Source organism: Arachis ipaensis, chromosome B6, assembly GCF_059453495.1.
Source record: "Arachis ipaensis isolate K30076 ecotype BB chromosome B6, ASM5945349v1, whole genome shotgun sequence".
Lineage (NCBI taxonomy): Eukaryota > Viridiplantae > Streptophyta > Magnoliopsida > Fabales > Fabaceae > Arachis > Arachis ipaensis.
In genome coordinates this window covers 4,605,994-4,678,082 of record NC_142441.1, presented here as the reverse complement: position 1 = coordinate 4,678,082, position 72,089 = coordinate 4,605,994, and the positions used below count along the sequence as shown (strand labels likewise).

The 72,089-nt window shown below is 36.9% G+C and overlaps 3 protein-coding genes across 5 annotated transcripts; 2 read left to right on the top strand and 1 right to left on the bottom strand.

Annotated features, from left to right (window-relative positions):
- Nucleotides 1-14,526: 14,526 nt before the first annotated feature.
- On the top strand, nt 14,527-18,775 carry OXS2 (CCCH-type zinc finger protein with ARM repeat domain-containing protein). Of its 3 annotated transcripts, none has more exons than XM_016349492.3 (3): nt 14,557-15,028; nt 15,619-15,903; nt 16,036-18,775. In XM_016349492.3, exon 3 carries the CDS (start codon nt 16,086-16,088, stop codon nt 18,192-18,194), a length of 2,109 nt encoding a protein of 702 aa, XP_016204978.1. In that variant the 5' UTR covers nt 14,557-15,028; nt 15,619-15,903; nt 16,036-16,085; the 3' UTR covers nt 18,195-18,775. The 3 variants fall into 3 exon arrangements, with proteins under 3 accessions (XP_016204977.1, XP_016204978.1, XP_020959423.1); XM_021103764.2 differs by having other exon boundaries at nt 14,583-15,028; nt 15,619-15,731; XM_016349491.3 differs by lacking the exon at nt 15,619-15,903 and having other exon boundaries at nt 14,527-15,028.
- A 6,505-nt stretch (nt 18,776-25,280) lies between these two features.
- Nucleotides 25,281-28,246, bottom strand: LOC148554454 (uncharacterized). The gene is made up of 2 exons (XM_088489958.1): nt 27,371-28,246; nt 25,281-25,343 (listed from the first exon to the last, which is right to left on the bottom strand). The coding sequence occupies exons 1-2, from the start codon at nt 28,244-28,246 to the stop codon at nt 25,281-25,283; spliced, it is 939 nt and encodes a 312-aa protein (XP_088346084.1).
- A 7,106-nt stretch (nt 28,247-35,352) lies between these two features.
- Nucleotides 35,353-44,611, top strand: LOC107645460 (ARM repeat superfamily protein). The gene is made up of 23 exons (XM_016349490.3): nt 35,353-35,752; nt 36,010-36,223; nt 36,347-36,428; nt 37,076-37,358; nt 37,934-38,036; nt 38,173-38,309; nt 38,873-39,034; nt 39,128-39,324; nt 39,409-39,552; nt 39,627-39,715; nt 39,932-40,076; nt 40,413-40,459; nt 41,003-41,058; nt 41,151-41,314; nt 41,804-41,991; nt 42,249-42,309; nt 42,400-42,472; nt 42,825-42,926; nt 43,047-43,143; nt 43,227-43,343; nt 43,443-43,669; nt 43,744-43,884; nt 44,172-44,611. Exons 1-23 carry the CDS (start codon nt 35,471-35,473, stop codon nt 44,352-44,354), a joined length of 3,294 nt encoding a protein of 1,097 aa, XP_016204976.1. The 5' UTR covers nt 35,353-35,470; the 3' UTR covers nt 44,355-44,611.
- Nucleotides 44,612-72,089: the final 27,478 nt, after the last annotated feature.

Sequence of the window (72,089 nt, the reverse complement as noted above, 5' to 3'; positions counted from 1 at the left end):
AGCCTTTGATTTGATGGACATCATCAAGCTACACGCTACCTAATGCAAGGGAAGTGAAAATTTAAGTTACTTTATCAAAATTCATTAGTTAGTGTTCAAATTTCTCTCTCATCCCTTTCTCATCTTTCTTCTTGTTTTCGATCATTACACAGTAAACTATGGAAGAAACATTGAGCCACCGAAAAAAAGAAAGTGCAAGCAATAAGACCGTCACAATGATGGCAAGAAAAAGAAAACAAAAAGTATGCTGTGGCTGAGATTCTCATCACTTGTGGTAAGATTTGGTGAAGAGATCTTAGCTTCTCTATACCAAAAATGGTTGAAGAAGATTTCGGTCAGAGAAAAAAGATCCTTGGAGAGATGACTTGACTCTGATGTTGCAAAGTTTTGAGGAGGAGTTGGGTGCTGCTAGTGAAGAAGAGGCGGATGAATCCGAGTTCCACTTATCTGATGATTAATCTTTGTTTCTTTCCTTTTCGTTGATATTTGGCTTGTTTCGGCTCAATCTGATACTGTAATAGTTTATTTTGGTACTTTAGACATATGACACTGTGAAATACTCTTGACATTTTGGGTATATTTTGAATATTTTGTTTTCTATGTCATCTTTTGCAGGTGCCCCTTGATGCCAAAAGGGGGAGAAATGACTGGAAAATTGAAATTAAGAAAATAGGGGATGAAATCCTTTTGTGGATTCATGATCACCCTTGCTTCAATATTTTGTTGTGGTGATATGTTTTATGTTAATAATGCATCTGATTGCTGCTGCTTGATGTTTGAGATTTATTTGATTTACCTTGGTAAAATATTTACTATTTTGGATTAAGGAATATTTTTGGCAGTTCCTTTAAGCTGTGACATGTAAATTCTGATAGTTGCTATGTTTTGAGATGATCATGCTTGTTTAAAAATATTTTTCTTATTCTAATTATTTTGCTCTGATATGTTGATTGAAAAATATTTTCAAAAGAATTGAATAGCAACCTCTTGAAACATCAAAAATAGTTTTTGGTTGATATGTACTCAAGTGCTTTGAATGTGATTAAGCAGAAAATTAATTTATGATAACAAATGAGTTTTGCTTATCAAATCAATTCTGCTCATAAATCAAGCAATTCAACATCCTACATAAAATATGTTGAATAACATTGTTGCCTTAGACTTAATACAAATTGTTACAGGTATAAAAGCTTTCCTGGGTAAAATAGCATACATTTAGGAGGAGTCTTGTGACAATTGAAAAAGAGGGAGAAATACTAATCTTCAAAGGGAGTACTCAATACTCTAATCTCTAATCTCTTTCCATTTTAATTTTAATAATGTTTGTCATCAAGGGGGAGATTGATGAGTTTGAAAAACTCTAATTTAAATTGATGATGATCAAACATTATTAACACAATTAATTGTAAAATTATTAATTAAAATCTTCATAATTACATTTGCTAATTTAATAATTTTGTTGGTGCAGGTCTATTGGGCCGGAAAAAATTTTTTTTTGGCTAGTCCAACTCATATACTCAGCCTTGATATTATATTGCTGAGATCATGATGGCTGAATTTATAGTTATGTTACTTGGACCGAATAAAAAGAAAAGATTCAAAGCCCAATCCAATGCTTGGTCCGAAACCAATTGAGAGAGAGAAAGCAAATGCTTTGCTTCATTGCTTCCAACGGAATCCATTTCTATCATGTGGTGGAATTCAAATTTTATTAAAGTGAAGTTAATACATGTATTGGAAACATGAGAGAGAGTTAGCCTTTGATTTGATGGACATCAAGCTACACGCTACCTAATGCAAGGGAAGTGGAAATTTAATTTACTTTATCAAAATCCATTAGTTAGTGTTCAAATTTCTCTCTCCTCTCTTTCTCATCTTACTTCTTGTTTTTGGTCATTACACAGCAAGCTATGGAAGAAACATTGAGCCACCGAAAAGAAGAAAGTGCAAGCAACAAGATCATCACAATGATGGCAAGAAAAAGAAAACAAAAAGTATGCTGTGGCTGAGATTCTCATCAATTGTGGTAAGATTTGGTGAAGAGATCTTAGCTTCTCCATACCAAAAATGGTTGAAGAAGATTTCGGTCAGAGGAAGAAGATCCTTAGAGGGATGACTTGACTCTGATTTTGCTACCACCACAGGAGGTAGCTACAGTGGCTACGTGATGGAAGAGGCAGATATTGGAGTATATGAAGCTATCATAATCATGAAGCATCAAGGGCTATGAGTCCATCTTGGAGGGTAAAACAAGATGGAGGGCTCGGATTGATGAAGATTGGTGACTGTTACGGCCCAGCCCAGGACTCTTGCGGGTCAACCCGACCCGAGCTCCACCCGGCCCGGCTACGCGCCCTTCAACCGACCCGGACACGCGTCCCATACAGCTCACACACAGCTATGGAACAGCGTCCCTGAAAATATGGGCCTGAACTCCAGAGGGGCCCAGGGCTGACATGTATATAAGGGGAAGAATGGCTCTTCCCCCGAGGTACGTCACATCCCTACACTACCCTCATTTCGCCTGCACATATTCTGACAAGGGCGTCGGAGTGTCTTTGCAGGTGGCACCCCCCTCTCTCTCACACGACGTGCTCGGGACCTCCCCAGTCCGGACTGGAAGACCGTGACCAGACGAGCCCTTTCCTTCACCCCGGGTCCTGACCCGAACCGTCCGGTAACCGACCTACCGAACATTGGCGCCGTCTGTGGGAAATCGTCCATGGACTTCGTACTAGTCCAGACAAATACCGGTAGCGAGGCCGCGCCTCCCGTGCTTGGGGGAGGCGCCGTTTCGACAGAAACCCGACAACTACAGAGGTCGCCTCCGAGGGATGCGACGCAGACTCACGAAAGACGCCCCTTCAGAGGAACTGGCGACAACCACGCTAGGATAATACAAGAGTTGCGCCATAGGATGCAAGACTTAGAACGCCGGCTAGCCGAAAGAGAACGCGACCAACGCACCCCGGAGCGAAGCCCCGCCCGTTCCCGTTCAAGGAGCCGCTCGAGGCGCTCACCCAGCCCCCAATACGAGTCGGAGAGCACGGGGGGACGGGGACGAGCCAGAAGAAGAAGTCGAGACCCCATCATTTACGCCCGACACGAGAGACGGCGTGCGTCGAACAGAGGCGAAGAGGACGGCCGTCGGGAAAATGACGAGCCAGGGAGAACTACCCGGGGACCAGTAATAATAGGAGCGACCCCTTTCCACCGTTCCGTACTCGAGGTCCGGCTGCCGAAACACTTCGACAAGCCAACAGACATGAAGTATGATGGAACACAAGATCCCCTGGAACACTTGACGGCCTTTGACGCCAGGATGAATCTGGAAGGGGTAGGAGACGAGGTCAGATGTCGCGCCTTCCCGGTCACCTTGGCGGGCCCGGCGATACGGTGGTTCAACAACCTCCCGCAGGGCTCGGTGACTCAATTCTCCGACATCAGCCACGCCTTCTTGGCTCAATTCACAACCAGGATTGTCAAAGCCAAACACCCAATCAATTTGCTAGGGGTAACACAGAGACCCGGAGAGCCGACCAGGAAATACCTGGACCGTTTCAATGACGAGTGCCTGGAAATTGACGGTCTAACAGACTCGGTGGCAAGTCTATGCTTGACGAACGGGCTCTCGAATGAGGACTTCAGGAAACACCTTACCACAAAGCCCGTTTGGACAATGCAAGAGATCCAGTGCGTGGCCAAAGAATACATCAATGACGAAGAAGTCAGCCGGGTCGTGGCTGCCAATAAGCGGCAGCCCGCCTACAACCAAGCCCGGCACTATGAAGGCAGAGAAAGACCAAAGGAACACGCCAAGGACGGCGGTCCGGGTAAAACACCCAAACCGTTCCCCTGAGTTGGGAAGTTCACCAATTATACCCCCCTCACAGCACCAATCGCCGAAGTTTACCAACAAATAGCGGGAAAGGGGATATTGTCAAAGCCCCGACCTCTGAAGGACAGAACGGGAGGAAACAAGAACCTCTACTGCGAGTACCACAAGGGTTATGGACACAAGACCTAAGACTGCTTCGACCTAAAAGACGCCCTGGAGCAAGCTATCAGGGATGGGAAACTTGCCGACTTCTCCCACCTTATACGGGAACCAAGGAGACGTAACCGGGACCACGATAGCGAAGAAAGATCCCGGCCAACAAGGCAACGGCAGGAACCAGAGGGTGACGACCACGGCCTTACGGTGGTAAACGTGGTAACGGCCAGAAATACCGCCCCAAGGTCAAAGTCAGCACAGAAAAAAGACGCCAAGGTCCTAGCGGTCTCCACCTCGACAGGTAGAAGTTTCCGAGGTATCCCGCCCATCTCCTTCGGCCCAGAGGACCAATGGTTTGACGAGGCACCAGAAAGTCCGCCCATGGTCATCACGGCGAGAGTCGGGACGGGCCTCGTCAAACGAATCCTGGTAGATACGGGGGCAGACTCAAACATCATGTTTCGAAACGTTTTCGATGCCCTAGGACTAAGGGACGCCGACCTGACGACCCACCAGCACGGTGTGGTAGGGTTGGGGGACCACTTCATCAAGCCGGACGGAATCATCTCACTCCCGACCTCTGTGGGACAGGGACAAAAGCGACGAACAGTCATGGCGGACTTCGTAATATTACGAGACTCCACGGCTTATAACATCATCCTGGGGAGAAAAACCATTAACGACCTGGGGGCCGCAATTAGCACAAAACTGCTGGTGATGAAGTTTATCACTGATGACGGATCCGTAGGATCCATCAAAGGCGACTTGGAAACGGCAGTCGCTTTCGACCACGCCAGCCTCTCTCTCAGGAAAAAATCCAAAGAAGCGTCTGGGGTCTTCCTGGCTGACCTAGACGCCAGAATAGACGACAAACCTAGACCAAAGCCAGAAGGGGACTTGGAAAAGTTCAGGGTCGGTGAGGAGGACGATAAATTCACATTCATAAACAGGAACCTCCCCCACGAAATGAAGGAGACATTGATGGAAATGATCAGGGCTAATGCCGACCTCTTTGCCTGGACACCCGCCGATATGCCCGGGATAGATCCCCAGCTCATATCGCATCATCTGGCCGTCAAGGCGGGAACCAAGCCAGTGGCCCAGAGGAGGAGAAAAATGTCGCAAGAAAGAGCAGAAGAGATAGCCAGGCAAACGGCCAGCCTCCTAGAAGCAGGATTCATCCGAGAACTGGACTACTCGACTTGGTTGTCAAACGTGGTCCTGGTCAAAAAGCACAATGGGAGGTGGAGAATGTGCGTAGATTACTCTGACCTCAACAAGGCGTGTCCCAAGGATTGCTACCCTCTACCTAACATTGACGCACTCGTTGACGCGGCGGCGGGGTACCGGTACCTGAGCTTCATGGATGCCTACTCAGGATACAATCAGATACCAATGCACCGACCTGACGAAGAAAAAATGACGTTCATAACACCAGGAAGAATCTATTGTTACAGGGTGATGCCCTTCGGTTTGAAAAACGCTGGGGCCACGTACCAAAGGCTGATGAATAAGATATTCAGTGAACTCATAGGCAAAACAGTAGAAGTCTACGTGGATGACATACTCGCGAAGACTACGTGACCCAACGACCTCCTTAGCGACCTAGATGGTGTTTTTTCGTCCCTCCGACAACACGGCATGAGGCTTAATCCGCTCAAGTGCGCGTTTGCCATGGAGGCCGGTAAGTTCTTGGGATTTATGATTACTCAAAGAGGGGTGGAAGCTAACCCCGAGAAGTGTCAGGCAGTTCTTCAGATGAAGAGCCCGGGCTGTATCAAGGACGTCCAACGACTTGCCGGGAGGTTAACGGCTTTGTCCCGATTCCTCGGCGCGTCAGCAGCAAGAGCCCTACCTTTCTTCAATCTAATGAAAAAATGAATGACGTTCGAATGGACCCCAGCATGCGAGGAGGCATTCAACCACTTCAAGCAGATTTTAGCGGCACCACCAGTTCTCGGAAAACCCAGGGCCGGAGAACCACTTTATCTCTACCTATCGGTAACCGAGGAAGCAATGGCCACGGTGCTCGTCAGAGAAGGGGAAAAGACCCAACAGCCCGTTTATTTTGTTAGCAGGGTCCTCCAAGGACCAGAACTGAAATACAGCAAGCTGGAAAAACTGGCGCTGGCACTCCTAGTCTCCTCCCGAAGATTAAGACAATACTTCTAGAGCCATCGTATAGTCGTAAGGACGGACCAGGCGATTCGCCAAGTACTGCAAAAGCCTGACTTGACCGGTAGGATGATGACCTGGGCCATCGAGCTCTCCCAATACGACCTACAATATGAACCCCGACACGCGATCAAAGCTCAGGCAATGGCAGACTTTCTGGTCGAAGTGACGGGGGACCCTCCCGAGGAAACGGGCACACGGTGGAGGCTCCACGTTGATGGGGCCTCCAACCAAACGTCCGGGGGAGCAGGGGTCATCCTAGAAAGCCCAGCAGGGGTCATCTATGAACAATCGACTAAGTTCGAGTTTCCAGTGTCGAACAACCAAGCAGAATATGAAGCTCTCTTGGGCGGACTAACATTAGCTCAGGAAGTCGGAGCGACGAAGGTCGAAGTATGCAGGGACTCGCAAGTTGTCATCTCACAGGTAAACGGAAGCTACCAAGCCCGGGACCCCCTCCTACAAAAATACTTGGAAAAGGTTAGAGAAATAACGAGTCAGTTCCAGGAGGTCATCATCCAACACGTCCCAAGAGAAAGGAACACACGGGCGGACCTCCTGTCTAAGCTGGCGAGCACAAAGCCAGGGTCGGGTAACCGGTCCCTCATCCAAGGCATGGTAAAGGAACCAACGGTCACCCTCCATTTGACGAAGTCAAGCCCCTCATGGCTAGACCCCATCACCAACTTCCTAGAACTCGGCAAGTTGCCCGAGGATGAGAAGGCAGCCAAAGCCTTAAGAAGGGAGGCGGCCAGATACGCAATTATACAGGGACAACTATTCAAAAAGGGACTCAGCCAGCCCCTGTTGAAGTGTTTGCACCCCGACCAGACGGACTACGTGCTTAGAGAAGTCCATGAGGGGTGTTGTGGACACCACATCAGGGGCAAAGCCCTAGCAAGGAAGCTCATCCGAGCAGGATACTATTGGCCAACAATGATGAAAGACTCAAAGGAATTTGTCAAAAGATGCATAAAGTGTCAACAAAACGCCAACTTCCACAAGGCACCGGCCTCCGAGCTAAATTCTCTGACGACTACTCGGCCTTTCGCACAATGGGGAATCGACCTCCTGGGGCCTTTCCCGGTCGGCCCAGGACAAGTCAAATACCTCATTGTCGCCATCGACTACTACACTAAATGGGTGGAGGCTGAACCACTGGCTACGATATCGTCCTCCAACTGTCGGAAGTTCATGTGGAAGCAGGTGATAACCCGTTTCGGTATCCCGGAAGTCGTTATCTCAGATTGACTCATACTTGTCAAAAATTTTTCGTACTTGTCTACTTCTTCCCTACGTGCGCCGCACACGAGCGCATCTTAAAACGGCAGACCGGGACTGATCACCCCGGGGCCATCTTCGTTACGGCCAAAGCCAACTGCGACGACAACACGACCACGGCAATCCAAGCCATAACTATCATAAAACGGGAAACGGGCGCGAGCCCCCCAAGAGAAATAACAACAAATGCAATAAACGGCAACTCGGCCAAACGACCAAATAAGTATAACTTATAAAGAGTCAAAACAAAGAACGAGCAATAATTTGTTCAGCAAACGCATTACAAAATATCCTAAGTTACAAGACTTCACTTCCTCAGCATGTCAACAATCTTTCCGTCCTGGATAGTCTTGAAAACGCCAATTGACGACGTGTCGAAATCAGGAGCTGCGATCCTCAGCTGAGCCTTCAGGGCATCTTCCGTCATCGAGATGGCATTCTTCCCTTGCTCCTTGGTCACCCTAAGCTTCTTCTTAAGCTCAGCGGCCTCAGCTTTAGCGGCCTTCGCCTCCGAGGCGGCCTGCTCCCGCTCTTTTTCCAAGGCGACAACCCGACCCTGAGCGGCGTTCAGCTGACCCTCCAATGTCATCTCGCACTCAAGAAGCCGGACCACGGTCTCATCGGACGCCTTCAACCTCTCCGCAACAAACGACGACTTCTCCTCAGCAGCGCTAAGCTTTCCCCCCATCTCGGACAGCTGACCCTGGAGGAGTTCAACTTGAGCCTTAAAGTCATTGTTCGCCTTAACAGAGGACTCAAGCTTCCTCCGAAGCGCCTCCATACCGGATAACTCGAATTCAGCCTTCCGAGCTATCACGGCCCCACGAAGCAAGGTGCGATACATCCACCTCGCTTGCCCGGACAGTTCGGTCTCATGAAAATGCTCCTCTGTCCCGGGTATCAGTTGGGAGTCAATGAATTTGGTAGCATCAAAGTTCCTCTCCATTATGGTAAGGGCCCCTTCCGGGCTGGAAGACATCTTTCGCTTCTTGGGAGTATGGATAAGCTCCACGTCACTATCCGGATGGGGGGTGAGAGTCACGTGCCCATCAGCGGACCCTTCCTCACGGGTAGGGGAAGCCTGGCCCCCTGCAGCCTGTTTCCCCGACGCGTCGGTATCCTGGGGAGAAGGCACAGCCTCATTCTCCTTCTCCCCTGAAGGACCCCCCGACTTACCGACGTCCTTCTCTTCGGCATTCTCGTCGTCACTTGCTTCAAAAAAGGTCTTCATCAGATTCTCAAGACCGGTCACGGTGGCAGACATTTCCACTACAACAAACAACAGGCACGTTAGTCGTTAGATCGGAAAAAGAAAAACAACGATAAAGAAACATAGGCAAACAAAGAAGACAACTCACGAATATAGCTCCTGGCGGCCTCCCGTTCACCCATAAGAAGATGTGGGTTCACGGGGTTCTTTTCAAAAATGGCAAAAAGGACGTCGGCTATTTGCTTATCTACAGCCGACAACCTTTTGTACGTCACCTTGATGAAAGGATTCGACCCCGCACCAAAACTCCAGTAAGTCTGGATAAGGCGCTCCCCCTCTAACGACAACCAGAAGGGATGACGACCTTTGACGGGACGAACCTTGAAGTACTTATCTTTAAAGCCATGGTCGGAGTCCTCAAAAAGGCCAAAAATTCTCCTACCCTGGGCAGAACGGAAAGAAAGAAACCCTTTTCTCGCCTTCCCCTGTTTGGAGGGGTTGGTAAGGTTGAAATAAAAGAGGAAAACGTCCACCGACACCGGCAGCTCCAAGTACTCGCAGACCATTTCGAAGCAGCGGATCGAAGCCCAGCTGTTCGGATGAAGCTGAGAAGGGGGGACGGATATCCGGTTCAGCAGCGCCATTTGAAACTCGGAGAACGGTATCCGAACGCCAACTTGCGTGAACATGGACTTGTAAAACCAGATCCAATCGGGGACACGAGGGGAGTGAAAGTTGAGCTCATAAATACGCTCATGGGGGGCAGGGACAATGGCCTCGTAGTTGGCCTCTTCGTCAGTCCCCCCACACAAGTAGCCGGCTTGCCGGAACTCGGTCAACTCCTCCAAGTCCATCTGGTTGGGTGAGCTCCTTATATCGTCGGTCACCCATGCGTACGGGTCGTAGGCCGCGCCAGTTCCTGAAGACCGGGAAACGATGCGAGGCATACCTACATCGGGGTACCACTCCGTTAGACTATGGGGTCGGGAATCCACAGAAACCCAGAAACTACGCCTTTTCAAACTTAGATCATGGCCAAGAACAGTTAAAAACTACACCTATCACGCAAATCACCTAAAACCTACCCAGGAATGGTACCCCTCCCCTAGTTCATCTACCCCACCAATGGAAGGCCATTCAGCAAAAATAAACCAAAACATACAAACAGTAACTACCACAGCAGTAAGGCATAATACAAACATGGGGGGGAGAAAGATCAAGAAATTACCTGAAATGGAGTACGAAACTGGAGTGTAAAAGAGAGGCACAAGTTAGCCCGAATAGAGAATCTTTGGATGTCAGGGAGAATAGAAGATGAAAATAGCAAAGTGAGAGGAAGAGAAATGAAAAACTGTTTAAAAACCACCATGGTAAGCGCGAAGAAGGCAAGGGCAAAATGGTCTTTGCGCGCAGGGTTTTTTCAAATCATTACGAGCATTTAATGCTCAGCGCAAAAAACGAAGCGACGAACGAACGCCTCAGCAGACCAAGAGACACGCGCACCAGAGACGCGTCTCTCCCACAGTCAGCCGACTCGACGACAACGCACGAGTAAGGAAATCACGCGTCACCGATCGTCCTCGCGACCATTACTGGCGCGTCGGGGGCACTGTTACGGCCCAACCCAGGACTCCTGCGGGTCAACCCGACCCGAGCTCCACCCGGCCCGGCTACGCGCCCTTCAACCGACCCGGACATGCGTCCCATACAGCTCACACACAGCTATGGAACAGCGTCCCTGAAAATATGGGCCTGACCTCCAGAGGGGCCCAGGGCTGACATGTATATAAGGGGAAGAATGGCTCTTCCCCCGAGGTACGTCACATCCCTACACTACCCTCATTTCGCCTGCACATATTCTGACAAGAGCGTCGGAGTGTCTTTGCAGGTGGCACCCCCCTCTCTCTCACACGACGTGCTCGGGACCTCCCCAGTCCGGATTGGAAGACCGTGACCAGACGAGCCCTTTCCTTCACCCCGGGTCCTGACCCGAACCGTCCGATAACCGACCTACCGAACAGTGACCAAGGAAGGATCAAAGGTAATTGCATGTTGGGTTTTACATTTAGTTTCCTCTTCTCTCTCTCTGGCCGAACCGATTTGCATGAAGAAGAAGAAGATTAGCTTGGTTTGTTTGGTTTCAACCGTGGAGGCTTCTCCCTATAAGTAAGGGTGAACAGCCAAGGCTTGAAGCAAGGAGTGAGAGTGCAAGGCACAGAGTTCTCATAGCTACCTAAGCTAACAGAAGTTCTTCTCCTTTAATGTTCTTCATTTTGTATTTTTCTGTTTAATTTTGTCTGTCTTGAGTCTCATGGAAAAAAGGCAAACAGTGAGGTTTGTATGAAAAAGTCATAGAGCGAAAAAAGGCAGAGAGTACAAAATTAAAAGAAAAAAAAGCCATAGATGTCCTTAGAGGTCCTTTGTACATCTGTGTTGTGTTTCATGATTTTGTGGGAATCCCCTTGCAAGTTGGGTTAGCACTTAGCAGTTGAAAGCTTGGCAGTGACCAAGTCAAGTTCAGGATTGGGATTTAGATTCTGGACTTGTCCCAGATAGGAAGGGTAGTTCCTAGGGAGAATTGTTGTATGTAATCAAGAATAATTATAGTGAAATTCCATCATTATTGTGATAGAGACTGGATGTAGGCTGCATTGCACTTAGCAGCTGAACCAGGATATATCTTGGTATAATTCTTCCTCTCCTCTACTCCATTTCTGTTTCTGCTGCTCAAAGAGATAAAACTGAAAAATATCTCGTGCTGATCGACGAGACAAAAAAAAAGTCTCGTGGTTGGGTACGAGACAAAAGAAAAATCTCGTGGCTGGTTACGAGACAAAATGACAAAAAGTCTCCAAAAGTTGTTTCAAAGACCAGCAAATGTTATTAAGTGAAAAAGGGGTTAAGATTCAATTCCCCTTCTCTTAGTCACTGAAAATCATCAAAATTATTTATCCAAATTAAGCCTTAATCTCTAACTAGAACTTAACTAATTATAATTAATTTGTGCTAATTTGTTACTAATTACAGTTAAACAAGTCACGTACAGACGTACTGATGTATATATAATTATACGCAGCATAACTCCTATCATCATTTTTAGTTTTCTTCTTTTTTAAGTTGTGTTTTTTTGTTTGGCCTTTATCGTCTTTAGTTATGAGTTTTAAAAAAAAAAGTTTAAGGAGTAATATTTAACTAGTAAAAGAAAAATAAATTGTCCTACATTATTAGATATAATTTTATATTATTAAAAATATTAATAATAACTAATTAATCACTACAAATCACAAAACCTGTTAATCCCTTACACTCATTTTTTGCTATGCAGATTTAACCTTGATCACTAATGCTAAGTTTGTTTTTGAAGTATAGAAAGCTATATGAAAGTATAATTTTTGTGAGAATATAATCTCTTTGAAGTATAGAAAGCTCTAATGCTAAGTTTGCTTTCTTCAATACTTCAATTCATTATGTACTTCTGCTGTTTTAACATTAGACCTCCATCAACATTAGTGTAAATCTCCCATATTCTTCATGGCAAACTTAGCATTCGGTTTCTCTCTGACTTTTCTTGACACACTTTTTAAATTTTTATAAGTGTATATTAATTTTTGTCAGATATTACAGATTTTATAAGAGTATATCAATTTTTTTCCATACCTATCTATCTATAACCCAAATTCTATATCTTTGGTTTATTGAAAATAGCATTTAACATATATATAGTTTTAGTAATAAATATTTCTTAAAAGCAAAAATAAAATTACATGTATTTATTTATATTGATAATATAACTGAATTGAAAAACAAAACACACTCTCGATTTACAATAGAGTGAAAGGCACTCTACATATGACTAGAATAAATTAAAAAAAAAAAATCCATTTAAGAATTTTGTTTGACAAAAAATGTTATGGAAGTTAAAAATGTTAGTTTTAAGTTCTAAATAGTTTCAGAAGAAATTAAATGAGAGTATAAGCAAAATTTCAAAGTATAAGAAAATCAAATTGTTAGTAAAATTTTATTTTTATTGATATTAAATTTTATAATTATATTTGTGTAATATATTTACACATAAATTTATAATAACTTATTTCATAACTTATTTTAATATACATGTAATATTTTTTAATTTTCATATTGTCATATGTTCAAGAAGTAACCACCTAGAGAAAATATAAGAGGTACAAAAACTAAAATATTGTAATTTTCACATTATTTATTTATTTTTACAATATTCTCATTCACCCAAATAAATGTGGATTAGTACTTGGGGTTTGATTTCTATTCTTTCAGCCATCATCATTCAATTCTTTGTACTGCATCTGTAACAAATTTTATTGTGTAACTGTTTTATGAGTGGCTAGTGATTTTTAAAGATGAATTCATAGCAGAAAAGTTTAGAACAGTAATTTATAAAAATAAAAGTGAAAAAATTTTATCTGTTTACAATATATAAGAATAAATAACCATGCAACGAATAAAAAAATAATTATTAATTAATTATTAGTATAAAAATACACATTTGATAGTGTCTTTTTTTTTTTAACCAAAGATAGGAGACTCGAACCGGCAACTACACATTTGATAGTTTATAAGATTTGTTTTATTATATTAGTATAAATAAATTTGATTAGTTTAATTACTAATTATTTATTTAAAAAATACGTGAATTAATATATGTGAATTTGAATTCTCTAAATTGTGAATTTTTATTTTAGAGGATAAAGTGTAATCTTCTACCATTGAATGGTTTCTCTCTCGTATTTACTTTTGGTCCCACTTATAAAATAGATAGTGAGAGATCACACTTTACCCTCTAAAATAAAATTTAAAATTTAGAGAATCCAAATCCAATATATATATATATATATATATATATATATATATATATATATATATATATATATATATATCGATTAATATAATAATTGATTTTAATATAAAAAATATTTGAATTATATTAGTACATTAATATTTTAATAATTTTTAACCGTTAATTTTAATTATAAAAAATATATATAATTAAGATTAATGATTAAGATTAATGATTAAAATTTATTAAAATATTAAGATTAATGATTAAAATTTATTAAAATATTAGTATCAATATATTTAAAAACTTTTTTAATATATATTAAGTATTTTTAAAGAATAAGATAGAAAGTTAAAATTTATAATAAATTAATAACGTCCGTAGACAAAGTGGGAATGTTAAAATTGATTTTTATTGATGTATAATTTGATTTAATAATAAGAAAATATAAATATAAATAAATAAATAATAAAATGGTGACTATTCTAAAATTTAACATATTCACGATTATATTTAACTTACACAAAACATTTTATTGAAAAAAAAAAAAAGAAAAAAACAGTAAACAACAAAGAATTTCTGAGAAACAATAAATTTAACAGGACACACATCTGAGCATTTTCGCTTACATGTCGCCACCTGATTGGCGACACTTACGAAAGATTTGCACATAGTAGCAATAAATCAAAGATTTTGTGTCAACGGGGAGTCAAGAATCCATGATTTCGTGCCACGTGTCCAATCACGGAGACTCTGGAGAAATCAGTGGCACTAGATTCTTGCTCTCCTCCCCGAATTTAACTTGCATGTGAGGTGAATTTGGGTTGAATTTCCAGAAAATTTCACCCAACGAAAGAAAAAAGGTGTTAAATTATTTCAAGGGGAGCGTTTTGTCGCAACTCGTTCCGAGAATATAACAACCACGTCACCAAGTTTGAAACTACGTTTCTACCCCTAAACCTTATCGCAAAAGACGATCGCGTCCCTTGGTAGCTGACGAGGCGTGATGTGATTGGCCAATAAAAAAGGCGCTGGGTGCTGCAGAGCGAGAATAAATAATCAAACCCTAAAAACTCTCTCAGTGCGCTTCATCTTTCTTATTTATTCCGGTCTATTATTTTAAGCTGCTAAATTTTTATTGGGTAGGCGATTTTATCAAACTGAAAATAATAATTTAAAAAGACACTCACTAATTTTTTAAAAGACGCATCCAGTGCTCTTTTGTGTGTGTTTTATTTATTTTTATATTTTTTAATTTTTTAGGGTGAAAGAAAAAAGAAAAAAAAGAGAAAGCATAGGAAATGGAGAGAGAAAGAAAGAAAGAAGAAGAAGCTCTTCTCTCTATCCCTCTCTTTTCTCACGATTTTATCTTTCTGTCTTTTTTTCTCGCCAGATTTTCTCGGAATCCAAACACACTCTCTGAGCTTCGCTTCTTCTTCTCCCTTGAGATCTGAGGCGACTCTCTCTTTCTCTCTCTATATCCGTTCTCTCTTTCTCTCTCTAACCGAAACTGATTCCTTCTTTCGTCGTCTTCTTCAGTTGCTTCAGCAAAGTGGTATGATTTTTTTCTTTTCACGGTTTCTCACTAAATCATACTTGTTCTGCCAGTTAAGATCACTTACTTGTTCCGATTTTGAATCTATTATTCTGTTCTGTGTGTGCTTGGATCTTGTTCTTGTGTTGCGATGCAAAAAATGAGTGTGAACAAATTTCCTGGAAAGTTGGTCATTTCTGTGATCCTCTAAAGATCTTGGTGTTGTTGTGCACTTCTTGCTTTTTTTGGCTCAGTATTTGATTCTCTCTGCGGTTTTTTCTTCGGTTTTTTACTCTTTCGTACTTTCACAAGCAATTTTCTCTTTTGTTTGATTACAGTTATTTTTTTATTTTGTTTTGTGTTTTCTGTGTGTGCGGATGAAAGTGAAAAGGAAGCAGTGGATTAAGTAATTGTTTTAGATTAGTGTGCTCTTGTTTATGTTTAGTCTATTTAAGTAAATCTAGGTTTTTGACTGTGAAGCTTGTTAGGGTTCAGTTCACTGCAACACGGTGGATTTGCTATTTGTTTTTTTAGTCCCTATGTTCATGGATGATTTAATTTTTTTAATTTAGTTTAATTTATTCTATTTTTCCAATTTTTTTTTCTGGCAGGCTCTCTTTGCCAAAATAGAGAAATATTCTATGCTAGTTGGATTGATGGGTATTTGAAGATAAATAGAGAATCGGATTGCTGAGGAAGCGATCTTTTATCTATTTAGTCGGTTGTATGTTTCTTTGTTTGTGTAGTTTTTGTGCTATAAAGGAGTGATCTTTTTTGCTGAAATGAATGGAAGATAATTAAAAACTTCTCTTTTGAATGAATTTTACTTCTGAGAGTAGATGTTCTATTTGAAGCTCGTCTTACCTGCAGTGTCTCTTGTAAGCTTTATCCTTTGGGTAATGTATTTGAACTTTCAAGGGTGTCCACATAATTTGATGCTTTGTTGTGCTGCTTCTTTGTTATTATAATTCTAACTCTCTTGTCGTTGAAGGCCAGTATTAATGGGTTTGTTGTGTCTTTTTATTCAGCTGATTGAAGTCAACAACTTAGGCACACACCTTGAAGAAGAAACGACAAGATGAATCACTTGACTGTTGAGACTGAAGATTCTTTTGCTGGCTTGCTTGAGCTTGCAGCCAATAACGATGTGGATGGTTTCAAACGAATGATTGAGTGTGATCCTTCCTCTGTGGATGAGGTTGGGCTGTGGTATGGCCGTCGGAAGGGATCAAAGCAGATGGTCAATGAACAAAGAACACCTTTGATGGTTGCTGCTATCTATGGTAGCATCGATGTTATGAGAATGATTCTTTCACTCTCTGAAGCTGATATCAACCGGCCTAGTGGTGCTGACAAGAGCACTGCCCTTCATTGTGCAGCATCCGGTGGTTCCGAAAATGCTGTGGATGCTGTGAAGCTGCTTCTTGCGGCAGGTGCTGATCCAAATTCTGTGGATGCCAATGGGCATCGCCCCATAGATGTTATTGTTTCTCCTCCTAAGCTTGAGTCTGTCAAAAACAGTCTTGAAGAACTTCTTCAAACTGATGATTCTATTACTGGGTGTAATTTGAGGGTAATCACAACCACATTTAATTCATATTCTCCACCTTTGTCAACTTCACCGGAGAATGGATCCCCTTCTGCACCAGATTTCCAATTGAAGTTAAAGTCAAGTGATGTCCCTGCATCGTCTGTGTCTGAGAAGAAAGAATATCCGGTTGATCCATCCCTTCCGGACATTAAGAACAGTATTTATTCAACCGACGAGTTCCGAATGTATTCATTCAAGGTTCGACCTTGTTCCCGTGCTTATTCCCATGATTGGACTGAATGCCCTTTTGTGCATCCAGGAGAGAATGCTCGGAGAAGGGACCCAAGGAAGTACCATTATAGTTGTGTCCCTTGTCCTGATTTTCGAAAGGGTGCTTGCCGGCGGGGAGATATGTGTGAATATGCTCATGGAGTTTTTGAGTGCTGGCTTCATCCAGCACAATACAGGACTCGTCTTTGCAAGGATGGGACAAGTTGTTCCAGAAGAGTTTGCTTCTTTGCCCACACTGCTGAAGAGCTTCGGCCCTTATATGTTTCAACTGGTTCTGCGGTTCCCTCTCCTCGTTCAAGCACGTCTTCGGCCATGGACTTTGCTGCGGCCATGAGCATGTTGCCTGGCTCTCCTTCTTCGATGTCTGTCATGTCTCCTTCACCATTCACTCCGCCAATGTCACCTTCTGCAAATGGCATGTCGCACTCCTCTGTTGCATGGCCGCAGCCAAATGTTCCAGCCTTGCATCTTCCAGGAAGTAACCTTCAGTCTAGTCGGCTGAGATCTTCTCTCAATGCTAGAGATATCCCTATGGATGACTTTGACATGTTGTCTGATTATGATCAGCAGCAGCAGCTCATGAATGAGTTGTCTTGCCTCTCTCCACAGCCTATGAATTCTAATTCACTAAATCGCTCTGGTCGCATGAAGCCGCTGACTCCGTCAAACCTTGATGATCTTTTTTCTGCTGAGAGTTCTTCTCCTCGTTTTGCCGATCCAGCTCTGACATCAACTGTCTTTTCTCCAACTCACAAATCAGCCGTCTTCAATCAATTTCAGCAGCAGCAAAGCTTGTTGTCACCTATTAATACAAATTTCTCGTCTAAAAATGTTGATCATCATTTATTGCAGGCCTCTTTTGGGGTTCAGGCATCAGGAAGAATGTCTCCGCGAACTGTGGAACCAATTTCTCCAATGAGCTCTAGGCTTTCGATGCTAGCTCAACGCGAGAAGCAGCAACAGTTTCGGAGCCTTAGCTCCCGGGAACTTGGCTCCAACTCTGCTACTGCAGCAGCAGCTGCTTCCGTCAATTCTTGGTCAAAATGGGGATCCCCCAATGGTAAGGTGGATTGGGCAGTAGGTGCTGATGAATTAGGTGGTGGTGGTAAGCTGCGTAGATCTTCGTCATTTGAGCTCGGCAACAATGGGGAGGAGCCTGATTTGTCATGGGTGCAGTCACTCGTCAAGGAATCTCCAACTGAAATTAAAGAGAAGTTGGCCACTAATGTCTCCAGTGCTGCAGCTGCTGGATCCTTGAATGAAGGATCAAATATGGGAACACAAATGGAGTCTGTTGATCATGCCGTATTGGGAGCATGGCTCGAACAGATGCAGCTTGACCATCTTGTGGCACAGCAAAATTAATTGGTTTTGCTGTCCCTGAGGTAGTTAACAACAGAAAAAGGTTACAGTAAATAATATATAAGCTTTTTTGAAGTTTTGTTATTCCTGGAAGACTAAGGAAGCAGTAAGAAAAAGAATCTCCGAGGAAAATTCATTTTCAATTTTAGTGTTACCAAAGAAGTAACTTTTAGAAGGGTCAGAAAACCACTGGGTTTGCATTCAAACAATTAATCCCAGTGTAGGTTTTTTGCCTGCCAATCTTTTCGAATTTTAGGTTCACATTCCTGTCATTTTTTCCTTCTGAGGAGCAAATGTTCTATCAAAAAATCAAGCCCTATTCCTAAGTTTGATCTATATCTTTACTTTTTTACCATTTTATTTTGGGGGTAGAAAACGAGATTACAAATGGTCATTGGATTTAATTTCCTTGAATCTCCATTTTGATCCAGTTTTGGGGATGAGAACACAGGATGTTGGGTATGATATTTCTCATGTAATTTGCAATCAATAATTGTGGATTCTGGGTAAATTAGGAATATTTGAAGGTTGATCCTTTGGTCATGTAACATTCAATTAAAGTTTATTGCCATATTATTTTAATATCTTACTTTCTATTTTTTAATATGATCCCTCTATTACACTGGTATTATATGGGTTCTTGGTATTTTCACCAGACACCAGCCTTAAAACTCTGCTTATTGAATTGATACTGTAAATGTCCATAGTTTTTGACTGCTTGTTATTCTCATCTGAGAGATCATCAATGGTTTTTAATGAAATGAATAACTTATTTTATAATTTCTCTGATCAGAACTTGATATCAAAAACCTATATTTGGTAGTCATACTCGTACACTCATCCTCATACTGTCATACATAAGGAATATATGTTTTGCTCTTAAATTGTGACATTTTTCACCTAATGCAATGAAATGGTTACTTATGAAATAAGGTCTTGATGATAAGGCACTTCTTCCGTTGTTTACTTTGAGATCAACGAAGGTGCTATCTTTTTGGTTCCTATCTTATTAAAGAAAAAAAAGTTAAGTATTATAAAGATAAGTATTGAGTGGCACGATGCATAAATTTATATATTATGCATAATACAAAACGATGTATTTATCTTTCAAAAAAAAGAGAAAAGTTTGTAACAAATAAAAGATGGTTTTTAGCATCCAAGCCATTAAAAAATTTGTCACTAATTTTAAGATTTGGACAGCTAAACAAACAAGTGTATGTCATGATATGCTTTCTGAAGTTGGAAGTGAGTTGACCCCCCATAAGCAAATCGATATCAACAAAGTAAAGTTAGGTAAAATTCCACTGAATCAAACTAATCACAAAGGAAATAATAATTGTTATATATTTTAACCATAACACGCCCTTTTGGACAAATCTTATGTTTTTTGATACCCTTGATTTGTTCCTCCCACTTTTGTAGAAGTAAAAATAAATGCTTAACCCATGCACTCTAACTACAAACAAACAATCTATCTATCTATATGGTATCTATAACCGGCCATCACTCTCAAGGAATATTTTTATTCTCATCTAATCCTATATGGTATCTATAACTTGCTAGCTTTATCTTATTCACAATGCAAAATTCTCTCTGTTGATAGGAAGGCTCAAAATATTTTACATTTTTTTTTGTTTTGCTTTTTAGTTTTTTCCCTTTTTTTTCTTAGAGCATTATAAAATGGGTATGGTTTAGTGCTTTGCCCAATTTGGCAATTGATGACTCGTTTCTCAACAATATTTATATTCGATATCTTCATACCTTGTAAGACAAGGGAAAAACAATTTAAAAGAAAAAAGGGAATCATATCCTCCATAGTCCATAGATTTAGAATAATAAACTAACTTTGTTGTATACCTTGTTATGGCTACTATTTTTTTTTTTTTTTGGAATTGATTCTTCAACTGTTTGAAGTCCACACACGTGGTAGAGGTGGGAAAAATTTCAATCCGGTGGTTCTAGACTTTTGGTATTATCCTTTTCCTCGGTAAGAAAAGGAAAATCACTTGAACTATTATTATTTGTCCAAAACATAATTTAGCAGCTTTTTGTGGTGATATATTATTGTATTTTGGAAGGTAAACAATAAATAACCATTTTGACATAGAAATTCAATATTCGACAGAATAATCTACAAAAAGAAATAAGATATTTTATCCCCTTAAAGATTTTTTTAACAAAATTGATAATCAAGGCCATAAAAAAAGCATTGCTAATCAATTGCAATACATGCTGATGTTAGGGTGAGCACGGGTCGATTTAGTTCGGGTTTATGGGAAAATTAGAACCGAATTGATCAAAATGTAATTGGTTCGGTTTGGTTCGGATTTACATTTTTTTGTATATGTATCCGAATCAAATCAAACCGATTAAGAACGAATTGGTTCGGTTTGGGTAATTGGGTACCCGATGACTTTGAAATTCATAACAAAAAAACCAAATTTTTATCTTAAAAATTCAACAAGTACAATAAACATGTAACATTAATAGAAATAATCCAGACATGTTAAACACCAAATACATTAAAAACTAAACTCATTAAAATCCAAACATATTAATAATGAATAATCATTGTCTAATGGAAAAGCCATATATATTTTTTTATTTTTTTATTTAATTAATATATGATCGGGTTCACGGATTGGTTTGGATTCCGCACCCCCAAAACTGATACCCGAACCAATCACTAATAAAAGTTATCGGTTTAGTTCGGATTGGACCCGATTACCCGTTAGTTTCAGAACCAATTTAATTGACTTGATTGTTACCCGTGCTCACCCCTAGCTGATATTAGGAGAATTATAAAGAACAACCAAAGTATTGAAAATGAAATATGTTTATTGTATTCATTTTTTTTTCAAATAATATTAAAATCGACTCGTCTTTAAACGTTTTTTATTAAATAAGAAGTGTTGTATTTTTTATTAATTAAATAAATCTTAACTCTCTACTTATGATATTTTACATTAGTAATTTAGATTTAGAAGTTAGAGTTTAAGATTTAGAATTTAATATTTATTTTATTTTACTTTTTTTCTCCTTTATTTTTTAATTTCAATAGCAAATTAATTTTAGAAAACCACACACTCTATTTTTATTGAACCGCATTAGCATTCACTATTAAAAACAGACAATAAGAATAATAAAAAATAAAATAAAAACCAAAAACCCAACCTCCTTTAATATTTCACTAATAATTGAATAGATTTTGGTAGATTTGTTGGTGTAGATCGTGATACATAGCCATCAGAGGAAGAGAGAGATATTGATTGGAATGGAAGCATAGAAGGAGGGACCCCAAGTTCAACAAACATAGTATAACGATATGTCATTGGAAGAGAATTATACGCTTTGATAAACCCTAACATCCTAGTTTAGAACATTATGTTTCCAAAGATTTGCACCCCTAAGAAAGGACATTACCCCATTTTAAGTTAAGAATATCGTATTATTATCGACAATGTCAACTTCTGTCGTAGTCATTTAGACCTACATGCATTTAATAAGGTCATATTAATTAGTTGTGTGTGGACACTTCTATTTCTTCTAATACATGTGTGCTTGTTTCTCTTCGTCTAAGCAAGTTGCATCTTTTTTATATACAAAGCAAGTAGATAGTTTTCACCCAACTAAACAAAGAATTTAATTTTAATACATTAATAGTATAAAATATTTTACTTAATTGTGTAATTACATTCGTTTTTTTAAATTATTATTCTACAGTTAATATAAAAAATAATTATTTTGATTGATGTATTATTTTTTAATTAGATAATAGATACACATATTAAATTACTTTACACTGATAATACATCAAAATTAAATTCGTAAATAAATTACCCACGGTAGCTTTTGGTATAGATGAAGTGCCAACTGTCTAATGAGGTTATTGTTGAGTTTCTAAGTTTAATCTCTTGTTAAAAAAGGAATTTTTATATTGTTTATTTTAGTCGTCATTATCTTGAGAATAAAAGGTTTTGTTGATACTGATTGGCTAGCGTTAAATCTTTAAATAGAATTTTGTATCACGATAAATTAGTCTTTGGTCTCTCAAATTAGGAGATACCGTGAAAAACCAAAATGTTGAAGACTTGTTTGAGTGAGTTTTTAAAAAAAGATCTTTTTCGATTTATCTTTTTTTAAAAAATCTTATAAAAAAGTAAAAGTAATTTTATGTTTGGATATCTCATGCAAAAAGATCTTTTTATTTATTAATTATGTTTGGGTATAACAATATAAAAGTACTTTTTTGTTTATTTATTATGTAAAAAACATCTTTTTTTTTTTTAAAAAAAAGATCTTTTAAAAAAAGATGTAAATTGTAACTTCTCAAAAAAGATATTTTTTTTTCTAGTGCTTTTACTTTTACTATTAAAAATTTGCCAAACACGCTAAAAAATAAAAAAGATCTTTTTCATTGAAAGATATATTTTTTTTATTAAAATAATAACACCCAAACAAACAAGTACATAGTTGATAAAAAAATTTAAAATATATTTGGTTTACGTTTTTTTATTTTTAAAATTTTGCGAAATAAAAAAAAATTGTTGTTTTTTATTATTTTTGCTTTATGTTTTTTTTATCATAAAATTCTGAAAACAAATATATTTTTAAAATGTTTGGTTTCGCTTTAATTATAATATAAATAAATAATACAAAAGGATAAAAGATGTTAAGTTTTAGAAATACTAGATACAAAAAGATCATGATTTTTGTAAGATTATAGATTTGAAACTAATTTTTTTTTTAAGATTGAGATTGAGAGAGAAAAATTAATCACCAGCTAAATGTAATCTAACATTATATTCACAAAAAAAATTATTAAATGTTAAAAAGATGATACATAATGAAATAAAAGAGAAAGAGGCAAAGAATAGAATGACAAACAAGATATACCGCTCTTTTGTTTGAATGTTTAATGGCTTAATGGAGAGAAAAAAATAGAGTAAAAGACAAATAGGTCTCTGACCTTTTAAAATGTGGACATTTTTGTCTCTCAAGATTGGAAAATACATTTCGATCCCTCACGTTTAAAATGGCTGACAATTATAACCCTCCGTCTATTTTGGGCCAAAAACGGCAACGGAGCTAGCTGATATGGAGGGGTAGAGAATGACGTGTCCGTTATACTTGCTGAAGTGGATTGGGACAAATTATTAGTGGACAAATTCGTTCCTTAAGTACAAAACGACGCTGTAAGCATGAGTGAGCCCTATTTCATCAAAATGCAAGGTGGAAACCATGGCCGCTGCTGGTGCGATCGTCCATGACGAGTGAGGGGGTTCTTCATGTACAAGACTTGGACGGGGATCTTCATGCGCTGTTGCAGGAGGATGTGATCGAGATGGGGTTGCGCCGAAGTGCTTCTACGGCGTTTATGCCATTCTTTACAAGTCAAGAACAGCATCTAATCCCAATAGGATGTTTCTCGGGTGTCTATTCTTCAAGGTCAGTGATTATTTTGTTAGTAGTTGGATGAGACTGTTCTGTGTCTAATTATGGCATTATCTGAAAATTTGCTCCAGGTTAAAGAACGGTATTGCCGCTATTTTGTCTGACTTGATGAACACCTAAAAAAAATTAGGGCCATGGAGTCTGAAGCATTGAGTGCTGTGGATGATGTTGAAGGGGTAGACATTGAAGATCAAGTGATGCGAAGTCAGAAATTGAAAAAAAAAATTCAACTGGTGCGAAGTCAGGAATTGGAGAAAAAAATGGAAGAGTTGGAGAGAAAATTGTTATGTATGGAGAAGGAAAAAAAATGAGTATGTGGCATATTGCTTTGATTAGTGTAGTTATTTTTGTTGTTGCTATATGTTTCTTAAAGTGGTGAGAATGATTTGATGTACAATGTTGATGATGTAATGAAAATTGCCATTGTTGGCTATTTAATGAAAATTGCTATTGTTGAACAAGTAAAAAATACTGTGAATCACCTATTATATAAGGTAGTAATTCTGCATAGATTATGACCAAAATATAAACAACAATGTATCTGTCTTAATCCAAAACATAACAACATAAGTTTGCCACAAAATAACAAAACATCTGGTTGGAATGTAAATAAGTTTGCCAAATTACAATAAGCGGACAGTGTTGTTTAATTCATACTAAAGACTAGGACAAAAAATAGAAATTCATTCAGTAATGTTCAGTTCTTCTGATTGTTGGATCCAGGAGTTGGGATGAAATTCAAAATTCCTATGGTCTTACTACCAGCGATTTTCAAGGTCTCCTCTGATGGTGCCACATTGGTACTGGTGTTTTGAGTCTGGAGTGTATTTGGGGTGGAGTTGGTGGTAGATTTGAAGGTGGATTTGCAATTGTTTGGGGCCTTCTGATTGTCTGCTTGGGTATGAATTTAGAGGCAGCAGCTGGGGTTTTGAGTTACCCCATTCTTGGCAGCTGGGATGGAGGCCTGAATGGAGGTTGGACTGGAGCAGATGGTGTTGTTGCTGCAGCATTCTGGCTGATGACATCACTCTGCAAAAGTAACCGAAATATTCAATTGTTCAAATTCAGGAACAAGAATAAAGTGATTGGCATTATGAGTGTATTATTTAGGGGGCTTACTGGAGACTTTTCTTGCACAGCACTATTCTCAGCAAAACTTTCAGTATGTGTCTGATTTTGATCCTATGCAACATAGATCCAACAAGGAACCAACATGGACAAATTAGTCATTAAAAAAGTTATAATGACATCTTAACCACTAATAAAATTTAAAATGTACAGATTTATCCTAATGCATAGCAGGAATACTTACCTCTGGTTGAGGGGCTGATTGTGAAAGGGGAGGCAGTACCAAGGGTTGTGTATTTTCATCAGTCTTCTTAGCTTTTTTCTTTTTTGGTTTCCAGTTTGGGTTGCTTGGTGCTCCCTTACAGGTCTTATAGTTATGGCCTGTCTCATTGCACTTGCTGCATGTAACTTGAAAGCTTCACTTAAGCTTGTCACCCTGAATATGAGCTTCAGCAGGATCCTTGTTGCGATTGTGTACCTTTGGCTTCCCAATAGGTCGCTTGATGGGTTGTGGAGCAGGCCTCAGCTGGTCAGTGGCTATCCAAAATTTTTCACTTGGAACTGATTTTATGCAATGTGCATATGTCTTGTGAATAGATTCCATACATAACCAGGGATGCACATAATCATCTACCTGGTCATGCTTTTTTCTAATTGCAGCAATAGCTTGAAAGCATGGCATGCCTGAATCAAAAACACATAACATATTGCCTAACATTATATAATATCAGACTTAAGGAAAATCATTCAAAATAAACTATTTACCGGTCAATTGCCAAACATTGCATGAACATGTGTGTTTGATCAAATCCACATCTACTTTGGTCTGCTTTCTGCTAACTTGAAATCTTTTTCGTTCGTTATCTCACACCCACTCAGCAATACCCACTCAGCAATCCACCTGCTACTGGATTTTATCCGCCTCTGCAATCTTTTCTTCTAGATGGGTGCAAGCTTTTCACTATGGTGCTCTAACAGCCTAATATGCTTGGTCATTCTCCGCATTAGGTAACACCTAATCTCTTCACACATAGTCAAAACTGGCTTCATTCTGTACTTAACCACTTTTGCATTAAAAACTTCATACATATTGTTAGTTAGGTTATCCACCTTGGGTCCATGACTGAAAAAAGCCTTAACCCAAGTGGCTGGTCAAATCTCATCAGATACTTCTATGCCGCCTTATTCACCCCCTTCAGCTTCTCCATGGTCTCTTTGAACTTTGGTTCAGTTGTGCACCTAGCACAGTCTTATACTATGTCTCTAATGTGCATATCTTTGAACCTATTTATGAAGTTCTTCCATATGTGCATGATACAGTTTCGATGATGTGCTCTCGGCATTACCTCCTTTAAAGCTGGTAGCAGACATTGCCATAACATAATATTGCAAACACATATATGCAGCAGTTTAAATTTCATAGACTAATATGCAGTAACTTCAGTCAAAATTTCATACACTAATATGCAGTAACTTCAATTACAAACACAATATGCAGCAGTCAAAATTTCATACACTAATATGCAATAACTTCAATTGCAAACACATATATGCAGTAGTCAAAAGTAATTTAATATCCTACATATATGCAAACACTTACAAGCAGTAGTTTAATATCCTACACTAATATGCAGTAATTTAACATGCTACACTAATATGCAGTAGTTTAAAAGTCTAACCTTTTGTTGGTCGGACATAAAGTTCCAACTAAATTGATGTGCATCACCCAGATCTTCCTGAAGCAGTGTGAGGAACCATTTCCATGATTCCTTCATCTCCGATCTTGCAACTCCATATGCCACTACATAGAATTGGTTATTCGCATCCTGTGCCACTGCTGACAGTAGTTGGCCTCCATGGTATGTCTTCAGAAACGCTCCATCTAGATGGATGAAAGGCCTACATCCAGTCTTAAAGCCTTGCTTACAACCCTCAAAGTAGATATATATTTTGTCAAAGACAGGCAGGAATTGAGGGATTGGTATCACATCAACTCTTGCAGTCGAGGCTGGATTACTCTTAATGATCTCCATGCCATAGTCCCTAAGCTTCCCATACTGTTCCTTTTCATTTCCCATAATCCTCTCTTTGACCTCTTTCACTATCCTGTAAACCATCTTCGGATGTAACACTAGATTAAACTCTTCTCTAAGAAAGTCAATTGCCTCATTAGTTGTCATATGAGGTTGACTTGCCATTCTCTTCTCCACTTTCTTGCTGACCCAGTGTTGATCAGTAGCATTACTGCCCAAATCTCTAGCACATGTATGCTCTGCCTTGTAAGTCTTTACCTGAAAATATAACATGTTTTATTATAGGATAGATGTGCTAGCCATGGACAGTCTTCACCCCTGCAGCCAACCCTCACCCTTTCCTTATCATTTTTTATCCACACGAGTTCCCTCCCTTCAGAAATGAACATATCTTTTACCATTTCTTGAACCCATCAATGGTTGCAAACTTGGTTCCAATCTTGAATCTACCCTCCCCAAACCCATACTCTTCATTAAAAACTGGAAACTCATGCTTCTCTCCCTATCCTCTGAAGACACTGGTGTGTGAAGATCCTCTGATTCATACTCATAAATCGGATCATCATCATCTGCAACTTCCTCACTCACATAGAGTCCAATTGGAGGCCTATCCCTGAGATGCACAGTAGGCACAGCTTCTTCAGCATGTACAGCAGGCCTACTTCTTTGTTGATTTGTATTAGGCACATTCCTTTTGGACTTCGCAGCAGGCCTGGTCTTTTTGGGCTTTTCTCTTGGCCCAGTTCCTTTGGGCTTGGTAGTGGACCTACTTCCTCTGGTCTTCACAGTAGGCCCATCACCTTTGGCAGCACTACCACTTGCATTGCTTAGTCCACCTCTATTTTTAACTCCACTTGACTCTGTCCCTATCCCTTCTTTCACACTGCTATTTTTCTTTGGCAAAACCTTGTCCTTTCCTTTCAGACTTCTTTTTTTTCTCTTCCTATCATCTTCCTCATCAACACTGGAATTATCCTCATCTGAAATAGTTTCCGAGTCAGTCGGAGGAGGTTTATGCATTTCATCCTCCTTACTTTCATGCTCATCATCCTCTATGGACGGTGATGATTGGAGCTTTCTCATGATGCTGTCCATATCAATAGGGTCATCAAACTCTTCCAGCCCTGCTTCTGCCGTAGCCCCTTCTTCCACTATCTGTGGCTCATCAACGGGATGGTCGAAGTATATGTAGAATTCATCCGTGATTGAATTCTTCAGCTTGTTCTGTCGAAGTTCATTGATGCCTGCATCTCCTCTCAGAATGTGCAGTCCAACCTTAAGATCGCTGCTAGTTGGATCAAACCAATACACTGCCCTATATGGTGCATATCCCAAACCCTTGAACAATGTCACCAAATCTCCAAAATTCACGAAGTCTAAGTCCATCTTCGGAAATTTTTCAACTTTTCCACCAATATACTCAAGAGTTCCACTGGGTTTTCTACCAAAATGGCCTCCGTGGTGAAAAACAGGTACCACATATATATTATCCATATGCATTATCCACAAGTACATAAATAAGAGATTAAACCCTAGATCAAGTGCCCAAAATTTCGAAATCAATTAACTTCACATAGCTTTTCCTCATTCTTTTACCCAAAAAGAAAAACATGCAGTCACCCCATATCCCAACCCTATGCATTCTCAGTTAAACAACATATATACTCTTCATTATCACCCTTACCTCTGTAGATGATGGCAGCTTCCTCTCCACGCGAAGCTTGCCGTAACCTTCAACAACAACCACGTCAACTGACCACACCACCCCTTTCAACTGTAGGAAGTCGTTCTTTTTTTGGAGGGAGAAGGGCGTTCGTGTTATGATAGAGTTTTCTGTAATATGTGGAGTCACTCTTGGGTGTTATGGGGATTGCGAAGCTTCAAATATGGGGGTGGTGGATACGGCGTCGTTTTGCACTTAAGGGACGAATTTGTCCACTAATAATTTGTCCCAATCCACTTCAGCAAGTGTAACGGACACGTCATTCTCTACCCATCCATGTAGCTGGCTTCGTTGCCCTTTTTGGCCCAAAATGGACGGAGGGGTATAATTATCAGCCATTTTAAAACGTGAGGGATCGAAATGTATTTTCCAATCTTGAGGGATGAAAATATCCGCATTTTAAAAGGTCAGAGACCTATTTGTCTTTTACTCAAAAAAATATGATATATGAGCTTTATTGTCTCACATAATATCCTCAACCCCCTAATTTAAAGAGTAAACAAAAAAAATAGACAAAAAGAATTTTAGTATTAACAAAAGTATGTACTTAAACTTTGTTTATTCCCGTCATTCATTTTTCATTCTGCCAAATACATCATAAGTCTCCAAGCCAATCATTCCAAAAAAATAATTATATACTATTTTATATACAGTTTTTTGAATTTTTAATAATAAAAATAACTAATAAAAATATAAAAAGTTGTATAAAATAACTATTATACATATATGAAAAATAATTATTAAATCAGTAATTTATATAAAATTCATACTAAAAGTTAAACATTATAAATATGATAAATAATTTAAAAGTTAACTTTTAATATGTATATAATATTTTTAATTTTAATATAAAAAATATAAAAAAAACTTATATCCAATTATTTTTATATAAAATTAATATTAAAAATTATTAAATAATTTAATAATATTAATTAAATTATCATGTCACAATTTTTAATTATAAAGTTCAAATAAAAATAACTTTACAAAATATATTTCTAGTTGTAAGTTAGTCCGGTAAGTGGTGGTTGTCGACTATAGATGCCAGATTGTTTAAAAAGGCGGGTTTATAGTTAAATCAGTCAAATTATTTAACATTTCTTAATTATTAATTTCACGTGAAGTAATTGAACTTAAATTTTTACTGCTTAGGTCATAGATTTTTTATTCCTCATTTTATGTGAGAGTATTATTAACCCACTTAAAAATATTTACTAATTAAACCCATCTTTTTATTTTTTAAAAAACTAATAATTAAAGCTTTGTCCCTCTAGTTTTTTTTACAGTTTTTTTCTTTTCTTTTAATCATGATTTTAGAAATGAAAAAGGTGTCTCTGCTAGGACTTTTTCTCTAATCTTCGTGTTCTTGTCACATCTTTGCAGCTACCACCATCGCTGTGCTGCCTGTACTTAGCACCACTACCACTCCTTCTACTACCGCCACACCACACTTTTCAGTCCCTCTGTGTTGTGCTTCGTCTCTACTCCTACGAACTACTCAGGTTTCATTTTATTTTATTTTGTTTTATTGTTTTTTCTATGGCAATTTTTGTGTATTTGGAGATTTTTCTACTGTCTTCGTACTGCAGTATTTATTTTAATTAAGGGTGAAAAAGAAAATGTATTGCCTTAATTGAGCATTACAATTGGCAACAAGTACAATAAATTTTTTTTTGCAAATTTGTGATTATTAATTGGTGTCTCGTTGTGTGAAGATTTCATATCTAACTTGACTTAAAAAACTTTTTTTGAAAAGAAAAAAAAAGACTTGTCCCTTTGATTTAACTAAACCAACACAATTTGAATAGAAAGTGCAATTTTCCCTCCTCTTTATTTTTGATTGAATCAGAACTTTGCATCATATCATATGTATAATTGTTTCTTAACAAAATTTCTAATCTCCTTGACTGTTGTCTAATAGAGTTGAATTTATAGTGTTATATATATAAGTTCAGATCTCAAGGTATATTTGAATAGAGGAACATATTTGATTAAAAATTCCCTTCATAATATCCTACTTGGTGATAGAGGTTTTAAAATGATGTCTCCAAAATTTAAACCGTTAGATAGAGATACATTCTTTAACTCCAATGATGGTAGTAATCTTTAAATGTTTATCATTAATTTTATGCAATCTTGCCATGGATTAGGATAACACTTCTGGGTTGTCTGTTATTCTGGATATGTGAAGACATTGGACAATCTTTATTTTTTATTTTTGACTCTTTCCTGCAATGCTTTATAGATAGATAATGTTATGTTTATGTTTTTGTTGAGGTTTATTAATATTTATTAAAAATAATTGCTGCATACACATTTGGTTGATTTTATCCTTTTTAGGCAGATTAGAACTCCTTTCTCAAGGCAAACTAATGCTTAGTCAGTGGCTATTAACTTATTATGACTAATGGCACATTTTAGAAGATAATATTTCACCCTTTTTATGGTTTGGATGCTTGTTTCAAAACGAATTCGATGTTATTTATCACTTATTTCTATAAATATTGATGTTAATGTTCTTCCTGGCTGCCAACCATCCTTATGTTACTTATCTTTTATTTCAATATCGATAACTTCCATTCTCATAACTTGATGTTTTAATTTTTGCATAATTATGTAGGTGAAAAGTTTTCAAACCATTCTCATAACTTGATGTTTTAATTTTTGCATAATTATGTAGGTGAAAAGTTTTCAAACAACAAATGAAAGACATGCTTCATCATAGTAATCAAAAGGGCATCGAATTGAAAAAGCCTGGTGCTTATCTTTATACGTTTTCCATGCCAGATTGCTTTGTGTAAACAGGAAGAAGCAAGAAGTAGAAATTGTAGCTCTAGAAAATATATGATATTTTGAGTGTAAATATATGGCCTTTAGGAACACGTTCAATAGTTCTAATTTATTTTTGTATCATTTAGTTCGATTTTCTTTTATCTTTTTAAATATTGTAGAGTTATTTTAAGTAAAGTTTATAAAAAGACCACGAATTAAGTGTTAATTGTTATTTTCATTTAAGCTTAACAAATGAAACTTAAGTGTACATTAAATAATTGTAACATACACAGACACGTTCCTGATTGCTGATTACATCATGAATCATTCTTAGATCCTTGCTGACTGCTGAGTTTAGCATGGTAAAATTTAATTGCGTGAAGGTTATATTGAAAGCTTATAATTTTGGTTCTTGATTTACCAGTTAGAGATAATTGATATTTGTATGAGTTGTCTAAATAACTACTTTCAATAATGGCATTCTGAGTTTTGATCTTATACATTGCATTGGATTTCATGGTAAAAGTTTGTGGAGTGGTAGTATGATAATATTTTCAGGTTGCACTATATAATACTTTTTTTAGGAAAAAAATCTTTTAAAGTGACAATGTTAGTAAAGTGGTAAAGTGATGCTTTAATCACTTTTGAATTTGTAATATTTATTATCTGTGAGTCCTACTATCTTAATTTAATGGTGATTAATGGTGTACTTTTTTCTCTAAAGTGACAATATAACTTTAGAGAATTTGAATCCTTTTTTTAGATATTTTTACTATTTTCTTTGAAAGTCAAATTACTGAATTATTTTTCATTAGTTTATACACTAATTTATCATTCTTCTACATGTTACAATTCTATATTACTAATTTTTTTTACTTTGTCAATTAATATAAGTTATTAGTGACCTATACATTATCGTAACTAATTATTGCTGAGTATGATAGATACAATATAACTTAATCTAAATAATGAGTAATAGCAAAGTTCAAACATATCCTAAATTTATAAGATATAATTGATCTATCTTAAGTTATATCATACAATTTAACTTAATACAAATAATCATATAAAGCTACAAAGTACAACATCAATCATAAAATAAAGTCACATAATTATCACACCAGGATATTACTCCAATTTTTGAGAACCAATTACACATTCCCCTACTACTTCAATGCCTAAAGCATTTCGACCACTTCCAATTTTAGGCAATCAACATAGTAAAAGTTATTCTATGCCAATCAGCTTCAAATTCATAAAGCAATTATGAATAAACTTATTTTTCAAGACTATTTTACTTGAAATACTCTAGATCTTTATATTTAGAATACAATTATATGTTGTTGGTTCAATAATAACTCTTGCTTCCATCTTGCACTTGTAAAGATGCAAAATTTCTTTTCTGCAAACAAAAGAACAAACAAAAGGGATAAGATGAATGCTAATGCAGTGAAGTAATATTTAGCTCATTCACTAGATAATAACAAAACTTATTTGAGAGTTTTATAAGATTTAGATAAAAGGTCCATGTCAAACCAACACAACTTCTCTTTTTTGCTCCTGACAATTAAATTATCACCTATAAACAGAGCGTACAGACAAGTAATTATGAAGAATAATTTCATTTTTATGAAAAACTAATTGATTATGCAACATCTGCATAACAAATAATCACACCTCCTAAATCCTCAAGAAATGTTATTGTTTGGGATAGAGTTAGGCGTTTAGTGTCTATCTAGTGTAAAGCATGTTAATGACTTTTCAGAGACTTTTCCTCTTAGACATTATGAGATTGGAAAGCTATCGTTCATTGATTTCTATGGTTTTTCTTTTTATTTTATATTTATAGCTTAGGGAGAATATCTTTTCCTCGACTCCTGTGTATTATTTTTTCTATAAACTAATGAAATTCTCTCTTTTGTTATCAATAAATAAACAATCATATCTCTAGGATGAACCGCAATAGTGAAGTTTCATGGAGCCCAACATCTAGCTTCTTGATGAGCTTTCTCTTCAATAAATCATACACACGAACACACTATTTTGTACAAATAAAGAAAATAGAACGAGATGGATGGAAAGTTGATCTGACAGCAAGTCCATGTAACTTGAATAAAAGTTTTTGTGTAAGCTTCTTCAACAAGTTGTGTATTAGAACTGCTCTTGATTCACGTAAAAAACAAGTCAAGGAATAAAAAAAGCAGTCAAACCTGATTTAAATATTCAATTCATAGTTACTTTTAATCCAATTAAGAATTTAAGATATGCTAATTATCTAACACTTTATTGAACAAGAACCAGCATAATACAGTTAGTTTTACATAAGATCCATCAATCAGATAATCACATAAAACACAGTCATAAATGCCAGCAAATAAAACACTAAATAGGTGGAACTACATGACTAATTATTACCAAGTCTAGTTGGTTCTATTCATGATCATTAGCTGAAAAGTTAGACAGACATGTAACAGAAAAATATAGAAACTAAGTATGACAAAATAAAAATCAAGTCATCATCATAACAAACTATTTTAACACATATTAAGCTAACAAGACTTGGTTTTCTCAAAGAGAATAACTCCACTGAGATACTGAAGAGCTCCAAGAGTGAAGAGGAGCTCCCTGAGAGCTCGCCTGTTAGTTTCAACTTTCTCAACATTGATGCTGGATAGACACTTGCCAATTATTCCAGTTGACTCATCATCAGCAAGAATACACTTACTGGGGTGCCAAATTATGCAGCATTGTTAAGAAAAAATTAAACATATGATATGATTTTGTTATATTTGATGCAAAGTTTTGATTCAATAAAAAACAAAAGGAAGGAAAAATTGCACTTCCTATTCAAATTGTGTTGATTTGGTTAAATTAAAGGGACAAGCCTTTTTTTTTTTCCAGAAAAAGTTTTGCAAGTCAAGTCAGATTTAAAATCTTCACACAATCAGACACCAATTAATAATCATAAGTTTGCAAAGAAAAATTTATTGTGCTTGTTGCCAATTGCAATGCTCAGTTAAGACAATGTATTTTCTTTTTTACCCTTAAAATAAACACTGCGATGCGAAGACAGCAGAAAAATCTCCAAATACACAAAAATTATCATAGAAAAAGCAATAAAATAAAATAAAGTAAAATAAAACCTGAGTAGTTCGCAGGAACAGAGACGAAGCACAACAACGCAGAGAGATCGGAAAGTGTGGTGTGGCGGCAATAGAAGGAGTAGTGGCGGTGCTGAGTGCAGGAAACAATAGCGATGGTGGTAGCTACAGAAGAGATGTGACAAGAACATGAACTTTAGTGAAAAAACTCTGGCAACGACATCTCTTTCATCTCTGAAATTATGATTAAAATGAAATTTGAGTAGTTTGTAGGGGTAGAGACGAAACATAACAATGCAGAGAGACCGGAAAGTGTGGTGTGGCGGACGTAAAAGGAGTAGTGACGGTATTAAGTACAGGCAGTGATAGCAACGGTAGTAGCTGCAGAGATGTAATAAAATACGAAGATTAAAGAAAAAACTCTAGTAGAAACATCTCTTTTATTCTGAAATTATGATTGAAAGGAAAGGAAAAAAGTATAAAAAACAAAACCAAAGAAAAAATTTTAATTATTAATTTTTTTAAAAATAAAAAATAAGATTCAGTTGGTAAATATTTTTAAGTGAATTAATGGCATAAAAGAGTAAGGAATCCATGGGAATGATCGAGAGTAATAGTATTCTTCAAGGAGAATTATTTGTCATTTGGAGAGGATATCTCTTAGCTTGGGATGTGGGTCAACGAGATATTATTTGTGAGACGGATTGTGTAGAAGCATTTAATCTTGTTACTCAAGATGGTTTTTGGTTTATTGATCCATTGGTGCTCAAAATAAGAGATATCATGCATTGGAATTGGCGTGTTGACTTTCGTTTGATTATGAGAGATGCAAATACGGCGGTGGCAGATACTATGGCAAAGATGGCAATGAAGTTACAACTTTCATATGTGGAGCTTCTTTCACCTTGAGAGGAGTTTAAGAGTAGTCTTAAACGGGACTGTTCCTCTATTTAAGCAGTTCTTTGTTTTGTTAGTTTTATTTTTCTTTGTTTAGTTTATTTCGATTAAAAAAAAAACAACATAAGTAGCATTTATTGGTGAGGGGCAAACCGTAATTTCGCTTTTAGGAAGTTCCAACTTTCTGAAGATTGAAGAAGAAGAAGAAGAATCCCCTTTCGAGTTTCGACGATGGAAGAAGAAGAGCAACCCGTGCTATGGCAATCGGAGTCCCAACACGAATCAATTGTTTCCGTAACCCTAGCACGATCCATCACCACCGTCCTCGATTCTCGCGCCAAGAACCTCAACCATGCTATCTCTGGTTTCTCCTCACACTCGCGCAACCCTCCTTCAATCTCCCCTCACTCACTGCACCACTCTCTTCACTTCATTCACAAGTACGCCGCCGACGCCGCACACCACCGTCACCGCTATTCACTCCACCAACTCCTCCTCCCCGTCATCCACCATGTATTGTTCCCCATTCACTCCCTCTGCCAATGTTTTCCTTTTCCCCCCAATTTACTAATTATTCATTTTGCTTATTAGTTGTATAAACTTCTGTTGTTACAAATTCTTAATCAGAATGCAAAACTAGATAACTATTCAAGTTTCAATTACCTGAAGTAACGAAAATTTGTTAGTATATTTATCAATCTGTTCATTTTGCTATTGGAGTGTCTTATAACGGTGTTTATAATGTTGTTTTTGTTGTTGGATTTCTTTAGTCATTGAAGTGGAAGGATTCCAGGCATGGTGGGCAGGCTATGATTTTGTTGAGCTGGCTCTTCCAGGATGAGCTTATCTTCGAGCCCATTGCGGAAGCACTTGCAGGCATTGTTGCCGTGAAGAAGGACGATCGGTACTTGTTGCTTGGTTGGTGTGTGCTCGTTCGTGGCCTCATTGAGTATGAGAATTCTGTTCACCAATCTATGTTGGGTGGTGAGTTTCATTTCAAGTTGTACATTGGTGGTCTTTGTTTACAAACTATTGGTCATATACTTGTGGGGTTGGAATGGTCCTTATTTTGAGGTTTTTGAGGATTAATTGAGTTGTATGTTGCAGGAATAAGGGGTAGGTATGGTGATCTAGTGAAGATACTCTCCACCTGCCTAAAGGATTTGGCAGGCATTGCGAGTAAAGGAAGGTATGTTTTATGTGACACATGGATCTCTGCTCTTCTGCACTTTATAGAGTTATTGTAAATTGAAGTTATTGTTATTTAGTGGTTGAATTTGTTCACATGAAAATGCATTGTATACATTAATCAATCGTCAGAGTCAGAGCAGAAAATAAGAGGAGTGTATATGGCTGTTGGTTAACTTTCCAGTTTCCACCTGGGCTATACAATTAATTTTACTTGCATCACAAATATGAGCATTTATCAAAATTTACCTTGTGCACGTTGCAACTTTAAGAAGGAAAAAAAACAAGTGCCGATAGTAATGCATGTTAGCCTCTGATAATTTCTTTGGCTGCTTGGTTGTGGAGTTATCTGTATTGTATTCTAGAAAATGTGGCATCATACTGTCGGGAAATAACATTCTGTTCCCTAGAAGCATTTTACTGATTATTGATGTGGTATATGTGTAATGATAATTTCAAGTGGGCAAAGTGGTCATCTTGTAAAATCTGCTGGTCATCTTGTAACATGGCATTGGTTTGTCCTTCCAATGTTGTCAACTTTTCATCTCTTCCCCTTGGGCCTTTTTTGGGTTTAGCATATTCCTCTTTTCATTAATTCTCTAAGTAGTTAATCCATAGTTGTTCGTTATCTGATAACTGGCTCATCAGCACTTTGCAGGATGGTTTTGAGTTGCCATCTCGCCTTGGAGTATCTGCTGGTGATTGTCTTTTAGCCGTCTCTGGAGCTTTAACAAAACTGGCCGAGGTTCAAGGTAAGAAGTCAAAATTAAATGCAAGGGGAAAAGATTGGGCAACTACTTCTGTGCATTCTCCATCTGTTGATGAGGTTAAACTGGATGCAAAATCGTTGTTAATGACAAAGACTGAAGGGGAATATACTCTGTGGCATCATTTAGATGTGCTTATCTGTTTGGTGCAAAAACTACTTGCTGTAAGTTACAGACGCTTAATTCTTATATGAATTGTTAATATTTCAGAACATGTGCAATATATTAACGTTGAGCAATTAAGATATTCAATTTGGAATTTTATTTGAATAAGTTAACATTAGAAACTGATATAATTATTTAACTATGCTATTCATGGACAAAACTTTTGGGAAACCGGGGTGAAAATATTTTCTATCGTAATTTTGGGAACAAAGACCTGTTCTGATTCTGTGTTTCTGATTATTGATAAGTCCTTCAATTGTGCACTCTCATCGTATTGTATGTTAAATAAATATAATGAAGAAACAGCAGTTATTGAGCTATCTTCCATGTTACATTGCCACGAAATATTGCTTTCGGGTTATTCAATTCTCCCAAGATTATTATATTATTGGTCTTGAAATGGAAACTGAAATGATTGCATAGATGCGAGCAAATGCTTCAACTGTTTCTTATCAAAATTAACAAAAAACATTTATATTTTATAAGTTAGCATATATTGCACAGTCCAGCAGTAACTTTTAGCTTTATGCTACTGAACTCATTTAGTTGTTTGATCTTTAATCATTCATTTCAGTGGAGCAAAAGAAGCCGTTTTTTACATGCCAAAGGTTTGGAGCAAGTTGTTAAATGGCTGAAAGAGATAAAAGACCACTATGGTTCTTTTCAAGACGAGGCAGGTTCTGGATCACAATGCATTTTTCTATATTTACTTTATATTATTCACTCACACAGTAATATATAACTTTTTTTTTCTATGCTTTTGGTAAAAAAAAAAAATTTACCCTTTGTATTCAATGTTGATGCTGAATACAGACTCCGATGCTCTCAAGACTGGGGATTTAGTACTCTCTTCTTGCTGGAAGCATTACAGCATGTTATTGCACTTGGAAGATCATAAGTTTTCAAAGCATTACAAGGAACTGCTGGACCAGTACCTGTCTGGAATTCAGGTTATATTCAGTAGAGATTATTTTTCTTGATTCTTACAAAATAATTTGAGCAATAATCTTTGTAAAATTTATGTCAAATAGTAAGATGATGATGTTTGATGTTTTGCCAAGGGAGATAAAGTAATTCTGAACTCCTAACTATATAACTAATTTATCTTGTTCAAAGAGAATATATGTTTTACTTCACATCACATTATCAAAATGTTTAAGCTTTGTTGAGTAGTGAGCATATAGATAACGTGCCTTTGGTATGTGATTTATTTTCCAAAGCTTCAGGGCTAAAATATATTTTTCCATGATTGACTAGATCAAGATGATGGGTGAATATTTTATTGTATGTTAGCTGATGTTCTTGAAGGTTTTTTGATTCTCAGTTGTTGTGCACCTCTACACTTCAATTAGGACAATGAAACTCCAACTTATCTTATGGTTTATTAAGACTTACATAAACATATCTTGGATACCTTTGGAACTTAGGTGACATGACAACTTGAGTGTTTACTGTTTACTGTAGTGCTGTATGATTGTGTATGATAGAAGGCTGACATTCTTGAAAATTACAGTACTATATGGACAACCATGCTGATGTTAAGGATGGTGGGCTGGAGACCAGAAAATTCTTTTTGAATTGTTTATGCCTCCTGCTGGGACGTCTAGACAGCAAGAGATTTGAAAGCACAGTGATGGAATTTGGGATGAATATTTCTCGCATTCTGGTGCCCCAGGCAAGCTCTCTTTCCCAAGTCTAGTTGAAATTTATTTTTTTTTTCCCGTTCATGACGTAATTCATTTGTTACATTCCCCTCTTCTTTTTGTAGCTTACTTGCACTGATGAAGATGTGATAGTTGGAGTTGTTTCAATATTCAAGGCTATCATTTTGAATCCAAATCACTTACAGGAAGCTGCAGAGAGTGGGCAGGCTAATATTGTGATGCCTTTTTTGCTCCACCTTCTTGACGAGCGTGATGGTACAGCCAGAGCTGTTGTGATGCTGATAGCAGAGTACTGCTCAATGTGAGTCAGTTTATTCCTTCTCATACGATACTTAGCTACATCACTTGAATATTTCATTTTAATTTATGAATGATGATCCACCAGGAGCAAAGATAATAAGTGCCTTACAGAAGTTCTAAAGCGTCTTGGTTCTGGGAACATTTCACAGAGAAGAAATGCCCTGGATGTTATATCAGAAGTCATTCATATATCATCAGAGACACAAAAATCATTTCCTTATTTGTCTTGGTATGGTTGCTCATATGGTTGTACTATTACTCTTAGTTTTTTTGTATATTTATTTGTTGATATTACTACTTCAGGCAAGACATAGCCCACAAATTGCTAGAACGGCTTGGGGATGCAGAAGTTTTTATTAGAGAACAGGCATCTAAATTACTCCCAGTGATAGGTTAGCACTGTAATTTATAGTTTTCAATGTATATATTTGTGTTTTAGATGTCAATTGAAAACTATTATTGGGTCTTTTTTTAGTGGCTAATACTTTTAGGATGATTGTTTCTTAAGTTATTCTTGGTTGGAGGGTAAAAGTGGGGTAGATTTTGAGAATTATTTTATTATAACTTTATGGTGGTACTAATCCATTGCTGAATATGTATTCATGCAGACCCTTCATTGTACTTTGCTGCATTGGTTGACCTTTTTTATTCCCAAAATGAGAATGAATCATCTGCTCGTGAGGCTATCATTGGTGTCCTCAAACATCACAACCGGAAAGTAGAAATGATATTCTTGCTGCTTGACCATCTTAGGTATATTTTCTTCTCTAGCATTCTGCATCCCATGGGCCTCCCGAAGTTGCAGATTATTAGAAGCTTAGAAATCAGAGAGATATTTGTGATCTGAATTCTGAATCTGAATCATGATTAAAGAGTGAGTGTTTATAAGGAGAGTTGGGTGGTCTGCTCAGCAGGCTACAGAGGGATAACATTTAGGGCTAGACAGTATAAGTAGTTCCTGTGACAGATGGTATCTAACTGCAGCCTAATTGGCGCAGTGAGGAGAGATCCTTTACTCATGGTTTCTGTTCTTAATTTTTGTTCTTGATTATGTCTTTGCTTCACTAAAAGTTTGCCTTATCCTTTCAGCAAAGTCAACCAAACCCCTGATCATCAAGAGTACACTGGAGATAAAGGTAGTAAAATTTTTCCTCCAACACTTTTGACAATACAATTTGCCATTCTATGGATGAACTTTTTTCTTGGCTTCGTTGAACTAACGTTTTGGTCCTTCATAGACTCATTTATATCAATTTGGTCCTTCGAATATTTTATATCGAATTAAGCTTTTAAAGATTTGAAATTATATATCAACATGGTCTGTTGTCAAGTTATGTATGATATAACAAGGACAACTTTTTTATGCCATTTTCAATCATTGGAGGGTTCATTTGTTGTCAAAAAATTTGAATGGGTTTTTGCGTCATGTATGTCACAACCTGTTTAAGTTTCTATTATTGTTGGGGATTTTTTTGTTTTGGGGGATTGGGGGTAAATTCTTTTTGTTGCTGGTTGATCCCAACCTGAGTATATATCATTTTGATGTGTTTCAATAATTTCTTTATTTTTTCCTCTTGTTTAGAAGTTTTTGTTATGATTTTGATAGAGTTACAGTCTGAGTTTATATTCTTCTTGTCACTGCATTCATTTTGTTCACATGTCCCATTCATTGATTTCAGGATCAAAGTTGGACACTGACCGAGTACTCAAACTGGTTCCAGAGTGGTCTAAAAGTGTAAGTTTCTATAATTTGATAAATATACCACCATATACAGGCCACTAGAATTACTAAAAGTTTTCTGGTCTGATAGTTCCAATGTATAACAGGTTCAAGACTGGAGCTTCTTAATTGGACCACTGGTTGGCAAGATGTTTGAAAATCCATCAAATGCAACCATTGTGAAACTCTTGAGTTATATAAGTGAAGACCTGGCAAATGTTGCTGATCTAGTCTTGCATCATGTTATGTTGCATGTTAGAAAACAGAAGGAGTGAGTATATCTATATCTATAACATCTATCTTTCTATCTAGGCAAAGTATTTATGCATGATATTCTTCCTTACTCTAAAGAACTTTCTTATGTACCATATTTTTCCTGTTTGGATAACCTTCTACTTGTTGATAACTACTCATTTATGTGGTTGTTTCTCCCATGCATGACATGTAATACATACTTATAAGAGCATAATATCTGCACTATTGCTTATATGATTGGAATTTTTGCGTGTGCTTCAATTTTTATATGCTGGTAGTGCAATGGTTCATGAGAGGTTAAATGATTAATGCTGATCAAATTTTATTTTTCAAGTGGCTACTCTTCTGAATTCAAATAGGATATTAATCTCAATGCATTTTAGACGTAAACATTTAATTTTCATGTGTTATCATCATGTGGAACATACCTATGCTATTGTCTCTGTTGGACTTAGTCGGGTGGTGGTAGTTTTCTTGCCTTGAAAATTTTTCATTTCTATAACAGGATTGATGAAAGTTTCTTATCAAGATGGGAGTGTAGAACATATTCCAATGAGGAGTTTGAGGAAATGCAACGATCTCTGTTTGAGCATTTGTGCCCACTGCTCATAATTAAGATGCTTCCTATTAAGACTTTCAATGACCTCAATTCATCAATTATGTATGGACAACTCGATCACAATATAAAGCAAGGTAGATGTTTGTGCTGTCTTAAAATTTCTCCGAAATTTGGGCTACGTTGGAAAAGTTGTCAAGTTTTAATCCCCCCCCCCCCCAACCAAAACCGACAAAAAAGGGAAAAAGACATAATGTCATCCATTCTGAAATCTGAACATAGATTCAATTGATTACACTATCAATCAAAGTGTAGAGGATTTCTTTTGTTTATATGTCATAGTTTTCTTGCTAAATCATTACAACATGTATATCTTTATTTTGTTGTTTGGCAGATTCAGGCTGCATGGCCGCTGAGGCTGGTTATGACTGTGTTGCTGCGCTCCTTCTAAACAGGTCAGTCTTTGTGCAATGAGCATATTATTGTCTCCCTTGGCTAATAATACAGGTGCCTGATGTAAATTTCATGCTATTCATTTGCTTCAGGGCATTTGGTGATTTTGAATTTGAAGATGTGCGGAAACTTTCGGCGGAGCTTAGTGGGCGCATTCATCCACAAGTAAGGAAAAATGACATTGCTAATTATGGATTCAAATTCTGGGAAGATATCATCATCATCATCAAGCATAGGATCTAATATCATATCTGAATTGACATTAGACTTAGGTTTAAAACAACCCAAAAATGATTGCCCAGAATGACTGGTCATATGCCTAGTTGTATAAGGATTGGCAAACTGTTTTAAAATGTATTTTTGCAATATACTTAGCTGATGTGAGACTTAATAATGTATAAATGCCCGTATTACACCTTATAACAGATTTCATACATGTCATCATTTTAAACCATATAATCTTATCGAGGCAGTTTTTGGGACTACTTTAACCTTTCTTTGTCATCTGATTCTGTAGGTTTTATACCCAGTTCTTTGCTCCAAACTAGAGGATGCTGTTGAAAATAAGAATGTAACAAAGATAAAGGCCTGCTTATTTTCAATATGCACATCTCTTGTGGTAATTATTTATTTTATTCAGTTAATGATTTGATTTTCTGCTTAAATAATCATTTTCAGTTTCTGGCATTATTTGTGTTCCAAATTAGATTGAACTGATGTGACTTCTTTGGATTTATAGGTCAGAGGCTTGGAGTCTCTTTCTCATCCTTCAATAGTTGCAATTAGAAGGATGGTTGAAAAGGTGCTGTTATGGCCTTGTCTAAATACTGATTCAGGTCTGAAACTATCTCACTTCATGTTTTTCTTTCAGCTTTATATTTATTGAAACTAATTTCTATTACATAACTCTTTTTCCCAGTTTCAAAAGCACAACATGGATGCATTGATTGTCTTGCACTGATGATATGTGCTGAAGTACAGGCTAAGAGATCAACCAGAGACTCTATGCCAAACAGAATTAGGGTTGGCAAAAAAGGTAGCGTTAATGTGTATGTTATCCCAAATATAAGCATAGAACTGTTACTGGGAAGTTGAATTTGGCTTCATCTATAATGTGTCGAGTCTTTTGCTGCAGGGAGTTCTGTTATAACCTATGTTATGAATCAATTCCTCGATGAAAATATGGAAGCTGCTTCAACTCCTGAGTTAGGATGTGGAAACCCCGGGTTTATAGCTCCCGTTCCTCTGTCCTTTCGTCTGTGCATGGGCAATGTTCTTATCAGTGCTTGCCAGAAGATATCAGAACATTGCAAGGAGTATTTTGCGGCACAAGTTCTGCCTTCCGTCCTTCATTCTCTTGAGGTACCACTAATTTTTTGGTCTTAAATCTTTTTCATTAGTCTTGGTGAGTTACGAAACTAGTGTTCTCTCTGCAGTTTGAAACAAAGTCAGAGATTAGAGCAGCATGCATTCAGGTCCTATTTTCTTCTGTCTATCATCTAAGATCTGCAGTTCTTCCTTATGCGTCTGACCTCCTCAAAGTCTCACTACAATCCCTGAGAAGGGAATCAGAGAAGGTATCTTCAGTTGCTCTTATAGTCTAATACTATATATATGATTATTGTGAATGTTTAAATATGAGGTGTTGCCGTATATATGCAAGATTTTTCTATCTTTTATCTGAGTGTGTTTATGTGTGATTCTGTTTAGAGCCTATCCAATTAAGGATGGCTTTGTGAAGACTCAAAACAAAAATATAGGTGTTCCATGTTTTTCTGGTGTACGTAGCTATTTATTTGTCTGAAGTGTGTGTAAGAAGTTAATATAATCATCACAATGTTGGTGTAATGTTAATGTTCAACAGGAAAGGGTGGCAGGTGCAAAGCTATTAGCGTCTCTTATGGCCAGCGAAGATTTGATTTTGGAAAGCATTTCAAGTGGACTATTAGAAGCAAGATTTGTTCTCTCGTCAATTTCTTCATCAGATCCTTCACCTCAGTTACAACAGTTGTGCCGCCAGTTGCTATCATTCATTATTTCTCCATGAGTTGTGACGGTGTTCAATGTAACATAAGTTCATTTTTGTATGTGAATATGAAAACTTTTGAATCAGGTTTCATAGGCTTACTTTAATAGTTATCAGGAGTAGATATAACCATGATTCCCTTGTAAAAATATATGTAGAATAGTTGTCGAGGGTTAATGTAAAAATTCAGGAATTTACACATCCTATGATGCATCATATTCTATTGTTCTGGATAATTTTAATCTTATGTTCATTAATGACAAATTTAGCTTGGAAATTATTTTTGGGAACTTGTTATCCAATAGATTAGCCGTGCTAGTCTATGATGACAAGAGAACAAATATTTATCTTTTGAAAGATTAATATGCTTTCTTCTTTTCTTTTCTTTTTTCCTCTCAAAAGAATCTTTTAAAAAGAAAACAATTTTATGTTTGAAAATTATATTTGGCATGAATTTTTCTTCCTTTTCCAAATTACATCTCCTTTAGCTTTTCCTCTTTTTCTTTTTTCTGGGACAATACTTTCTATAACTTTTATAATAATAAATCCTAATACAAAAGAGTAGACAAAAGGACTTTTATACAACCTAACATTCATTTTCGAAGACCACAATATTTCAAGAAAAATAAATTTGTTAAACCAAGTCTAAGATGATCAATTTATTTTATTGTATGACCAAGGAGTTAAAGTGAGAGAGATAGAGTATTGATATTTTCAAAAAAATGGATACACAAAATTAAGAAAAATAATAAATAAAGCTTGAATAATTTTTTTATAAGGTGTAACCCTCACTTAGAATGAAACCAAACCAAATCCAATAATTTAATATATAATATGAACACAGGTATCAAATTAAAGTAGTTTTCCCCCATCCATCCCCCGTAATATAGAGTCTTAGTCTTCTGATCAGCACAAGAAAAGGAAGAGAAGAGTGAGAAGCATGCTTCAGCTTGTGTTTGCTGTGGCATTCTCAGCTGTGCCCTTAACCTTGTATATTCCACCAATAAGGAGCTTCAACCTCTTTGTCAACACAATTCAACACTTTCTCAGAGATTGCACCCTTTTCTCTCTTCATCTTTATCCACGCATCACTCTTGCTCTCTCTCGCATCTTCACCAACATCTTCCATCTTACCTGGTAGATCATACTCATTCATCCATCTTCTCTATTTTTTATGTATATTTTTCTTGTAACTTTTAACTTCTCTGGGCTATGTTGTAATAATTCTGGAAAAATATACTTGTTTTTTTGGACCTTTTGAGATGGGATGAAACTTTTTTAAATAAGAAAGTGGATTAAAATTTTATTGGATTATTTTGCAAGCACCATTCCAATTGTAAATAGTGGATGAATGTTAGTTGATTGATCCTCGATCCCTCTTTCAACAGAGTGGGCACATATCTTAGGAATACCTTTAAATTTGATTATTCATTTGTCATCTCTACTTTGCAAATGAATGAAGAAGATTTAATTACATTAGAGTACTCATAACTAAGAACTCAAACACACACACGTGTTTATTCCTTTCTGTCAGATTAGAAGTACACGCTTCGGTTTCGGCGTCCTGATTCCGCTTATTGCAGCGTTGTGATGGAAGAAAAATGGTACCAGAAATATCTAAATCAAAGTCAACCTTATCAAATAATAAATAGGAGAAAACTAGCGTGATCTACTTTATTATTGTTGATTTCATTTTCTAAAATAGCGTTACTCAACTAAATAAATAAATACGTCTATGACTATTGGATTGCACACTTGTGGACGTGGCAGCATGTCCTCTTTACCAAGTATTAAAACAAAAAAGAAATGGCTAAGAAAGTAACCAAATGAATGGGACTTTTTTATTTATATAAATATAAAAAATATTTTAATATTTTTTTTTTTTTTTACCAAAGATATGAGACTCGAACCCGCAACCTCTTAATTGAGTATAGGGAGACTATGCCATTTGAGCTATTACTCATTGACTAAAAATTGGAAAGATAGGAGACTCGAACCTCTTAATTGAGTATGGGGAGTCTATGCCATTTGAGTTATTACTCATTTCTACCCATTTGAGCTATTACTCATTGGCAAAAATATTTTAATGTTTTAAATACGCACAATACAAAAATGTTATCACGTCAATTTATATAAAATTTCTACAAAATAAATTTTGTCATCATTTTAGATATAATATCTATAAAATAGAGTCAGACATGTTAAAGATATTTTTGATGCGTCATTCGTAAAATAGAAGAACATCATTTTTACTTTATCGTTCATAAAATAAAAGAGTATCATTTCTATTTTATTACCCACAAAATAAGTGAAGCACGAGAGAACAGAGCAAGAACATGAAGAAGGGATGAGTAGAAATAAAAAGAAAATATAAAGAAAAAAAATAGAGTAGAATTTTTTTTTTATAAAAAACATGTATAATGTAAATTTTAGCTTAAAAAAAAAAGATGCATCTTAAAAAGAAGGCCGGAAAAACAAAATGAGCGTTAAAGGATGAAGAAGAAAAAGGAAAAAGAAAGTAGAACAACACATAATATATTGTGTTGTCATATGTTAAATTATAATGGAGAATTCTTAGATGATAATCAACTATTAACTTTTTCACCTAAATTAAATTGGACATGATCCAATATATTTTTTTAGAACACTATAGCAATGAATAATAATGCATATTTAATGAAGTTCAACTTTTAATTTATAATTTAAAATATTCGATCTTGACTTGTTATTCAAAATACGAATTTAAAGTTTTATTGATATATTTTTGTTATTAGTATTTTTTAAATTTTCTGTAACTAATTAAATACTTTATTTAATTGTGCCCTATAATGCACATCATTCAGGACACGATACGATACAAAATACGCCGACACACGAATTTAAAATTTTTAGAAGATAAAGGATACGGTATATATATAAAATATAAAGTGTTTTTTAGATAAATTGTAATAATATTTTAGTATTTTATTGATATAAAAATATAAATTAATTTTTTAATTATTTTTAATGTCTTTTTTTAATTATATAAAATATTAAAAATATTTTTGTTTTAATGGTTAATAATATATACTATTTTCAAACTCATTTTAAGCATACATGTTAAGAATAAGATTGGACACGCTGACACGTGATGATATTTTAGTGTGTCCAAATATAATCCGAAAAAAATTTTATTTTTTATTAAAACACAATTAGAAACAAAATTTCATATATAAAATGTATCCGATATGCGGACACGACAAATCAGACAAGTGCACGTATTTCATAAATTGTGCCTATTATTTAAAGAGTTAAAATTTAGAAAATTAAAAAGTTAAAATTTCATTAAATGTGCATTATTATATATATATATATATATATGTTTGTCATGAAAAATATTTATATAAATATAAAAATATTTTAATTTCTTAAATATGCATCTCAAGTCAACTCATATAAAATTTTTGTAAAATAGATTTTGTCACCATTCAAATACAGCATTTACGAAATAAAATCAAACATATTAGAGTCATTTTTAAGGGTAAAAAACCTATATGTGCCAAGGGGGTTTAAAATTATCCAAATCAGCCAAACAAAATTTTGATACATCAATTCACCAAAAAACAAATATATGTAATTCGAATCAATACAATTCGAATTAGTTTTCAACGTAATTCGAATTGATATAACTCCAATTACTCAGAAAAAATTGGCAACACATAATTCGAATCAATATGTAACGAATTATTCCTAACCATTGCGTACAAGTAATTCGAATCAACTTGGAACTAATTATAAAAGCATAATTCGAATTGTCTCAATTCGAATTAGTAGGAACACGTGAGTAGGAAGAAGTTCGAATCAAATTGATTCGAATTACTCACATTTCGAATCAAATGGCTAATTACACATTGTACAATAAGATAATAAAAAATACTATATAATATAAAAAAATATATACTAAAAGAAGTATAAAACAAGATTATAGTAAATTAATTTTAGTATAAAATTATTAAATATAAATTAATTTTAACTCCTATTAGTATATTGAATTAAAAATAACATATAAAAATGTACTTGTATTTATTAAATTTTAATAACATATAAAAATTGAATGACTTTTTAAATATTTTTTTATAATAGGAGTACATTTTTATATACTTTAAATACTTTGTATAAAAATGTATATTTATCATACAAAAATAAAGTGTTGTGCCAATATAATAACATTATAACATTTTAAATCAATTTTTTTCTAGGATTTTAGATTAAAAACAGCACATGAAAAAATATTATTAATATTTTAAAGTTAACTTAATTAAAAAAGATAGAACTGTATTTTTTAAGATTTTATGTACATAATTAGGCTCATTTTTTTAATATTGATCAAAGATGTGTGTTACACTATGTTATTTGGTTTTAGGTAAATTTTATTCTACTATTTTTTTTTTACTTTTCAAAAGACACAAATCTAAAAAAATTTATAAATTAATTTAAAAAAAATATCATTGACGTGCAGACGCCGGAAATTTTTGTGCAGACGCCGGATTCATGTGGCTTAGCGATAGATTTCGGCCAGAAATTTGTGTGCAGATGCCGGATGGCCACCTAACATGGTATGTGTTGACCGAAACGACCAACATTCAAAGTGTCCGCCACGTCGTATGTCAGCTGAGGACGATGCCCAAGATAGGAGTATCAACTTATCTCGTAGATCACAGTAATAATCACATTCTTGTAGATGAAAGCCTTAGGTTATGGCCAAAAATGGCGTAGTAGAGCAGAGAATGGTGTGTCTCCATCTCCCGGGCCGCGTCCCCGAAAGATGTAGGTTGGGATGTCGTGAGGACTATCGGAACGATTGGGGAATAGGTATGCTTTGCAATTTACTTTTAAATGAACTACTAGCAAGATATCCGCGCATCACACATACGCAGGTTAGAATGACGTGAATATAAAGAATTGTTGGTTATTTTATCTGGTGTAAAAAAGAAATGACCATCTTTATTATTTTTAAAGTATTTGTAAAATTTAAAATAAATTGTAATCATTTTAATTAAAAAAAAAAAGACATGAAGAATATTAGACTATTTTAATGTTGTTTGTAGATGCAGTGATAATATGAATAATACCATTGTGATTTCAATTCACTCTAGTATTAGGATTTTTTTTATACTTAAGTAGGAAAAAGTAATGCAAATTTGATTTCTAGTAAGAATATAATTTTCATTATGTAATTTAAATCAAATCATACAAAAAGTGGTCTAATTTTCAATTGTATTATCATGAGTTATGATATTACCAAAATTATCCTCACTAAAGAGTTAGTGATAATAGTTAAAGGACAAAATAATTATTTTAAACACACTCTACATGTTCTATTTCAATTATATTCTTTTGGTTCCTAATCAAAGAATTCACTCCGTAATTAATTCTATTCCAAATTAGAAGTCTTCATCATGAGTCATGAATCATGATTGTCTTTGTGAATTACAGAATATTAATTTTCAGTGTTGTTTTGAGAAATAGATGTCTCTTTATCCTTCTGCAATCATTTTCAGTGAAAGTTTACAAGCATTAACATTTAAACTCTTTTATGTGATTGCAAGTGGTATTAACTGGTTCCTATTTGATTTTACTGATTTGGCCACCTTGATAACATTGAAACAGATGCTGCTAATTTTGACCTCCCACTCTATCTAATTTCGTTGTCATATTCTGATGTCTTTTTTTTTTTTCAACTCAATACTAAACAAATTCCTTATCATTGATATATACATTTATATAAGGGTCACTCTATGGTATAGATGTTAATTGATACAAATTTATAGAGATTATCTTTTGTTTGACACGTGTTATAGCTGGGTGCAAAGTTTGAAGAATGAGATGAGTGGAATTATGGCTTGGTTGTGGCTTAATTTGTTCTTAGTCTCTTACAAGGAATAATAAAAATTGGCATAGTTGGGTTTCCTTTTATAAGATCGGAGTATTTTGGACTTTATTAGAGAGTACGCGGATCTTAATCTTTTTAATTCATTTATTTTGCATTATAATTTATAAGCTGAGTAAATGTAAGGTCCAAAAAAAAGATTTGTATCATATGCTGAAGAAATTTGACTCAAAACAAAAAAAAAAGGTAAAAAAATAGTACGTTTAAAATCACAATATACTAGGCAAACACCTACCATTACATAAAACCCGACAAGTTGAACGTATATGATTAGTATTAACTATCAATTAAAAATATATCAAAGTATAAATAATAATAATAATAATAATAATAATAATAATAATATACAAACTGGTAGTAGTAGTAATAATAATAAAAAAAATAAAAATTATTATTTAAAATGTTAAAGAATTGAAAGTAATTTTAAAAAGGTTAAAATATTTTTTTAGAATTATTTTTGTTTACTTGTATTAAAAATTAAAAATTTTGAATTTAATTACAAAAGACTAATAACATTATAGTTTATTTCAAATGACTATAAAACTTTTTTTAAGATAAAGTTATTTAATTGTATTGAAAAATAAAAATTTAAATAAATTTAATAAATAAAGGTACATAAATAATTATATCAAATAAATAAGAATATAAAATTATTAGAGATTAAATCATTATAAGTTTTATTATTTTATATTATTTTTATATTGAAATAAGACAAGCTAACTCGCCTATATTTATATAAACAACTAAAATGAAGATAATTCAAAATTATTGATTAACTAAATTTCATAAACTAATTAAATATCTTTAATAAATTACATAACAAAACCAAGCATAATTAGATTGCATAACTAATTAAATAGGTGTATACTAAAATTAATCATTAAAATCAATCATTAATATAAAATACACATTAAAATATAAAATATATATTAAAAATAAATTAATTTATACATATATTTATATAAAAATATATAATAATTAATTTTGGTGACTAATTTTAATGTATAAATAATATTTTTATTAAATTAAATAATACTAAAAAATTACATTATTATTTTTTATACGTAAATGTATAATTGAATAGCAAACATCATGTATTTTGAGTTGTGTAACCTGGATAAATCAAGTTTAATTTCCGATAATATTTATGTAATTTGTTATGATGATATATCTTAGAGGCCATATACATATACACACTCACACTCACACATATTGTTCACTTTTTTATTTTAATCAGGACTCAAATCGTGCAATTTTCTACGAAGCTAACAATTCATCCACTAACAAAGAGATATTACATTATTTATAGATAGTTGATTAGTATTTTAACTCTTAATCAAATTTTAAGAGATTATTTAAAAATTATCTAACATGAGAAAAGAATTCTGTTTCTTTTAAAAAAAGAATTCACTTTTATTTAAAATGTAATTTTATAATTTGAAATGACTATGATATATTAATAATAGAATAGAATTAAATTTAAAAAGTGTGTGAATGAATTCAAAAATTAGATTTCTTTTGCTTTGATTTATAAATGAAGAAAAAATAAAAATTAGAATTCTCAAAAGAATTCAACTCTTGAGCGAATTATAATTCTTAATATTTTAAACAAGTTCTAATATTTTTGCACATTCAATTAGCATTAAATAAGTATTTTAACATAAAAAAACTCTAATTTTATGTCAATTTGACAATGAATATATAGTAATTTTTTAAAAACGAATTTTTGTTAAGAACAATCTTTCACTATTAATAAGTGAAATAGATATATTAGTAATAAATTAGTCACAATATTAACGCAAATTTATCTATAACCGTATATTATTTTTGATAAAATTTAATTATAAAAAATATGCTACAAACTGACAATCATTATTTATCAATATTTCTAAAACTTGTGTTAAATATATTCTACTTTAAGACTTGTTCTTATTTGCTAATTTTAAACTTATGTTACATATAGCTACTCGTTTCTAGCGGAAATCTTGAAAAAATATTTTGAGAGGCAAATATCATATAATGCCATCTAAATTAAAACTACAAAGAAAATTTGCACAAAATTAATTTTTTTTTATACTTTTTGAATATAATTTTAGATGTGACAAATGTAATGTGGGAAAAATCAATGAGATTCACAATTTGGTTTGATCAAAACAAGAGAGGGTAAGAGTTGGTGTCTAAATAATTTTTTTAATATGTAAAAGGTAATGTCAATGGGGCTATGGTCTGCCAAATTTTTTATAAAAAGATTAGTAGTAATTTTTTAAAAAATAAAAAATAATTTAATTAGTTTAAATATTTTATTATGACTTAAAATACTCAGATTCAATTTTTGTTATAGTTTTTAATTTTAAACATTAAAACATGTTAGATTCGCTACTTTTGTTAGCAGCTTCTCTATTCAACAAGTTCAAATATAAAAAATTAGATATTTTTTATTTATTTAATTTAATATTATTTTATAATTTACTGTTTATTTAATTTAATTTTTTATATGATAAAAAATATTAGAATATTTAATAAATATTGATATTATTGTATTTGTATAAATTGATAAAAAAAATTCAATAAATATTATAAATTGTTGAAAAATTTAATTCCGATTCAATTATTGAAGATTTTAAATCACTAAAGACTCAAAAAATATCATTATAAACTATTTATTATCTTATTAGTAACAAATTTAAAAAAATGATTATATTTATAAATTTATTTTAATATAAATATTATTATTAAATTTTTACGTTAAGTTTTTTTTTCAAAATTTTGTTTCAATCTCCACCACTAGTCATGTGGTTGTTTGCATAAATATAATTTCTTCTGTTAGAATATAATTAGGATCAATTAGAATCAATTAGAATTATTTAGTATATCTGAATATTTATTATAGAATATTAGGTCTTTATTATTACGATTCTCTTAGCCCCTATAAATACCCTTCTATATTGTATCATTCAGACAACTTGAATATACACAAATCCTTCCTCCAGTTTTGTCTCTTCTTTCTAACATGGTATCAGAGCCATGGTATCCTCCTTGAAGAGGATATGTTGTTTTCCTTGCGGTGAAATCACCGTAGTTTTTGCATTTTTTTTCTATGTCATTCATCTTTCTATTTTGTCACTCCTTTGATACTTTTTCACCTCACCGACTAGCCTATTTTCTCTGTCTTCTGTTTTTTTTTCGAGTTGAATGATCAAACACCATTGTCATCTGCTGCTTACCTATTCTCATGAAGAAATCATATAGTTTTCGCTCTCTTTTGGCAGTTCCGTTTGTATTCTCTCGTGGCAGTTCCGTCTGCGTTCTCCTTCCGTCTGCATTCTCCCGTGGCAGTTCCGTCTGCGTTCTCCCGTGGCAGTTCCGTCTGCATTCTCCCGTGGCAGTTCCGTCTGCATTCTCCCGTGGCAGTTCCGTCTGCGTTCTCCCGTGGCAGTTCCGTCTGCGTTCTCCCGTGACAGTTCCGTATGCGTGTTTCCTTGTGGCAGTTCCGTATGCGTTTCTTTCTGGCAGTTCCATCTGCACTTCCTTCAGACAAGCGGCAGTTCCGTCTGCGCTTCCTTCAGACAAGCGGCAGTTCCGTCTGCGCTTCCTTCAGACTAGCGGCAGTTCCATCTGCGCTTCCTTCCGGCAGTTCTGTCTGCACCCGTTTTATCAATTTATGCAGTTCTTTTTCTATTTATTTCATTGTTTTAAATATGTTTCAAACTCACTTGAGTTTGAGGGGGGATGTTAGAATATAATTAGGATCAATTAGAATCAATTAGAATTATTTAGTATATCTGAATATTTATTATAGAATATTAGGTCTTTATTATTACGATTCTCTTAGCCCCTATAAATACCCTTCTATATTGTATCATTCAGACAACTTGAATATACACAAATCCTTCCTCCAGTTTTGTCTCTTCTTTCTAACATCTTCAAAGTAATTAATTCAGGATTATATTGGTCTTTTTTATTTTTGTCATGTCCCATAAAATTAAAAAAGGAATTCCTTCTTTTTGTCTTTAAAATATTAGTTCCATCAGTATAGTTATTGGGTTATATGAAACGAAGCCCAACAGAGTTGGCAGCACTTACATCAGTTTGGATGCGGCTCGACTGGATAACCCATGCTGCGGCAGACTCTACCAAGCTGTTGTCTATCAAACAGTATACTACCAGATGTCTGTATGACCTTCATCCAATGAAAATATCTGTACGAGAGTATTTGTACGTTATAACTGGCCTTTACATAAAGCATTTTCCCATATTTACTTGGATGTGGTCTAGTATAAAATTTATCATTTGTTTTAGGGTTTTTGCCAACAAAGAACATAAAGTGGAATGATGTTATTGAAAATATAAGATTCTAAAGTATCCAATGATATTAAAAAGCTATAAAGTTATCTTTTTTTTTCTATGAAATCTTTTTAATTTTATATTCTTAAATTGTATTCTTAAGGTACTTAGGGTTTGTTTGGATGAGTTTCTAAGAAAAAATCTTTTTTTGAATTATCTTTTTTAAAAGATCTTAAGGAAAAATAAAAGTAATTTTATATTCGAGTATCTCATATAAAAAGATTTTTTTATTTATCAATTATATTTGGTATAACAATATAAAAGTATTTTTTTATTTATTTATTATATGAAAAATATTTTTTTTAAGAAAAAAGATCTTTAAAAAAAAATGTAAATTATAGCTTCTCAAAAAAAGAGTTTTTTTTTTTTACTACTTTTACTTTTATTATTAAAAATTTACCAAATATACTAAAAAATAAAAAAAATTCATTAAAAAAAAAATTTTTTTATCAAAATAATGGTGCTCAAATAAGTACTTATGAAAAAAATTCATAGTATTATTTGTGCCCTGACAAAAACAATGCCAAATTGCCGACTCTCTTTTGATCCATTAATTGCTTTACTAAAACTAATGAGAGTATTCGGGAAACCTTACCAAGATTCAACATGTTTAGAAGGGTGTTTAAAATTTGAAAAGAAAAAAACAAAACAAAATTTATGTCTTATTGTTAGAGAATGATTTTGTTTATTGTGATTTACCTCCTCCTGATTTAGTTAGTATTAGTATTTTTATTCGTAATAACATTATAGAAATATAAATTTTTTAAATAATGGTCTATTTTGTTCTGACAGTATAGATTATGCATGGCATAAAAGATTTATAAAATCAAACTACTTTTACAAAAAAAAGTCGTAAATTAACAAAAGTCTTTGACTAAGAAGACTAAGATATCTGTTGATAAAAAATCAAATAATAAGATTTTTAGTTATTATTTTTATATATGAAAAAGTCTAATTTTTTATTAATAATTAATTTTAACGTTCGTTATCTAAAATTTAAAATAATTTAACGTGTATACTTTTACATTTAATTAGGTGTTAAGTCTGTTGCACAAATAAAAATAATTAATTTTTATACTTGTTATTTAAAAATAATATTTTTTTCTCTGTGTATATAAAAATATAATTAGATATAAGCATAAAAAAATTATACTGATAGTTATAAAATTAACTCAAAATTATTTTTTTAAAACAATTGAATCTTAATTCTAACTTTTAATTATAACATTAGTATTTTTTTTCAAATTATATGTAATAAATATTTGAAAGAAGAGAAATAAAAATATAGATTAGAAAGATAAGTGGTAGAAATTTAAAACTAAATAAAAAATTTAAATATATATATATATATAATAATAATAATAATAATATCTTTTATTTGAATTATATTATTTTGTTAATTAATTTTACTTTCTGTAGAATAGAAAGATAAAAAAAATAGAGAATGAGAGAAAAGAGAGAGAAAGATAAAGATGAAAATTGAGAGTGAGAACGAGAATTTGTTAATTTTAGAGGAAAAATTTTATTTTAATTGTAAAAAAAACCAAATGACATATTTTGATTTGTTAAGTTATTAATATAAAATATAAATTAGAGTAAAAATGGTAAAGAGAAATAGAAAAATAGAAAGAGGTAGATGAGAGATTTTAGGGAGTTTATTAATTTTGAAAAAAAAAATATTTTCTCTCAATTTTAATAAGAGAATGTAATGTGACATATTTGATTATTAAATTAGATAGTAATATATGATACATAATATAGGTATATTTTAATTTCAATTTTAATATTTTAATTTTAATTTTAATGCAATTAAAGAATGTAATGTTGCACATTTTGATTGTCAAATTAGTAATTAATCATTGATATTGATAATGATATATAAAATAGATAGAGTGGTTGAAGGAATGAGATAAATAGAGAAAGGAAGAGGGTGGGGGGATAACTCTTTAATTTTGGAGAGAAAGATTTGATTTTAATTGCAATGAGGGAGTGACATGTGGTACATTTTGGTTGTAAAATTAGTAAGGAGGGAGGAAGAATTCTTTAATTTTGGAAGAAAAGATTTAATTTCAATTATAATGAGAATGAACTACCAACCCGACCCCTGTCCATTTCTCAGAATGACAACGCGACCCCTCACCATAAAAACGATCCACTTCGGTCCCAATCCTTTACTTCCGTGACCCAACACGGTCCGTGTGGGTGTTTTTCCGTCAACTCTGAATGAAAAATGCTGACATGTCAGGTTCAAAAATGGACAGGGGCCTAATTGTCTCTAAATTTAAATTGGTTAGAGGATTATTTGTCTCTATTCTTTAAATGATATTTTTAAAAAAAATTGTATTCATTATATTAATATTCTTTTTTTAATAAATTATTGAATATATGGTATAATAAATACAAACTAATTAATAAATTATTCAAATTTAAAAATATTATTTATTATGAAACTAAATAAATAATTTTTAAATATAATTTTTAAATATATAAATAATAAATATTAAAATATAGTTAATACATTAATAATAATCCTATGATATAATATTAGTATTATAATCTAGATAATTTTCACAATAAAATAAAAAATAATAAACACATTATTTGATATATAATAAACTTTTTTGAGTTTTTTCTCTCTGTAAACTAAATTAATAATTCAATTTGATATCTTTGCACTAAAATACACCATGAATAGGCTACTAATACTAAATAAAAAGCATAATATATATATAAACTCAACAAACTCAAAGCATTAATAATATTATTAATCTATCAATAATACATATTCTTACAGATCCATAAAGATTTATCAATATAAGAATAATGTGGATTAACTAAAATTTTATGTATATTAAAATTTAATTAAATGTTACATATATTTTACTCAAAATATTATTCATAGATTAATAATATTATTGATGTTTTGAATTTGCTGGGTTTATAAATGGTCTCCATAATATATATATTATGTTTTATTTTATTTAGTAGTAGACTATTAGTAGCCTACTCATAGTGTATTTTAGTGCCAAAATATCAAATAGAATTATTAGTTTAGTTTAAAGAGATAAAAAAAATTAAATTTGTTATTACTCAAATTTTTTTTGCTATATATCAAATAATGTGTTCACTAGTTTTTATTTTATTGTGAAAATTATTTAGATCATAATACTAATAATATATCATAGGATTATTATTATTAATGTATTAACCGAATTTTAATATTTATTATTTATATATATTTAAAAATTATATTTGAGAATTATTCATAATAAATAATTTTTAAATTTGAATAATTTATTAATTAGTTTGTACTTATTATACCATATATTCAATAATTTATTAAAAAAAGAATATTAATATAATAAATAAAAAATTTTAAAAAAAATATCATTTAAAGAATAGAGACAAATAAACCCCTAATCAATTTAAATTCAGAGACAATTAGGCTCCTGTCTATTCTTGAACCTGACACGTCAGTATTTTCCGTTCAGAGTTGACGGAAAAACACCCACGAAAACCGCATTGGGTCACGGAAGTAAAGGACATAGATCGAAGTAAAACGTTTTTATGGTGAGGGATCGCGTTGTCATTCTGAGAAATAGATAGGGGCCGGGTTGGTAGTTCACTCTTATAATGAGAGAGTGACATATGGCACATTTTGGTTGTAAAATTAGTAAGGAAAGGAGAATTACTTAATTTTAGAGGAAAATATTTGATTCTAATTGTAATAAGAAAGTGACATGTGGCATATTTTTTTTATAAAATTAGATATATATAATAAATTTTGAGAGATAATAAAAAATGGGTACTGTTACGGACCCGAGCCACGGAGCTCAGACCCGGGACTGCACCCGACCCGGCTCCTCGGGTCCAACCCGCACCTCGCTCAGAAGGCCCAAAAACCGGTCTTCCAGAGCTCCTAACCAACTTTCGAATTCATTCGTCCATCTTATCTTAACCAAATAAGATAAGATAAGATACCAATCATCGCCTATAAATAGGGGACCTAAAGTCCCTCCAGGTATTCATTCATCCCACATACCTTACACCTCTTAGATCCATTCTGACTTGAGCGTCGGAGTGTCTTTGCAGGTACCTTCCCCCATTGCTCCAGTCAAGCGACCCGGTTTCAGCCTTGATCTGCAGGTTCCCGATCCACCCTTCAACTCGTACCGGAGACATCTCGTACATTGGCGCCGTCTGTGGGGACCTGCGCCAGCCGAGCCGGATAGGGGACATTCTGGAGGAAACCCCCTCAAGCCAGGATGACTCCCAACCGCTTCATCCAACCCCAGAACACCGGGAGGTCACGAACCAGGCGAGAATAGCAAGTACTATCCGCCACGCAAACAACCACGTCGTCGCAGACCAACAACATCCTAAGAAAGCTAGGGACAAAGCGGCACAGATCATCCAGGACCTCTGCCTCCGGGTCCAGGAGCTCGAAAGCAAACTGACTAATAGAGAAAAACACAACAACGAACGCGGAAGCCAGGCAACTTCCAGATCAAGATCTTACCGCGGCAGGTCACCAACCCGATGACACGATAGGAGAGATGATCGCAGTGCCTCACGCGACCACGGTCACGAGAAATCGCCGGAACGGCGATACAACAAGAAACACAACCGCAGCGCTTCCCGAGATCTAAGTCGTCAACACGACTCAGACGAAGATTGGAGGTACCGAAATACCAAGCGCACAAGAAACGACCACACAATAATGGGAGCTACACCTTTCACATAAAGAATCTTAAGAGCAAAACTCCCCAAAGGTTTCGACAAACCTACCGACATGAAGTACGATGGGACCAAGGACCCCCAGGAACATCTAACGGCCTTCGAGGCCAGGATGAACCTGGAAGGAGCGGCCGACGCTGTCCGATGCAGAGCCTTCCCGGTAACCCTCGCAGGGCCGGCAATCAAATGGTTCAACGCCCTCCCAAACGGATCCATAGCCAGTTTCCACGATATAACACGAAAGTTCATGGCCCAGTTCACAACTAGAATCACCAAAGCCAAACACCCCATCAGCTTGCTAGGGGTCACGCAAAAACAAGAAGAATCCACAAGAAAATACCTCGTTCGCTTCAACGATGAATGCCTGACGGTCGACGGACTCACGGATTCCGTCGCAAGCCTTTGCCTAACCAACGGACTCATGAACGAAGATTTTCACAAACACCTCACCACCAAACCAGTATAGACCATGCACGAGATTCAGAATGTCGCCAAAGATTACATCAATGACGAAGAAGTCAGCCAGGTTGTCGCTGCCAACAAACGGCAGCACGGCAACACCCAACACGGCAACTCGGCTTCTCGCCAAAATCCACCACCCAGAGAGAATCAAAGGGACCACCCCAGACCGACAAATACAAACCGACCACCAAGAATTGGCAAATTCCCTAATTACACGCCCCTGACAGCACCAATTACCGAAATATACCACCAAATAGCAGATCGAGGCATCATTCTGAAAGCCCGACAACTCAAAGAAAGGACGGGAGGCAACAAAACCCTCTACTGCGACTACCACCGAGGTTATGGTCACAAAACACAAGATTGTTTCGACCTTAAAGATGCCCTCGAACAAGCCATACGAGACGGCAAACTCCCAGAATTTGCCAAAATCATCAGAGAACCAAGACATGGAAAGAGACAGGTCGCCGGAAAAAGACGGGCGTAACCCGAGAACCCAAAAGCAACCCCCCAGGGAAATCCCAGAAGACGACCCGACCATCATCGTAAACGTCATCACGGGCAAGGACATATCGAGCAAGTCGAAACTAACGATGAAGAAAGATCTCAAAGTAATGGCGGTCAGAAACCAGACTCCAACCATCGCGGCCGACAACACGATAACCTTCTTACCAGAAGATTGCCAGCACGGCACCTCAGCCGAAGATGCCCCCTTCATCATCTCGGCTAGAATCGGAACAGGACTAGTACGAAGGATACTGGTGGACACCGGGGCAGACTCGAACATCCTCTTCCGAGGAGCCTTCGATAAGCTCGGGCTCCACAACGACAACCTCCAAACACACCGTAACGGTGTCACGGGACTCGGAGACAACTTTCTCAAACCAGATGGCTCAATCACCCTTCCCATCACCATAGGAACAAGCAACCAAAAGAAGACAATCTTATCTGAATTCGTAGTCCTAAAAGACTCCACAGCCTATTACGTGATTCTCGGAAGAAAAACAATCAATGACTTCTCCGCAGTCATCTTTACTAAATACCTCCTCATGAAGTTTAGAACCGACGACGGCTCCGTCGGTACCATCCACGGGGACCGAGAAGTCGCAGCCGAATGCGACAACACCAGCCTAGCCCTAAGGAAGAAATCCCGAGATGCGGCCGGGGTATTCCTAGCCGATCTGGATGCTCGACAAGATGGCCAACCCAGGCCAGAGCCAGAAGGAGACATGGAAAAGCTACAAATAGGGCCAAGCAAAGAGGAATACACCTTCATTAATAGGAACCTCACATATGACCTCAAAGAAGAACTATCCCAACTCTTGAAGCAAAATAGAGACTTGTTCGCATTTACACCAGTCGACATGCCGGGAATAAACCCCGACCTAATGTCCCACCGGCTAGCCGTGGACCCCAAAGCTAAACCAGTGGCACAAAGGAGACGAAAAATGTCACCAGACCGAGCCGCCGAGGTCAAGAAGCAAGTCAAAGCCCTACTCGAAGCCAACTTCATCAGGGAACTCTCCTACACGACCTGGTTAGCAAACGTCGTGCTAGTGAAAAAATCTAACGGGAAATGGCGAATGTGCGTCGACTACAGGACCTCAACAAAGCCTTCCCGAAGGACGCCTTTCCCCTACCAAACATCGACGGATTAGTAGATGCCGCATCCGGCCACTGATACCTCAGCTTCATGGACGCATATTCCGGCTACAACCAGATTCTGATGCACCGACCAGACGAAGAAAAAACAGCGTTCATCACCCCAGACGGGACATAATGCTACACAGTGATGCCCTTCGGCCTGAAAAACGCTGGAGCCACCTATCAAAGACTCGTCAACAAGATATTCCAAAACCTGTCCGGAAGCAAACTAGAAGTTTACATAGACGACATGCTCGCTAAGACTGAATCCGACGAACAACTCACCGACGACCTCAAGGCCATAATGAACACCCTACGAAAGCACCAAATGCGACTCAACCCGGCAAAATGTGCCTTCGGGATGGAGGCAGGAAAGTTCCTCGGCTTTATGATCACGCAACGCGGAGTTGAAGCAAACCCGGAGAAATGTCGCGCCGTCCTCGAAATGACGAGTCCAAAATACCTCAAAGACATCCAAAAGCTCACCGGTCGATTGACGGCGTTATCACGCTTTCTCGGGGCATCGGCTCAAAAAGCGATCCCTTTCTTCAAACTAATGAAAAAAGGAGCCTCTTTTAAATGGGAGACGGAGTGTGAAGAAGCATTCCAGCATTTCAAGAAAGTCCTAGCGGAACCACCAATCCTCGCCAAACCCCAAACAGGGGAAACACTCTACCTGTATCTCTCCATTACGGAAGAGGCACTCGCAGCAGCACTCATCCGTGAAAACATGAGAAAGGAACAAGAACCTATCTACTTCATAAGCAAAGTCTTGCAAGAAGCGGAAACTCGCTACTCACGCCTAGAAAAATTAGCTTTTACACTCCTCACGGCTTTCCGGCGCCTGCGACAATACTTTCAGGCCCACCCCTTGACGGTCCGAACCGACCAGGCGGTCAAACAAGTACTACAAAAACCCGACCTTGCGGGAAGAATGTTAGCATGGTCCATCGAACTATCTCAATTCCAAATCAAGTTCGAACCCCGGTACGCAATCAAAGCACAGGCCATGGCCGACTTTATCACCGAGATGACCCCAGGAAACTCCACCCCCGAATCGTGGAAACTACATGTTGACGGCTCATCGAACGTCACCTCTGGAGGTGCCGGAGTCATTCTCGAAAGTCAGAACAGAGTCGTAATCGAACAATCAGTACGATACGAATTCTCAGTCTCAAACAACCAGGCAGAATACGAGGCCCTTCTGGCAGGCCTAGCCCTAGCTCGGGAAGTCGGAGCAAAGGTCCTAGAGGTAAACACCAACTCACAGGTAGTCAGCTCCCAAATTAACGGAGACTACCAGACACGAGATCCCCTACTCCAACAATACCTCGCCAAAGTAAACAAACTAAAAGAAGAATTCGAGCGAGTTACCATACAGCACGTCCCTAGGGAACGAAACGCCAGGACATACCTACTTTCCAAACTAGCCAGTACCAAACCAGGACACGGTAACAAATCGCTAATCCAGGAAGTCGTCAAGTCACCCTCCGTGTCAACGACAACCAACGCTCATCTGACACTCTCGAACCAAGGATCTTGGACCTACCCTATCCTATAGTACCTCCTTGACGGAACACTGCCGCCGGATCCCAAAGAGGGAAAACGAATAAAACGGGAAGCCGCCAACTATACCGTTGTCGCAGGACAGCTATACAAACACGGATTCTCGCAACCTCTGCTCAAATGCGTCGAACCCGAGAACACGGGGTACAAACTCCGCAAAATCCACGAAGGTTGCTACGGCCACCACATCGGAGGCAAAACATTAGCCCAAAAAGTCATCAGGGCAGGCTACTTCTAGCCCACGGTTATCCGGGATTCCATACAAATAGTTAAAAGCTGCGACAAATGCCAAAGGCACGCCAATATCCACCAAGCCGCCCCACACCAGCTCAGCATCATATTGGCAGAACGGCCATTCGGCACCTGGGGGATCGACCTCGTCGGACCCTTCCCTACGGCACCCGGTCAACTCCGGTATCTCATCGTCGCCATAGACTACTACCCCAAGTGGATCGAAGCCGAACCCCTAGCCTCCATAACGGCAGCCCAATGCCGTAAATTCCTCTGGCGACAGATCATCACCCGATTCGGGATCTCCGAGATCGTTATCTCGGACAACGGAACCCAATTCACTGACAAAAAGTTCAGAGAACTCTTAGAAGGACTACGCGTATCTCACTGTTTCAGCTCGGTAGAACACCCCCAAACAAACGGATAGGTGGAATCCGCAAACAAAATAATCGTCAAGGGACTCAAGAAACGGCTCGACGAAGCCAAAGGACTATGGGCCGACGAGCTCAGATCGGTCCTATGGTCATACCGAACTACACCGCAAACGACCACGGGAGAAACCCCCTTCCGATTAACATACGGCGTGGAGGCAGTCATCCCGGTAGAAATCGGAGACCCAAGCCCCAGAAAAACGGTCGGCGGTAACGACGAGGAAGCAGAACGAGACCTCATTGACGAGGAAAGAAGCATAGCTCACATCAAAGAGCTAGCCCTAAAACAGAGAATCAGCTTAAGATACAACCATGGCGTCGTCCGACCCCAGGAAAAGGGAAACTCACCCCCAACTGGGAAGGACCATACAAAATCAAGGCGGTAATCGGAAAGGGAGCATATAAACTCGAACGACTTAACGGCGACGAAGTCCCAAGGACCTGGAACGCCGCCAATTTACGGCGATACTACACTTAGGCCGACCTAACTAGGTCACCCCTTTTTATTTATATCTTCCCATTTTACAACTCCTGAAATTTAATTTTCGCTTTAGTATCTATCTCGGGTACTTTTTCCCCCCAAAGACAGAGGGTTTTAACGAGGCCCAACCTTAAATAAATATTTCGTTAAAAGCTATTTCTACCCTTCTAAACATCCCAAATATGGAACAAAGACACGGCCACGACTGGGGGACTGATCACCCCCCAGGCCCAACACACGGATATCCACAAAAACTCGACCAAACGACGGTCCAAGGGAACCAATAAAACAAACGGAATAGCTCAAAACAAAATATATAAAAGGCCCGAAGGCCGAAAATACCATAAAACAGAATATACAAAGGCCCGAACGGCCAAAAATACCATTAAGCGGAACCCAATGTCACGGCCCTTGGCCATCCAAAATATTCAAAAACAAACAGTTCAAAATAAAATTACAAACATAAAAAAAGCTACTCAAGGTCGACAATCTAACCATCACGAATAGTCTTGAAGGCTCCCATCACGGACACATCCACTCCTGGAGCCAGCACTAAAGCCTGAGCCTTCATTGTCTCCTCGGTAGCCGCAATCGCATCCTTTGCATCACCCAATAACTCCGTCTTCTCCCTCTTCAAGGTAGCAACCTCGGCCTTCAGAGTCTCCGACTCAGCGAGAAGCACGGCAGCTTGAGAACCTGCATCTGAAGCCCGCTGCCGCTCCTCTGCCAATTGGGAAAGAAGCGAAGTCTCAACCTCGGAAAGTCAGAGAATCTCTGCCCCGGCTTCCTCAGAAGACTTCACTGCCTTCTCCTTCGCAGCCTCGGCAGCCTCAAGCTCCTCCTTCAACTTAGCCACCTCAGCCTGAGAATGGCGAAGCTTCTTATCCAACAAACCAACCTGAGCCATCACGGGCTCAGCTTTCCGAGCGACAACGGCAGACCGGAGGAGGGCATGATACACCGACTTGGCCTGGAATGAAACATCGCAGCCATAAAAAAACGGCTCCGTACCAGGCATCAAGTGTTGATCAATGAACCCCGGGGCATCGAAGTGTCGGTCCATCACGCTAGGCACAAGACCCTCTTCCTCAAAAGTCTCGCTGCTCGGCTCCTCAGGCCTTTTTCTCTTCCGAGAAGCCTCAGCAGCCGTCACCACGACGACTTCAGGCAAATTCGCAGGGCCAGGGGAAACCTGAGCATCGGCCCGCGCGCCCGAAGAAACCACCTCTTGAGAAACAGCCTGCGACCCCACGGCGGGGTTAGAAACAGGAGTAGCCGGAGACGACGACCCCTCCTCCTGGGCCATCGCTGCCTTCAACCGTGCCAAGGAAGTCAAACCACCAGCCATCTCAACTGAAAGAAAACAAAAATCCCAAGTTACAAAAACGGGAAAACAAACATAAAAACCAAGAAAAGAACAGACACACACCAACATACGACCGACAAGCAACCGGATCACCCATCATATCCCGAGGATTAAAAGGACGCTCTCCAAACAACTGCCACAGAACAAGAGCAATATCCCGCTCCTCCAGGGTCAGGAACTCTTTCGAAACCCGAGTAAACACCGACGGCCCCGCCTTAAAGTTCCAATAGGTGGGGAATCGACGCTCACCCTCCAATGTCAGCCAAAAAGGATGATGCCCCCTTGCGGGACGAACCTTAAAATACCCACTCTTAAACCCATGAAAAGAATCTTCATACAACCCGAAGACCCGGCGATGAGGCTGAGCTCTAAAAGACCCATAACCCTTCTTGTGCTTCCCCTCTTTAGTTGGAAGGGTACACAAGAAGATAAAAAGGAAGACGTTTACCGAGGCAGAAAGCTCCAAAAATTCACAAACAAGCTCGAAAGACCGTATCGCCGCCCAGCTATTCGGATGCAACTGGGACGGCGCCACGGAGCACCAGCTCAATAACTGTTGAACAAACGGGGAAAAGGGAAGCCGAACGCCAAGCCGGGTAAACATCGCCTCATACACCCACATCCAATCCGGCACATTCGGGGAGTCAAGATTGGTATAGCAAACCCTCTCATCAACCCCGGGAAGAGAAAGCTCGTAATGGCGTTTGACGTCGCCACCCCCGCAAACAGCTCCTTGATCGCGGAGCCGCTGGAGGTCCGCCTCCGTCATCCGCGACGGCGTCCCCCACATATCACTAGTTACCCAAGAGAAAAGACCGGGGACACCCCCCGTCGGGGCCACCGGAGCCCTCACACCCTCAGTCCTTCGACGAGCCATACCTAAAATAGTGACGAGCACCACCGTCAGCCAAACCCCGCGGCAGAAAACGGCGGATGAAACCAAAAATAGACACCACCATACACCACCAATTATACGGTGGCGCTCGCCCCCCTTACGGAATCCACTACCCCAACAAAACTATCTACCACTATGCAATACCGTCATATACCATAAAACAATTCTAAATCTACACAAAGCAGAGATGAAACAAAATGCAAAGAAAGACAAAGCAGAGAAAACAAAAAGAAACAGAAAAATACCAACCTGATGATGCGAAGGAAACAAATCCAAGGAGAAAAATGCTACGGCAGAAGACCAACCAATGCCACAGAGTGCGAAAGAAAAGCAGAAGATGCTCTTTCGGAGAAGAAAGCAATAGAGAAATGAAGCAAACGAGGGAACTGAAGGAAGAAAACCAAAACGGTTTTGAAAAAGTGAAATAACGCAAATACCCCTGGAAAGCAAAGCAAACGTGAGGGCAAAAGAGGAAAACGCCCCCTCGCAATAAATGCCCCCTTGGAAAAAGCAATTAATAAATCACGCCTCGAAGAACGCAACGGGCGCAGCAGACACGGAAGAGTCACGTCAGACCAAAACAGTCAGACAAATCTTCCACGAGACGAAACCGAGGCACCGACCTCGCCTCAAAAGAACCAAACGGCCACTCTAGAAAAACTAAAGGCCTAAGCCCGCAGTAAAAACAGTATCTCCCAGCGACAGACCGACCTCGCTCACTCTCCCGCTGCGGGGGCAACTGTTACGGACCCGAGCCACGGAGCTCGGACCCGGGACTGCACCCGATCCGGCTCCTCGGGTCCAATCCGCACCTCGCTCAGAAGGCCCAAAAATCGGTCTTCCAGAGCTCCTAACCAACTTTCGAATTCATTCGTCCATCTTATCTTAACCAGATAAGATATGATAAGATACCAATTATTGCCTATAAATAGGGGACCCAAAGTCCCTCCAGGTATTCATTCATCCCACATACCTACACCTCTTAGATCCATTCTGATTTGAGCGTCGGAGTGTCTTTGCAGGTACCTCCCCCCATTGCTCCAGTCAAGCGACCCGGCTTCAGCCTTGATCCGCAGGTTCCCGATCCACCCTTCAACCCGTACCGGAGACATCTCGTACAGGTACTTTATCCCGGCTAATTTGTATCTAGATCTTTTTTTCTGAGCTTTAAGTCCCGTTTTAATACTTAAAAAAAAAAAAAACAAAATTTGATAATTTATTGATACTTTTTTAACTCTAATTGAAAATGTTTTTTTTTTCTTCTCCAAACACCAAAAATTCTCCCTCACCGTGACTAATAAATAGGCAATTATACTTACGATGGCCAAAAACAAAAAATATAGCTATGCTTGTTAGTAATACTTAATTAAGTTTTGGATTATATGATGATATCTTATATTAATGTTTTCGATTTTTTAAAATAAATAAATTAAATATTTTATTTATCAAACATATAATTTAAAAAATATTTATTAATCTATGTAATATTATTTATTTCATTTATAGTGAAAAAAAACTTATACATGCATGTATCTTAAAATCCCATTTTTTTAATCCTAAACAAGATGCATGTCGTCGTCGTCGTCGTCGTCATCATCATCATTTTCAATTTCTTTAAAAATCTTTTTCTATCTCTTTCACTTGACAAAGCCATTTAGTGCTTTGAATAATAAACAACAGTAGGTATCTTTCCGAACCATTCAAGGTCAGAAAGTTTTTTTCATTTTCGATGATTCTTTTCGCGATTTTAAAAACTTATTTTTCAAAGTCAAAGTTGTTGAAGGCCACCACCCATTTTTCCTAGACGAAAACAACGAATCCAAATTTTCTATATATTGGGTAGAATCCTCTCATGTAGAAAAATACGGTCTAGTGGACTTGGATGAGGTAGAGGAATTTGTTGTTGAGTTTTTTCGAGAGGCCTGGGGGCGGGCTCCGAACCTGGACACCAAAAAATTTCTTCTTGGATCCCCGAGCTTTGTCAGAACTGAACTAGGTAGCTTTTGTTTTTTGTAGTCAATCTTCGGTTAATTCCGACTTGTATTAGTGTGTTTGCTTGTAACCGACTTTTATGCTAATTGTTTTTACTTACTTTTTCCAGAGAAAATGAAGAAAAGTGGGTCGGCTTATCAGAAGGTGCAAGAGGCCAAAAGGAACACTTGTGCGCGAGCTACTGCACAAGAGGTCGGTGCCTCCGCCACTCTCCCTCGTCGTCAAAGCTCGGGTTTGGGGACTTCTTCTCAGCCCATTTTGGTAAACCCTATTCCCACTCTTCCTTCTGCTCCCATCCCCCCAGTTATTTCCTCCTCAGAACCTGAGAAAAAGAAGAAGAAGATCTCAGAGGCCGGTGCTTCCAATGTCGGAGACACCGACTTCGACAGAGTGAAATTTACTAGGAGGCACATCCTTCCCCATAGCCAAATTGCTATGGATGATGCTCCCATCCGTAATCATCTTCAAATTTTAATTCGATGAGGAATTAGAACTGCTGGGGTTTATACCTCCCTTCTTGATATACTGGAAAAAACCCCTCTGAGTGCTGCCCAGTCTTCTGTGGAGCACCTCCAAGGGCGAATTGTTTTGTATCAAGAGGAGGAGAAGAGGTTGCAGGAAGAGAATGCTCAGCTGAAGGAAGAGCTCTCCCAAGCCCGGAAAAGGGGGAAAAAGTTGATGGGTCAGTGTGCAATGGTTGAGAGTCTGAAGAAAAAGGATGAACAAAATTATGTAAGGATCTTTTTGGAAAATATTGACTTGAAACCGCAGCTAGATCAAAATCGGGAGGTTTATCAGGACTTGGAGGACTCCATTGTTGAAGGTTCGGAGGAATTGTTTAGGATGTTAAAGCAACAGATCGGAGTTATTTCTCCCGCTCTAGACCTCTCGCCTCTTCACCCTGACAAAGTAGTCATCAATGGGGAGATAGTTTCTCCTTCACGTCCTAAAACCGACTCCGAGTTGAAGACAGCAAGGCAACGCATCATTGAATCCCCTCCTCGTGAGGTAGATATGCTGACTTCTTATGCGACCCCCGAGGTTATTCCAACTCCCGATGCCGAAGAGATCCTTCCAACCCCTCCGACCTCTGTAACTGATCCGCCCTCTATTCCTGTTGATGATCCTAATCCTCTTCTTGGTCCCCAGTGATTTTAGCTATCTAAGGCCCGGCTTATGGGTCTTTTTCATTTAACTCCTGTTATATTTGTGTTGTTGGTTTCCTGACACTTGGCCTTTTTGGGTCCTTTAACAAAAATGTTTGTTTCTGGTCCTTTTTGGGATAGGACCTTTAACAAAGTAGTTATTTATTATGCATGTGATGTTTTGTTTCTTTGATGAGACCTTTGTCTCAAAAGCCTCTTGGTTTAAAAAACTTTTGCTGCTTTGAGCTTTTTTATTTTTTGAGAAAGCTTTCCACCAAATAGAGCGGAATTTATCTAAGTTAGATAACTTTACCATTATCTAACAAAATTAGGAGAAAACTTTTCGTTAAGTGATCTCTTGTTTTGGTAAGGTCTTTATGGAAAAACCCTTATCCTTGGTCCCTTCAAGGGGCTTTGTATCTCTTTATTTTCCATTAGTTTACGTTCAATTCTGTTAATTGAATCGTTACTGTGACTTAAGTTATTCTTACGATTCATTTTTGTTTTGCTCGGACAATCCGACTTTGTAAGTCGTTGGTCATATTACTTCCGAGTTATCATGATCGACTTTTATAACCTTTTTACACCGACTTGTACCTCGTCGCTTTATCTCGCCGACCACGTAGCTCAGTCGATGGATTTTCGCGCTTTCTCTAGCTTAAGTCGGTGCGTATCGTAGTTATGAAAAGGGAACAAATAGAAAGATGGAAAAGAGAGATATTATTACTAATGGTGAAGAGAAATATTATAAAAGTACTTTTGCTACTAAGGGAATGATTTTTTGCCCCTAGCCCTCGCTTTGATGCCTCGTTAAAACCCCCTCCAAGAAAACCCTTTTTGAAAAAAAACCATGAAGTTGGGAAAAAGAGTACATTAGGGAGCGAAGTTTGCTTCTAGCTATAGTATCTCTTCATATTGCAAGCATGCCATAACCTTGGAAGCTCGTATCTCCCTAGATCTAACACTTTATATTAGCCTTTCCCCAAGACCTCAGTTATCTTGTAAGGCCCTTTCTAGTTTGCAGCGAGCTTCCCTTCGCTCGACTTGTTTACTCCGATATCATTTCGAATGAGGACTAAGTCAGGCGAAGCTTCTTTGAATAACCATTTTGTTGTATCTATTCGTCATCCTTTGCTTCAACGCAACTTCTCTTATCTGGACTTGTTCTCGGACTTCGGGGAGCAACTCGAGCTCTTTTTTGTGAGCTTGAACATTACCGACTTCATTGTAAAATCTCACCATTGGACTTTACTCGTTGGTTTCAATAGGGATCATGGCTTCTATGCCATAGGTAAGTCGAAAGGGTGTCTCTCCAGTAGTAGAATGAGGTGTAGTTCAGTAGGCCCATAATACTTGAGGAAGCTCTTCAGCCCAAACTCCATTTGCTTCTTAACGTATTTTCTTTTCTTATAAAGAAACTTCCGACTTATCTGTGCTGTGATGGTGGCTAAAGGTTCTGCTTTAATCAACTTCGTGAAATAGTCTACTCCCACTATGAGATATTTAACTTATCCAGGCGCTTAAGGAAAAGATCCGAGTAGGTCCAGTCTCCATTTTGCAAAAGGTCATGGGAAAGTTATACTGATTAATTCTTTCGGGGGAGCAACATAGAAGTTTGCGTGCATCTGGCACGGTTGGCATTTCCTCACGAAGTTGGTGGCATCTTTTTGCAAGGTCGGCCAGAAGAATCCTGCTCGGATAACCTTTCTAGCTAAAGATCTTGCCCCGAGATGGTTTCCACAGATGCCATTATGCACTTCATCCAGTGCTTCTTCCGTCTTAGAGGTCGGGACATATTTCAACAATAGTGTGGATATCCCCCTTCTATAAAGGACACTTCTCACCACCGTGTAGTTCTGTGCTTCCCTCCAGATCTTCTTGGCCTCTTTTTGTTCCTCAGGTAAGAAGTCAAATTTTAAGTATTCGATTAGAAGAGTCATCCATCCAAGGTCTAATCCGGAAACTTCTAAGACGTCTAGCTTGGTATCTGTTTTTGTGGCTGAAGGTTCTTGGAGAGTTTCTTGGATCAGGCTTCTATTGTTTTCTCCAGGTTTGGTACTTGCTAACTTGGAGAGGGTGTCTGCTCTGCTATTGAGTTTCCGAGTTATGTGTCTGACCTCGGTTTCAGGGAATCGCCTAATATACTCCATAGTTTTTTCTAAGTACCTTTTCATGTTTGGGTCTTTGGCCTGATATTCTCCATTAATTTGAGAAGTCATCACTTGAGAGTCACTGAAGACTACTACCTTGGTTGCTCCGACTTCTTTGGCTACCTTTAGACCAGGGATCAGGGCTTCATACTCTGCCTGATTGTTAGAGGCTGAAAACTCAAATTTCAAGGAGGCTTCTATTTGAGTTCCTTCCTGACTAACCAATATTATGCCTGCCCCGCTTCTGACTTTGTTGGAGGAGCCATCCACAAACAACTCCCAGGTCGTGGAGGTCTCTTCTTGATCACCTGCGTATTCAACCATGAAGTCGGTAAGGCATTGGGCTTTGATAGCTGTCCAAGTTTCATATTTCAAGTCAAACT

Excerpts from the sequence above, each read along its gene's own strand:
- OXS2 (XM_016349491.3), top strand. The coding sequence starts at position 16,086 with ATGAATCACTTGACTGTTGAGACTGAAGATTCTTTTGCTGGCTTGCTT.
- LOC148554454 (XM_088489958.1), bottom strand. The coding sequence starts at position 28,246 with ATGCATATGGATAATATATATGTGGTACCTGTTTTTCACCACGGAGGC. Across the intron at positions 25,344-27,370 it reads CTGAAGAAGCTGTGCCTACT|ATGATTATGTGCATCCCTGG; the intron begins GTGCATCTCAGG and ends ATGACCAGGTAG.
- LOC107645460 (XM_016349490.3), top strand. The coding sequence starts at position 35,471 with ATGGAAGAAGAAGAGCAACCCGTGCTATGGCAATCGGAGTCCCAACAC. Across the intron at positions 35,753-36,009 it reads TCCTCCCCGTCATCCACCAT|TCATTGAAGTGGAAGGATTC; the intron begins GTATTGTTCCCC and ends GGATTTCTTTAG. Across the intron at positions 38,310-38,872 it reads AGTACCTGTCTGGAATTCAG|TACTATATGGACAACCATGC; the intron begins GTTATATTCAGT and ends TGAAAATTACAG.